This window comes from Malaclemys terrapin, chromosome 5, assembly GCF_027887155.1.
Source record: "Malaclemys terrapin pileata isolate rMalTer1 chromosome 5, rMalTer1.hap1, whole genome shotgun sequence".
Taxonomy (NCBI): domain Eukaryota; kingdom Metazoa; phylum Chordata; order Testudines; family Emydidae; genus Malaclemys; species Malaclemys terrapin.
Genome location: NC_071509.1, coordinates 51,169,017 through 51,241,105, shown reverse-complemented (window position 1 = coordinate 51,241,105; position 72,089 = coordinate 51,169,017). Strand labels below are relative to the sequence as shown.

General features: G+C 40.7%; 1 protein-coding gene across 4 annotated transcripts; it reads right to left on the bottom strand.

Annotated features, from left to right (window-relative positions):
- Positions 1–28,581: 28,581 nt before the first annotated feature.
- SPATA18 (spermatogenesis associated 18) lies at positions 28,582–71,750 on the bottom strand. Of its 4 annotated transcripts, none has more exons than XM_054028826.1 (13): positions 71,489–71,750; positions 62,823–62,928; positions 62,588–62,703; positions 60,433–60,551; positions 51,324–51,419; positions 41,614–41,748; positions 40,620–40,857; positions 39,331–39,489; positions 38,599–38,774; positions 35,888–36,011; positions 35,441–35,530; positions 33,206–33,251; positions 28,582–32,700 (listed from the first exon to the last, which is right to left on the bottom strand). In XM_054028826.1, the coding sequence occupies exons 1-13, from the start codon at positions 71,573–71,575 to the stop codon at positions 32,693–32,695; spliced, it is 1,500 nt and encodes a 499-aa protein (XP_053884801.1). In that variant the 5' UTR covers positions 71,576–71,750; the 3' UTR covers positions 28,582–32,692. The 4 variants fall into 4 exon arrangements, with proteins under 4 accessions (XP_053884801.1, XP_053884800.1, XP_053884802.1 ...); XM_054028825.1 differs by having other exon boundaries at positions 28,582–31,609; XM_054028827.1 differs by lacking the exon at positions 51,324–51,419 and having other exon boundaries at positions 28,582–31,609.
- Between the last annotated feature and the right edge of the window lie 339 nt (positions 71,751–72,089).

Here is a 72,089-nt window from a genome sequence, read left to right as displayed (position 1 = left end):
ATGTGCAACTAATGGGAAACAAATGTCGGTTTTGGCAAAGCTTGCAGCTAACGTCAGTTATTTTTTTCCCCCTTATTGCTAAAGAAATTGTCATAATGAGACAGTCTCATGGAACAGATTGACTGCAGTCTTCTGGCTTTCTCTTAACCATTTAAGTACTTCTCTGATATACAACATATGCCACTGATCTTATCGCTATGGGTCAAGAAAAGAAAAAAAAATCACTGACGAAATCAAGGGTTTTTTTTCATTAAAATATAGTGTTCATGGGAAGGAAGTTCAGAGTTGAAAAGGCAAATAAGCATCTCAGTTTGGAAGTTCTGAGTAATTAGAACATAACTTCTAGCCTGTATGTTGTTGAATTTGGGCCAAACATTGAACAAGAGCAACTGATTGCTTAAAGAAAACAAAGCCTGGGGATCTGCAGTCATTAGGTGTGGTGTATTGCCTCAAAGTGACTTAGTATATAGGGCAATTATTGTTCATTTGTACTTCCTAGGAAAGAAAAATACCATAAATACTAGCAAAGAAGCTACCACAAATGATTTAGTCAGCAGCAGAATGGTTACCACCATATACTAACCACATCAAGCCAAATATATGTTTGATAAAGAAAAGTAATATTAAGAGTTTGCCTTAAACTCAGTAATGAAAAGGGAGTCAGGGACAAGACTGAAACTCCTTCTGAGAGTCAACTCCTAGAGCAGCACATATGGGGCCTGTGCTTGTAATCCTGAGACAGACATAACTCCTAGTGAGTTTTCTCTGCATCAGGGCTGCAAGCTGAGGCCTTGTCTAAACTAGGAAAACTTGGCATACTCACTACCATTTGATTCCCGGCACACTTGTAACGCTCTAGACATCCGCTCCCGAAGGTGCACGGGGATTACATTACTATGTGGAATACACTTGCTCTGAGAGAGGCTAATGATGTGTGGTCCTCCCAAGTGCCAATTTTCACTGGTCCAGTGCCAGCAGCAATGGGAATCACTGGGATAGAAGCCCCAGCAGCTAGAATAGTCTTCTCACTAACACCCCACATTCTAGTGCAAACTTATCAGCCTTCCCTCCACTCATTTAAAAAGGCCTTTCTTCCCCTTGCTAGCCTTCTCCAAACAGAGATGTTTCCAAGGATTCTGTTTGTCTACAATGAGCAACTTTTGTTAGACCAATGAAACTGATCACAACCTGCTTCCCTCTGTTGCTCTGATTCCCACAGTTTTCCTCTCCCTTCATTTTTCTTTTATGTGGGCCATCTAATTATATGTCCTTTGCTAGCCCAAGGGGAAGATACCTTACATGAAGCCGGTGGCATTCAAAACTGAACCATAACTTATTTTTATTGCAGTCCTTGGTATTGCAGAACATCCTCCATCATCTCAACCTGCAACTAGTTTTGAGAAGCTCCAGCAGAAACTTTTCTTGCTAAGCACGGAATGAGAGTTGAGCATTTATCCTGGTTTTCTTTTTGGGAAAAGGACTTTGAAATGGCCCTGATTCCCTGGGACTTCTTAGAATTTCTCAGTAAATGATGGGAGTTTGACCTCTTCAACCACAATTCTTCTAGGTTTGCATGAAGCAACCACAACACTGTAGTACACTGCTGGTGTAGGTGTGGGACAAAACTGCACCTGACACAGCATAATTACTGCAACACACTGCCCTGTTGGTATGTACAGCAGTGTTATCCCATCTCTTCAGTTACCAATAGTTGAATCCTTGTGTAGATACAGCTCATGTGTAACATAACACCCCCAATGCTTGGGTACAAGCAAGTAGGTTGTCTTAAGGGCAAAGCTTCTGCTTGCAATAAAAATCTTTTTGATATAGTGTGGGGTTTGAACAGTCTCCACTGGCCCAGTCGAGAGTAATAATTCCACTTTTCTCAAAGGGCTACAGTGCTTGGGGACACTATCCATGGAAACAAAAAATGGTAGTACATTAATTCCCATCACCTGCAAAGTTTGATGTAGAAGACAAAGTCTCTTTTCAGTGAAAGAGGAGATGAAACCACATTCCTGTAAACTAAAAAATGGCTAAACACTTCAACTGATGTTTCCGTGATGTCTTCCTCTCAGGTGGCTAGTTAGGAAATTTACCTCAGTATCTACACATACCATAATACAGCCTTGCAGATTTGTGTTCTACCACTCTCTTGATTGATTTTTTTTTTAAGGTGAGTAAAATATCATTCATAAGGGCTCACTCAGAGCAGCCTTTTATTTTGTTTTTCCTGCAAAGGCATTTACAGTAACCCTGCAAAAAGATATGAAATAGTCTGTTCGTGAGTCGTACAGAATTCATGCATCATTCCAGCTATCGCTTGCTTCCTGTGGACAATGTGTTGATTTATTAGGGCTGTCAGGAGACCTTCTTGGATTGTACTTCCAGTAAGAGACTAGAAGGGAGATTTAGCCGCCTACATGTCCAGTGGCTCCAGCTACATGGCATCTGTGTAAATATCAGCAATAAACTTCTGACTCTGAGATTAAATAGGGTTTCTTTTTTTCTCCTTTACCCCATGTTTAGGCACTGTGCAGCCAAATATTTTTAAGACATCTGTGGAATCTTTTGTTATGAAAGCTTCTGATTACTCTTCATTTCTGAAATATGGTTAATGGGAACCCCTGACTGCTAGATACAGCATCATTAGAGTTCAAGGTTGTGACGTTACAGGCCTGTCCTCCCCATACAGGGAATATGCAGAAGGATAGCCTGGTCTAATGGTTGAAAACCGAGAGTGGAAGTCAAGATTTCTGGCTCTGTCATCCAACACTAAGCCCTACAACCAGAATTAGACCAAAACACTACAGCCTTCAGAGACTAAATTGTAGTGTGCCTCAAGCAGAGAATAGAAGGGACCAGGTGCAACAATGCCTGCAACATCATGGAACTGATTCAGTGAGATACCCAGATGGTCCGAGCAAGTGACCCACACCCCATGCTGTTGTGGAAGGCAAAAAACCACAAGGTCTCTGCCAATATGACTTGGTAGAGAATTCTTGCCTGACCCAGAATAATCAGTTAGACCCGAGCAGGTCACTTGGGGCTTTTCTAAATGGGATGTCACTGGGCAGTGAGCCAGAATCTGAATACACAGCACACTAGCTTGCCGTAGAGTACCGTTACTCAGGGACACTGCTACAGCACGCTAGATGTTCTGTAACATACTTTGATGTATGGCTGTTTGAAATAGGAGTACATCAAAGCACACTACAGAATGTCCAGTGCACTGTAGCAGTGTCTGTATGGCCCGTAACGGCATGGCAAGCTAAAGGGCTGTAGATTCATACCCTGGCTTGCCATGCAGTAATGTCCTGTGGAGAAAAGCCCTTACCTTTTCTGTGCCTCTGTGTAGGGGATAAAAATGATCTCCCAGAAGTGTTGTGTAGGTTAAACTCATTGTTTGTAAAGTGTTTTTAGAGACACCATCACAATTCAGGACAATGGCACCTGTATTTTCCCTCCGTGGTCAGCCAGGGCACCCACTCTCAGGCTGCCAGCTCCACAGCCATTGCCTCTCTTGGGTGGAGATCCCTGTCTCTCTCCCTTCTGACTGGGGTATTTCCAGACTGCACAGTTCCCTACTTTCACTGCATTATTCCAGCCCAAAAGGGTTGCCCGAGGACATCTGCTTGCTTTCTCTTTAGAGACAATTAACAGGTGTAATTGCTACAGTTAAAAAGTATCACACCACTTCCTGGGCAAGCCTATTTTACTTTTGGGGTAAAAGCACTACAGAGAAAACTTGTTAAAAACAACACGCACACACTAATAAACTTACCAGAGATCACCCCCAACTCCAACATGGGCTCTTGCAGCAGCAGTCAGCAAAGCTTCAGCTCAGAACAACACACAGTGTTATGTGGCCTCAGTAGACCAAGTCCTTCCAACCCTTTCCTAAGGATTGGGGCCCTCTGCGGATCAGAAGTCCTATCCGTTTACTGGATCAGGAAGAAGGCCATGAGCCAGTTTATCCAAAAAAACCTTTCTTTGTTAGTCCCCAGAGAATCCAGTTTGGACTTATACATGGACCTTTCCAGGGAGGTGGCTTCACTGGAGATATTTCAACAGGAGCGAATTTACCTAATCATCCTCTGCTGTTCTCCTATTTACTCTTCCCATGGAAATACAGACAGACAATTCCACAAAAACACATATACAATTGCATTTTAATACAATGGACCCCAAAGGTATAAACCTAATTCGACACAGTTCATTGAGGATATTGCAGGAAATGGTCAGTCTGTCACAGATGCCATAGAAAGGGAATGTGTGTGTATGTAACAGTAATTATTTAAACATAAGAAAAACTCCAAATAATATTTTCTGTATTTTAATCAAAAAGATTGCTGTATGCAAATAAAATATCACTCTGTGCTGACTGACTTAGTAACATTCACAGAGCAATGAAATGTCTTGATGTCAACTATCCAAGTATTTTACAATAGTTTCAACAGTATTTCTATTTTGACAACAAATTTAAATTAAATATAAGCATGAAAGAAGGGTACCAACTGAGTACAGGCGCCTTCAGAGTGAACTGCGTCTTTTAGAAAGCTTTTTGCTTAAGAGGCTTTCTTTTGTTAGCTAGAAGTGGAATTTTTGCTCTACTCATTTAATATATATAAAATGGGCAACTGTGATTGGGACTATAATTCCACTGAAAGGTGCTAATAATCTCATGAGAACAAAACTCCACTTCCACCAGAAGTACCAAATGGAATTATAGCTTCCTAATTCAAACTATGCATGTTTATAATTTTATTATATGTGACGCTGGTAGCAATGATTGTAATTGAGGTTTTTCTGACTCTTCCCATTCTAAGACCCTGTTTTCAGTTGTTTATTACTTTGCCAACTTTAGCCATTTGAGCTGAAATTTTCTATGCTGGATGTCTGCCTCAGGCTGATTTTTGGGTGGCCAACTTCAGAAAAAACAGTTTCAGCTGAGATTAGGAAAAAATACATTATTTTTGCCATACTAAAAAATTCTTAGTTATTTTGTTGAGCAGCTCTAGCTCCCCCTCTCTCCCCCCCCGCCCATGGCTTTGGAAGCTGGACTTCCTTTGACAAGAGTGCTAGGGAAAAGCCGTTTGAGATCCTCATTAAAAAAAAAAACCCAAATCTGACCAAGTTACAAATCTTTGAAAAGGAGGCTGAATTAAGGTGATACTGGCATCACCTATATTTTCAGTGCTTGACTTTGCAACTTTAATATTATTTTAATGCAGTTTTTGTCTGGAATGTCATACATAACTCTTGGTCTGCTTACACCAAAAAATACAATATGGTTGTCTCCAATACAATAAAAGCACAGTTTCACTTTGCATTGTAGACTATGTTAACTGTGTCATTGAACTGTACTGAGGTCTTGAACAGTCCAAGAACTTGCCTCTCAGGGGACAGATTAGTGAATATAGAACCTGATATGCTAAACAACTGGGCCGTCTATGGGTTTTGGCATGGCTCAAGGACACAGCTAATAACAGCTGCACAACATAACTATCCTTTAACTGATTCACCACTGTAGTTGCATTTCTCAGTTAAATGGGCTCTATTTCTGTTCTCCCCTTTTTTCTTCTCTCTCCACTTCCTCTTCTATCTCTTCTCCCTGCTCCTTGGCCCTCTGTTCACCCTTCTCTTCCTCTTTCAAACTGCCACCAAAACATCCTCACCCCTAAAGCACAGCTGGAACAACTGTCCATCAAGGTCAATGGAATTGCTCTTCTCATTGATAGAATCTGATAAGTTTTCAACGGTTTCATATTGCATCCTTGAATTATTAATATCCACCATTTAGATCAAGGAGACTGACATAACTGTCCGGAATTCAATGATATTTTTGATGGCAGAAAGCAGGATGTTTACCCATTAACACATATACCAATAGCTAGGGCAGTTGGAAATTCAGTTCAGCAGCAGCTGATTTCACTTGCTTCTACACCAACTTTTGAGGTATTTGTTTGAACAATCTAATGGCTCTATATATCTTTAGTTTAACTATGAACAAACCTCCCAGGGTGGTAAGTTCACCGGGTTTGGTTTTTGTTTTTAGTATAGTCTACAGCAAACTTAATTACCAATAAGAAATAAAATGTCACTTTGGACCTAACCCAGATAAATAGGGTCCATTGTACAGCACTCTGTAAAAGCCTGTGGCTGTAAAGTGAGACCTTATAGCCATATACACACTTTAATTTATGGAACACTAGTGACTTCTAACAGCTCTAAAGTAGAAATGTCAATTTTTTCTGTGGATTACATTTTAAGTCAAACTTCAAAAGAGAAGCACAATAGTTTTATGCAACAAACTAGAATTTATCAGCCTTTCCGCAATAACTCCCTGTTCTGAAGGGGTGATGATAATCTGGGACTATATTACATCCTCCCAAGATAAACCTGAAGTGAAGGCAAATGAAAGCCCGGAAACTGTGAGCTTCAGTCCAACAAATCCTTCTTTTTGGGGGAGGGCCATGGAGGTGCTCTTTAAACATGTGGAGTCAGATCCCTATTATCAACTCCTCAGATCCCAGGGTCTTTGTGCAGAGGGTTTTTCCCTCCACACTCCTCTGGTCCCATGCAATAGAAGCCATAGAGAGAACACTGTAGCATTGACTCCCACAAAGATGTCCACTTGGGAATCTCTTGGGTCCTGAGTGGAGCAAGCCAGTAAGTGAAGCTGCTCACTAATTTCACCCTGTTCAATCACCAACTCCACTCCAGCCCTAAAGATCTGTAAAGCAGAGTAGGCACATTGGGTTCTCAGGACTTGTGGAAAGAGGCAGATCCTGCCTCACTGGTCCAGCACCTCCCTTCAATGGGTTTAGGGCACTTGCTAACAAATTCTGCTCCTTTGCTTTCCTCAGAACTGAGTAAAGGGGAACCTAGGCCCCAAAGTCATAAAAGTCTGCCCTGCCAAAACATGGCATACAGTATATATAAATCAGTGATCATCCACTGCCCAGAGAGCTCTGCAATACCAATGGGGGCAAAGGAGGCTGAGGACTGAGGCCATCTCATCCACTGTATAGGGTATAGCTGCAACCTGCATAGGAGATAGGAAGCTCGGAGACCTTACATTCAAGGAATTTCCTTCAAAATTCTTCCTTTGGGGGAGCACGGATATGCCTCCCCCAAGAAGTAACAAAAGATTTGCCCTGAAACCAGATAATCACACACAACCTCTATGCTTAATTACTAGTTTCCTGCTCCACAGACCCCAGCCCCCTCAGCAGCACAGCTCCTGCATGGGGGGTTCCTTTTCTAGTGACTGGCCCCAGAACCTGGGGCTCGTGGAGACATTCTTCATTACAGAGAAAAGCAAGTTAATGATGTTGGAGCAGAATGATAACTTACTTGCTAATGTCTGACAAAGGTGAGAGCACAACACCATGGAAAGAAGCTGTCAACCCGGTCCTGTCCCTCGTCTGCCCCTCCCCACAGCATGAAGTCTGGCGTCCACATGTTCCCACAAGGTGGCTCCCATTGTGGAAGGGAAGCTAATTTAATGGAGGCCAGCATTCCCTCTTTACCACCCCCACATGTGGCTTTACCTTCTTTTCATCCCCTTCTGTGGAATCAAAGAAAACAATGCAGCCCTGAGCTTCAGACTTAACCAGGAGCGTTCTGACATTTTCTGATACAAATGAGACCTCTTACATCATTTTAACAAAAGCTGATTTGGGTATGAATCATGTTAAATGTTTTGTTTGTGCTGCAACTACGTCTTCATCCTGATAACTTCAAAACATTGGCGGGAGTTTCTTTAGGGACTGAGATGGCTTTTACATAGCATCTAGTGGTGAAACAATCTAACTATTCACAAGTCTGAACAAACGGTTTGTATTGCACTTTCCTTCTTCCATTGGGAACCTTGGACAATATCATAGAACCTGGATGCTACAAGAAGACGACACTGGAATTCATTGCTTTGAGAAAACAATTGTTTGGGTCAAAACCCACTGAAAAATAAGTGTGGTTAAATTTTATCTTTCCTAAGTTAAATATATAATGTTCTGAAAGTGCCTTATCAAAATATAAAGCAAATATCAATTAATAGTAGCGTAAAATCTTTAACTCCAGCTTTGGAACATCTGCCTGGGGGTTGCCACATCATTATGAGCAGATGTTGCCTTCAAAGAATTTAGACAAAAGGGGAAGGGGAGGTTTCTAAATATAATTTAAATCTCTCTCTCTCTCTCTCTCTCTCATATATATATATAATTACATAAGGGTTCTAGGGCACAGATCCATATCTTTATCACAAATGCAATTCCCCTTGATTGTCCTGACAGTCCTAATAAGTTTCAAGCAATTTGGCCTTTGCTGTATGCTGCAGCTGAAAAGTCTTGGCAAGAAATAAATGGAAACACAGAGAACTTGAATTTTCCTCTTCATATATTCTCAGGGGTGGTTTTAAGGCTTTTGGCACACTATGCAGGCTTTTGCAAAAGACATAGTATAAAAGAAAACTAAACCTCAGTGTTATCTTCTGGCAATACATTTGCCTATGTACGATTGTGTGCTTTCTTTAAAAAAGGTGCAAGAGATGGACATTTTTACTATTAAGAGAAAGAAAGGACATCGTTGCCTTTCTTCTTATTTTCAAACAGGAAATTGGTGCATTATCATTTTCATGGTATTAACAGAAGAATGCAAAGGTCAGCTAGCAGAGGCCAACAAGTTTAGGATGTTTTGTGATAAATATTGAAAAGAGAGGAATCATCTGCATTAACTTTATACTTTTTAACTGATAGTTTTAGAACATTCTACATTCAAACTGAAGACCAATTTAAATTTTTCTCTCTGGAAAGTAATTCTTTACAAACTGTCTCCCTTATATAGTTCAGCTATTAGGTCATTTGAAAGACTGTGAGTCAAAGCACGACATAGAATCCAAGCAGCACTTACATGACTATAAATAAACAGAGTCAGACATGTTAATTCACTGCATTTACAAGAAAATAAAATTCCCAATTCTGATATCCTTACTAAGGTTGACTAGTACTTTACTCCACCTGCAGTCCCATTGAAATCAATGGCACCACTCACAGGATAAGAAACTAATCAACATCAATAAGCATATCAGAATCTGGCTCAAACTAAAATAAATAAAATCAGCAACCACAAAGGGCCAATTCATTCAGACCTTATTCATGTGGTTAGTATCACTGTCTTCAATAGGATCAGCATTTTCAATGGACTACCTGTGTGAGTAAGGTGAGAATGATGTGACCCACTCTATGCAATTGTGGTTTTACTGATTTGAGATTGTAAATTGATATGCCTGACTCCCTTTGCCTAATGAAGTCAGTGAGACTGCCCCTGCCAGTGAGGTGAGAATAATATGGCTCTTAGAAATAACTTCACACCTGTAGTCAATGCTGGATCCTGGTAAGATTCCCAAACACATACAAGTCTGATTTTTTTTTCATGTAACTTGCTTGTAATATTATTTGTTTTAATTACTAACATTTTAGATTATGCTTCTGTTTCCTAAGGACTTGTTTTTTCAAAGGAATTTAGGGTTTCCTGCAATTGTACATATAATTTGAGTATTTGGTTAACACAAGTGAAATCAGGTATTTTCAATAGTCATTTGCCACTGCAAGACCTACCCGGCCATTTCTTTGTGAAATACTCAATTTGTGGCTTGTTCCTACTTTTATTGAAGTCAAGGGCAAAACTCAGTGGGGTCCTCTGTGTATGCAGTTGCATGAACAAATTAAATGCAGTTGTGCACACATCTCTGTGCACAGCCACAGGTACCTGGCTTTTTGTAAATCAAACTATTAATCTATTGAAGGCCGCCCTTCCAACATGTTTGGGACACGACTTTTTTAAAAGCAAGCCTTTTGCAGTTAATGGCCCAATGATGTGACTTTCAGTGCATCATAGATGCCAAGATACTCAAGTGGCTAGTAGAGCATGGGGAGCTGGGAAGTGAATCACTGTCTGATCAGTTAAGACTGATCAGACAAGACCTTTCAAATACAAACCAAATACTTGCATAATAGGTTATTAAAATGTTAATGACTCAGGTTCATAGAAAAGGGACTGAATTTTAATCCACTGCATTAGACCAAACCACCATCAAGGCTTTTGAAGGTTTGCAGAATGAAAGAGATAGCACTATGGTTTGTGCTATCTCTAGTTTCAGTGAAGTCCATTCCTTGGCCTAACTGAAAAGTATTCCTGTTAAAATCTGGATCAGAAGGCTTCTAATTATTTCATCCTCTGCATATAAGGGATAAGAACATCTGCTGATGCCCAGACCTGAAAAAGAGCTCTGTGTAAGCTCAAAAGCTTGTCTCTTTCACCAGAGTTGTCCAATAAAAGATGCCAACTCCTCTACCTTGGCTATCTACTGAATTTCTGATATTTTTCAGTCAGGGAACGAAGTAAAATCTTTCAGTCCATTTCTAACACGAATAGAAGCAGAAATTTCCATTTCTGAAAGTCACAGTGCTGCTACGGGACAACCTATAGGCTGAGAGATTAAAAAGAGAGACTACAAAAAGATGATGCATAAATAGTCCATCCAAAAAGGAATTTTCTTTAAATATGATTTCAAAAAATGTGAACACATCTATTTTTGATGAAGATGAAAAGCTTAAGTATCTGTAAGTATTTTGATTTATATTGGATGGGGCACTCTAGCATCAAGTTAGATATTACTCACAAAATGAGAGCAAAAGATCACTTCTACATCTCCAAAAGAGAATAATTTATCTGTTAGCCTCTGCCCTCCTAAAAGAAGATGGCCATCATGTTGTAATGTAGTGTATCAACAGACACCTAAGCTGCAAATGACGTCCAGCTGGATCTAAAACCTGGCTAAAATATGGAGAGGAAGAAATTTTCTGATAACACTCTACAGAGAGCAGTGAAAAATAATATCAAAGTCAAACAGCTGATACATAAAATTGGTGGCATTGTCTTCTTTTGGTTTTGCACAAAGTAAAAGGATAATCCAGGAAACTCAGCATGAATCCAAACCCCAGACCTGAACACCCTGAAATTTGGAAGCCTGATAGCAAAATCAGGATCTAATCTACATGGATCAAATTCATCTCCACTTTCTACCCAGTATGAGTGAATATGTAAAAAGCAACAGAGGGTCCTGTGGCACCTTTGAGACTAACAGAAGTATTGGGAGCATAAGCTTTCGTGGGTAAGAACCTCATTTCTTCACTTGCATCTGAAGAAGTGAGGTTCTTACCCACGAAAGCTTATGCTCCCAATATTTCTGTTAATCTCAAAGGTGCCACAGGACCCTCTGTTGCTTTTTACAGATTCAGACTAACACGACTACCCCTCTGATACTATGAGTGAATATGTTTCACAATAACAAACAAAAATCAATATTTACATCCTATAATGATAGGGTGTGATCCAGCCAGGGGCTGAGTGCCCTTATCTACCACTGAAGTCAGTAGAAGTGGAGGACACTCAGTAGCACCTCACAGGAGCCAGTTACCATCCCACAGAACTGAGCCCATAGCACATACAGTACTTTAAAAGTGACAGCACTTTGATATTTGTAGGTAATAAATGGCAACATGATAATGGATTCGATTGTCTGTTACAAGTTGCCTTACACTTTATGCTGTTATTTACAGCTGTACAAAATGGATGTAACATGTTACCCAATCAGAACAATACAATTTGACATGTATTTGACACTGGTGATTATCATGCTATAGAAAAAACTTTATCTGACTGTCAGAACCAGAGTTGAGTTTGCAGGGCTCAGAGTTCATAAAAACAGCTGTTACTTGAGAAATGAACACATCTGATTGCAAAGATCACTGAGACACAATAAACATGGAATCTCATATTGCCATTTTTACAGTCATTTTTTTCGGTGAAGAGCTGGCAGATGAACCCAAAAAGTCCAATTCTTCTTTGAAAGGAAACGTTAAGTAACATTCAGTTCAAGAGAAATTGCAGCAGGTCAGTGTGAATAAGTTTCTAGGACACAGCAGAAGCTATTAGTACCCTCTGACCCTAGAATCACTAAAGAGTTACAGGAAATGGTGAATTCTGGGTACACCATGGAAAAGCCAGTGACTGATCTTTAATGGAAGGCAAATATTTAAAGAAAACAGGTGGACCATACTACAGAGACTATGATCAGTGCTGGCTGGCTTCCATTGGTAAGAGCTCCATAGTCATGCAACAGTTCAGCAGGGAATTAGGAAACATAAGAAGACTAAATTAGAAAGAAAAACAGGCACACAATTCAAAAGCAGCTTGAATTCTCTCCAACTTTAAACAAAATGAATATCATATTTTTTGAAAGACATAGGAAGGCATTACAGTTAAAAGGGGCTTTGTCTTTATGGATAAACTCAGCACATGATAATGGTTTTATAACCTGGAAAGAGCAAAGGTAGCCTCGTGGTTGGGGTACTATCCTGAAACCTGAAAGGATTATAGAAAGGAGCATGAACACGGCCAAATTAAGTGTAAAAATGTAATATGCCAAAAAGGAGTTTGAAGAATGGCTAGCCAAAAACTCAAAAGGTAATAACAAAATATTTTTTTAAGTACATTAGAAGCAAAAAGCCTACTAAACACTCGGTGGGGCCCCTGGACGATCGAGATGCTAAAGGAGCACTTAAAGACGATAAAGTCATTGTGGAGAAACTAAATGAATTCTTTGCTTCAGTCTTCAAGGCTTAGGACGTTAGGGAGATTCCCAAACCTGAGCCTTCCTTTGTAGGTGACAAATCTGAGGAATTGTCACAGATTGAAGTGTCACTAGAGGAGGTTTTGGAATTAATTGATAAACTTAACAGTAACAAGTCACCGGGATCAGATGGCATTCACCCAAGAGTTCTGAAAGAACTCAAATGTGAAATTGCGGAACTATTAACTATGATTTGTAACCTGTCCTTTAAATCAGCTTCTGGACCCAATGACTGGAAGATAGCTAATATAATGCCAATATTTAAAAAGGGCTCTAGAGGTGATCCCAGCAATTATAGACCGGTAAATCTAACATCAGTACCGGGCAAAATAGTTGAAACAATAGTAAAGAATAAAATTGTCAGACACATAGAAGAACATAAATTGTTGGGCAAAAGTCAACATGGTTTCTGTAAAGAGAAATCATGTCTTACTAATCTATTAGAGTTCTTTGAAGGGGTCAACAAACATGTGGACAAGGGGGATCCAGTGGACATAGTGTACTTAGATTTCCAGAAAGCCTTTGACAAGGTCCATCACCAAAGGCTCTTACGTAAATTAAGTTGTCATGGGATAAGAGGGAAGATCCTTTCATGGATTGAGAACTGGTTAAAAGACAGGGAACAAAAGGTAGGAATAAATGGTAAATTTTCAGAATGGAGAGGAATAACTAGTGGTGTTCCCCAAGGGTCAGTCCTAGGACCAATCTTATTCAACTTATTCATAAATGATCTGGAGAAAGGGGTAAACAGTGAGGTGGCAAAGTTTGCAGACAATACTAAACTGCTCAAGATAGTTAAGACCAAAGCAGACTGTGAAGAACTACAAAAAGATCTCACAAAACTAAGTGATTGGGCAACAAAATGGCAAATGAAATCTAATGTGGATTAATGTAAAGTAATGCACATTGGAAAAAATAATCCCCACTATACCTACAATATAATGGAGGCTAATTTAGCTACAACTAATCAAGAAAGAGATCTTGGAGTCATTGTGGATAGTTCTCTGAAGACGTCCACGCAGTGCTCAGAGGCAGTCAAAAAAGCAAACAGGATGTTGGGAATCATTCAAAAAGGGATAGAGAATAAGACGGAGAACACCTTATTGCCCTTATATAAATTCATGGTACGCCCACGTCTTGAATATTGCGTACAGATGTGGTCTCCGCATCTCAAAAAAGATATACTGGCATTAGAAAAGGTTCAGAGAAAGGCAACTAAAATGATTAGGGGTTTGGAACGGGTCCCATATGAGGAGAGATTAAAGAGGCTAGAACTTTTCACCTTGGAAAAGAGGAGTATAAGGGGGGATATGATAGAGATATATAAAGTCATGAGTGGTGTGGAGAAAGTGAATAAGGAAAAGTTATTTACTTGTTCCCATAATATAAGAACTAAGGGCCACCAAATGAAATTAATGGGCAGCAGGTTTAAAACAAATAAAAGGAAGTTCTTATTCACACAGCGCACGGTCAACCTGTGGACTCCTTGCCTGAGGAGGTTGTGAAGGCTCGGACTAGAACTAGGGTTTAAAAGAGAACTAGATAAATTCATGGAGGTTAAGTCCATTAATGCTTATTAGCCAGGATGGGTAAGGAATGGTGTCCCTAGCCTCTGTTTGTCAGAGGGTGAAGAGAGATGGCAGGAGAGAGATCACTTGATCATTACCTGTTAGGTTCACTCCCTCTGGGACACTTGGCATTGGTCACTGTCGGTACACAGGATACTGGGCTGGATGGACCTTTGGTCTGACCCAGTATGGCCATTCTTATGTTCAGCTCCCAGCTCCACCACAGACTTCCTGGGTGACCTGCCACGAGTCTCTTAGATGCTCTATGCTTCAGTTCCCCATCTGAAAAATGGGACTAATAGCACTTCCCTACCTCACCGGGTGTTGTGGGGGTACGGAGGTGGTGGAGGCCATAGAAGATGGGGATATTTATAACACCTTGCCAGAAGCAGTACAGAAATGACTACAATGCCCAGACAGTACAACTTCAGGGCCTAATCTTGGAGCTGCTCTGCAGGCAGCACTCACATTGAGGTCTGTGGGAACACACCTTTTTGACACAAACCAGAGGCCTGACTCTCCCCTCACTCACACTGGTACATAAGAAATAACTTTACCGGAGTCAGTGGAGTTACACAGATGTAAAGGCCACTGAGAGGAGAATCAAGCCCTTTATCTCAAAATGCTTTACAGAACTAGAGAAGAGAGAGAGAGAGAGATTGATTAAGAGGTGTAGACAAAATCTCATCTGAAAATTTTTATTGTATCCTCTCTCTCCTTAGCTTAAGCCTTCACTGGATCAAATCTCTGATTCCACTACAGTCAATGGCAAGACTCCAATTGAGCCAGGATTTTTACCCACGGTCCATAACCTTGGCATCATCTTTGACTGTGAACTTTTCTTCTTTTCCCATAATCCCACAGGATTGTAAATTTGCCTATCACAATTTCTATAGCCTCGACCAGGTCTGAAGCTATCTTTGCGGACATTCTCATTCATTCCTCCCTCTCCATAGGCAATTCTGTTCCCCTGGCCTTTCTCAATGCCAGATCACCAGAATGTATGAGGTGCTGCTGCCCACCTCACGTAAAAATAAGCATAATCATCTCAGCCCTATCTTCAGACAGCTCCCCCATTCATTTCAGGAGCCAAGTCAAAATTACTCTCCTTGCCTTGAAGCTCTATGTGGACTTATCTGGCCCATCTTACAGACTTTGGGTGAATTCCTGGCCCTAGTGAAGAAATCAGCCAGGTTGGGATTTCACCCTTTATCTCTGTTCACTCTGCTCATCTAGTACTGGTTTCCTCTCTGTTCTTCAATGCAGTCTTATCACTGGAGGCAAATGAGCTTTCTCCTTTGCATCTCCTTGCCACCTGGAACGTCCCAATTGTATCTCTCTGTTTCATCAGCTCACTGCCTCATTTCACATTTCAGCTGAAAACAAATGTGAGAGATCAAGAAAGTCGGCTCCAGACGGCAGGCGCTGCAAAGGGGCAGGTCCTTGCACTAAGTGCACATTATGTGAAGGGACACCACAGAATAATGACATTTCAAGCCTAAGCACTAGGAACATTAGCAAAAAGAAAGAAAAGCCTATTTAGTGGTCACTGTTACAATCTGTAAATGCATTAGCAAGTAATTAATGTTACCACAGTGTTCTCTGTGCTAAGTATCTACTCCAATATTGTCCTATTTAAAGAGAGGGAATATTGCGAATACTGCAGTGTATCTGAAAGTGACAAATTGGTAAGATTTTAATGACAACCCCTGCTAAAACCTTACAAAGGAAAGAAGATAGCTCTATCTACTCTATAGCTCAACAGCTTAACCTCCTCCACAAAAGAAAGTAGTGTCTGTAAAATATGCTTGTATTCTCACCTTCCAGAGATTGGCCTCTCTTGCACTGATGTAGATTACTTATTTCTTTTGCTGACTCTGGAAGCTTTTCCTTATCACACCTACTTTTAATGCCAGATTTTTCTCCAACATCAGTTCACAATCTATTGCTTATCAGTCATTTAGCACCTTGTTTTGGATGTTAAAATAAAATTTAAGGAGGATCCAGGGGTTCACCCAGTGTTCCATTTCATCAGACATTACCAATTAAATCTTCAACTGGGTACACCACTAGGGCCAGTCAATCAAACTGAAAGCTGTTGGAGGTAACAATGGTCAAATCATGCTTTTGTATGATCAATTATCGAGTGTTTTCCTACTGGGGTACTAGTGTTCCCCTGCTCATATTGTGCTTACACTCTCTTTCTTAAATGCCTATCATGTACTGAACATTGCTAGCCCACCTCACAAATGTATCTGATCCCTCTGGGTACGTGGGCGTACTTCGGTCAAATCAGTAAGCAGCCTGAGTTAATGGATAGAGTATGTGTGGGGGACTCAGGGATTCTTCAGTTCTAATTCTGTGTCTACCATTCATTTGCTGTGTGACCTTGGACCAATCATTTAACTTCTACAGATTGGAAAAATAAGGTAGAAGAGGGACAGAGGGCTGTTGAATATTAGCTTATATTTGTGCATTGCTTTGAACATGTAAAACACTACAGTATAGAAATCCTAGGGATTATCAATGGGCATCATCTCAGAATTAATTCTGAGTCAAGGTCAGTGGATCTCAACTGTCCAAGTTCATCTTATCAAAACCAGAGCCAGCTTTATTGAGTTTGATTTCTACAAGGCCCTAGAGTGCACACTGGCCAATGAGAAGGGAAAGAAGCGTTCCTCACAGCTTGGGACTGATTCTTGCAGCTTTTCCTGAAGAATCTGGGGATACCAATGTTGAGGAACATTTTATTCTGCATCACCCTCTGAGGGGTCAACACCAGAGGCATAGTCTCCTCAGTGTTAAGACTAGAAACTCCACATAACAGATATGAGGCATCTTCTAGCGAGAACCCTTCTTTACTTGGCCCCCAAACAATTTAACTTTCCTTGTACAATGGAGGGAAGTCAAAAGCAAATTTGCTGATTCTAAATCTGAGTGTGCTAAATAGCAGTGACGCTGACTGCTGCCATGCTAGTGGCTCATTGTTTACTACATTAAACCTGGTCCTTTGTAGCTCCATCAATACTTATCAGTCTGCTTCATATTAGAATAAGTCTGGTTTTGATTAGACTTGTAGTGAACTGTCTGAGAGTCAGACTCTAGCAAACAAGCCCTGTAGGTTCACTTGGAAAAGCCCATAAATTGTCTGCTGTTCGTTTAAATTAGGTTCAGAAAGAAATGTAAACCTGAAATCTGCCAGTGTTTATAAATTTGATCAGAGTTTTGTTTTGTTTGGGGAGGTTGTCCTGAGATTGTTCTCAATCAGAGAGGGGCATGGGGCCAAATCCTCACTCCTCCACCCAAAGCTGAGACAAACAGAACTTTTACAACGGACATAACTTATGGGTTGGGTGGGTTTGCTCCACCCCGCCTTGAGCCAGAGTGTGGAGTAGCTGCACAGGCACTCTGCAGTCTCCAGGCTGCAGTAGCAGCTACAACTCCGCTCCATGCATGTTTTGACACAATTCAAAGAGCTCATTTAATTGTGATTTCTCCGCTGACTTAAGCAAGTCCTCTCCAGGTGAACAGAGGTGCAGAAACTTTAATAAAGAGAGAATTTACTCACCAAGCAGATTTTCCCGACTCTCATAGCTTTAGTTACTAAACTTAAAAGGAACTAAAATCTAGGAGGAACTGGTGTATTTTGAGCAGTAGGGGAAGGGTTTCCTGGTTCCACAATGGGTGAGCTAGAAGCAGAGCACATGATGTAATCAAATTCCAAATATCAATAGGACCTCTGGGTCCATGTTGGTGTGAGAAATCATTTTAAAGAGAGGACTATGGCATTCCCAGAAGATATGGAGATAGTTCCATGTGACTGTAATCATTCTGTTTATTTCAATTCCACAGGCTGGTCCCTGAACATATGGTAGTCAGTAGCAAAACTCCCCTGGACTTCATTGGGTGCAAGATCAGATGTTATTCTTGCAAAACGGTTAGCCAGCCTGAAGGGAAATAAAAAGATTGACTCCCTGTGTTAAGTTAATGACTGAATTAATTGAGGAATGATGGAACAAGTGGGATGAAGTGATTGAAACACAGGTTCCAACTATTATTATCAGAATCACTTGATCCTAGTTCTTACTGATGGGATCACTGAAATACATTAATGTACTGAGGTGATGTTTCTCACATGACTGGAAATGATACTGCTTTCACTTGTGTTACAACTGCAGTGTTAGTTCCTGTTTCATCCACATGCCAAAATTTACAAAATCTTTCAATGTTTTACATTTTTAAAAAATGCCCTCACAGTAACACTCTACTCTGGAAAATAGTGCCTTCCAACCAGACAGCTCCACATGCTTTACAAATATTCACTAATAGGAGTGTATGTATATAGCAGTCATATTAAAAAGTAAAGAGGAGGGTGGTCTTACAGTCAAGGCTCAGGACTGGCAGTCACGACCTGAGTTTTGTTCCCAGCATCTGGACATTGGATTTCAATGGGACATGTATTGAAGGCTCAGATACTTCAGTGATGAAGGCCGTACAAGTACCTGGCTAGATAGAATCTCCCTCTTCTTCAGTTTTCTCCTCTGTAAAATAGGACTAATAATACCTACCTACCTGACAGGGATGTTGAGAAGTTAAATTAATGAGACATGCCAAATATCTTAACCCCTGGTTTAGCTGCTCACAGTCCCAGAAAGCCAGATCAGTTTATGAAAAACCAATGTAGGCTTCCTGCCAATAAGTGTTGTTGTAGAGAGCAGGCGGTGGGCCCGAGGCTGCTTGAGCAGACTTCTGCCTGCCTCAGCCATGGCACTAATTGGGGCATGCACTAGGGAAGACACAGAATAGAAGTGGGCACTGGGAGGGGGAGGCACATACATTGGGACATAGGAGGTCACATTGTGGTGGCAAAGAGTGGGATGATGGAGGAGCACACTGGGACACAGATATGGAGAGGGGGACACCATGGAGGTGGGAAATGCACTGTGAGACAAATAGAAGAACGAGAGAGAGACACAAACAAGAGAAACCTGGGGGCCCACCATTCTCCTGTGGAGAGTGAGATGCCCCTGAATGTATGTGTGGGAGATGGGGCGGAAACAGACCAGCCATTCTTCCCTGAAGATGTCAAAGAAAGGCTTTCAAAGCAGCATTGCCAATCCTTGCAATTTCATTGCGAGTCTCACAATATTTAATGGTTTTCTTTAAGCTCCAGCTCCTGAATTAAGAGATTTAATTAAAAGCTCAGTTTATTTTTATATTTTTTTAAAGCAAGTTTCTAGACTTCATGCTGGAAGAGAAAAGCTTGAAAACAGGACCCAAGAGCACCTTGAAGGTTCAGAAACTAGAAGGCAAATAAAAAGAAACTAAAAAAAAAAGCCAATAAACATTAAAGTCATGATTTTAAGTCATTCTCATAATTTTTGATGCATGACTCGTGATTTTTGAACACCGGAGGTTGACAATTCTGTAATGAGTGTGGTTTTTAACATTGCTTAACTGAAAAACATAATAATTGATTCTGAGATTGAATGTACAATAAAGAAAAATTTTCACTATTATCCACCAACAGATTTGATTGTCTGAAACTTAGTCTGTATAACTTTCCAACCTGGCATCAGTTTTATAGTTCCTCTTATTTATCTGTCTTAATTAAGCAGGATTTGTTTGCTGGTGAGTGTTTTCACTTTTGCAACAGGGGTGGCTTTGGGTTTTTAATATTTTATTTACTAATTATTATTATTACTCTAAAGTTTTAAAGAACCAGCCTATTCAATAGGGCAAGCAACAGGTGCTACGTTACTTTTAATCCCCAAATCGTCCTTCTTGCCACAAAACAGTCAAGCTTAGCTTGGCTGAACCCACATTTCCTAATTGTAAGGGGCAGTTAATTGACACAAAGCATTATCTGTACCTTATCTAGTGCTGGCATTTTGTTCAATATTCCCAAAGACTGAGGCTTTTCAGACATACATTTTAATTAGAAGGAACAGTTGCCAACAGCTATTTCTCTCAGGCAACTTTTGCCATTCGTTGAAGCCTTCATTTATTGGATATAATTACTGGGTTTGAGTTGTGGGGGAGTGGGTTGTTGTTTTTTTTAAGATGAGAACAACTCATTTATTCAAGCTCTGAAAAGTGTATTAGGCAGCAGCTGGGGGGGAAGCTTATCCTATGAAGTTGCTCATTCAGCTCTCCCAAACAGCTTCATTTGCTAAATGTGCTATGTGTTTCTCTGATATTGGGGGGGGAGGGTTTGCCTCCCAGACTATTGAAGAATAAAGGCTGATGGGTATGTATATGATTATTTGCAAGAATGCTTAAAGGTCACTGAGGCTTCATGAAAATCTTAGGAAAGCATTCTATTGAGAGACGATCTCCTCAGAATTGTATTTCTCCCTCTTCGTATTTTATTGCTAGGAACACATGCATTAAAACTTTGGTTTAACTGCCCATGTTATGATCATTATTATTGTATTAAAACTCAGGTGGGTCACCATGGTGCTGTACAAATAGAGAATCCTGCTCTGAAGATCTTACAGTCTAAATTAAGAAATGAGTGGATGTAAGAAATACACAGAGGGAGAGTGGTCAGGGAGAGAATGAAGTCAACAGTAACAGGAACAAGTGGCTGCACAGAGATATAAATTAACAAGAGATAACAACACCAGCTATCCTTTCTGGTTGCTTGCCTTGCCATTATCAGTTGCATATTTCTCACTTGAAGTCACAGAGTCAAATCATCCCTCATCTGGGAAACCCCACGGAAGGGCTTTGAAACTCCAGAATTTGATAGTCAGTTTCCTTTGAATTACTCCATCAAGTGGGATGCAGAGGCATGGTATGTCCTTCACAGAATAGGCAGGGAACAGTGCTCTGAAAGCCCAGCGTGTCCTGAGAGCCACAGTGAGGTCCCACAGATCTCTGGATTTGCAGAAGGCATTTGCATGGAGGCCTTTTTCTTTGTGACATCAGTCCTATATATGTGTTGTGGAGATGATTATGATCTCACACAACTGATGAGTCTAAGGCGTGAATAAGGAGCAGGAACAGATACTCTTGAGAAAAAACTATCGAGTGCTTTTGCAATCAGTCCCAGCGGGAGCTGAAGGTCATACCATAAGTCATACAAAAGGTAATATTTTCAGATTTGCAATAAGATATTTTATTTGACCACTGAGCCATGCAACAAAGTATTAACAACACACACAGGTAACATATAGGCAAGCATACATTATTTTGGTGTAGATTGGATAGTATTTTATGTTAACACTAATATACAAATCATAAAGTAGCCTTATACAAACTCGCTAAAAATGCTAAATCCACAGTTTTCTGGCCAGAAGTTTGGCCCACGCGATATGCAATATTTTCATTGTACCATGCCTGGTATTTCAAGTTTTATAATAACATTCTTAGTCAGGTTTATTTCCTTTACTGGCAAAAAGAGCTAGTCTGCATGTAAAATAGAAATGTTGTCAAAGAGAACATTGTTCTGCATGATATCAAACATCCTGGATTTACTTTTACTACTACTGAGCTACCATGAGTAGGGTTGTTCTATGCTCTTCATACAAGATGCCATCTCATGGTATTTCTTAATACACCAGGACCCTGATAACATGTAATTCTGCATGGATGGCATTGTCATTTGCTTCTGCAGAAACTGAGGTGACCCCTATTAACAATTAATTATGGTTGTTATGCCTCTATGTACCTACTCTCCCCCTCTAAACATGGGAGGGAAGAGGGCCATAGGGTTCCTCTGATACCCATGAGATCCATAATTAAAAGAAGTTTAGAGAGGCAACCAATGTTCCCAAACAAACGATCAACCTAGAAAAACAGTTGTAAATGACTGAAGGGCCATATTGTACACAGCAGCAGCAGAAGACATCCTTAGACAAAAAGAAGTTAGATGACTCAAAATGTGCATTTGCCCTTGTCCATGAGGTAGAAATTAGCAGAAAGTGAAAAACAGAGATTGCTCCATAACAGGGTGCGCTATTCAGGGTCATGCAGGGTAAAGGCAAGAAAAGAGCCTTTGTATATTTTTTAGGGAAAATACCTCTGAAAATCATAGGAGAAGGGAAAACATGGAAAACTGATCACCCAGCTCTTAATCAGCGTTAGGCAAGCAGCTGAAATAGATCAATACTGCAACTTACCACTTTCTTAACCTAGAAACTGATAAAGACCTGACAGGCATTATAGCAAATCTCTGTGTTTTCCTTAGGAAGCAGTGATATTATCTTTGGTGATGAAAGGGAGAGCTGGTTGAAAATGCAAATTTTTAAAAATTTCTAATGACAAATTTTTAGATTTTTCAACAAAAACATTCATCCAAAATCTAACATTTTGGTTTTCAAAACTGAACATTTTACCAAAAGCTTAAAAAAAAAAAGGTGTTTTTTCATTAAACTCCATAAATGGTGGCCAAAATTCAATTTTCAACAAATGACCTTTTGATCAAAAGGCCAGTTTTCATTGGGAAAAAAAAAAAAGTTTTGACAAAACAATTTTGACCAGCTTTAATGAAAAGGCAATAGGAGCATTACCCAGAATCTAATGTCAATGACAACTTGCTATCAATTATATCTTTCCAGCTTTCTAATAATCATCTGGTTTGTTGCTGCTATTGTACCTAAATGTTCCTCATGTTTTATCTTGTTCCTCGTGGTCTATGTTTAATACATCAGTCAGCTGTCCGATTTTATATATGTTGGTTAAACTCAGATATGAATACACACCTGTTTTTACTGCTTTCATTTGTAACATTTATAACTTTATTTGCAAACATTTATTGGCTTTTTTTTACACTGAAGTTTTACTTACAAACACACACAAATTCCATTTATAAAGCAACAGTGCCATCTTCTGGGAAACAGTATGTCTATCTCTTGACAAGTTTTTCAGGGACTAAGTTTATAAGAAAGCAGGGCTGCGGGGGGGGGGCAGGAGAAAGGGGCAATTGGCCCCAGGCCCCGGGCCCTACAGGGGCCCCGGGAGCCCTGGCCAAGAATCCTTTTCCTAACCTGGCGGCAGCCCGGGTCTTTGGCGGCGGCGGGGGGCCCTTCAGTCGCTCTGGGTCTTCGGCAGCATTTCGGTGGCGGGGGCCCCTTCAGTGCTGCCTAAGACGCGGAGTGACTGAAGGGCCCCCTGCTACCGAAATGCCACCGCTGCCGCCGCAGACTCAGAGCACCGCCCGGTGAGTACAAGCTCCCCCGCTTTGCCCCTGGCCCCCTGAATCCTTTGGGCGGCCCTGTAAGAAAGTACAGTTATCTAACCTCACCACAATTATCTAACCTCACAGCCCCAAACCTTGTACCATGCTCTAAAATTTCTTTTAAAATGTATATTTGTCATGGTGACTGGAGGGCAGTGTTCAAACAAAATCCAAGAGAAAAGGTTGTGAGGGATTATTGCCTTCAATGCTCCTCTTCTCCCATACTTCTTATCTCACAAAAAACTGGTTCCCTCTGGTTAGCACATGAACTACTCACCTCTCTATAGGCAAATATTGATTCAGCTGCCATATATGCAACATAAATTATGCACAGATACAATTTTCCAGGGTGCTGTAGTAAGATTTCTCAATTGTCCTGGGGTGTGGGCAGACACCCTTGTCTCCTTCAAACCAACCTACTTGAGTGGAACCCCAGGAAATGCAATCTGCATTCACCTCCCCCTCCCTGCAAAAGCCTACACACCTGTAGATTTAGAAAGCAGATGATTTTCTGAATCTGATAATCAGGTTTTTTCCTCCCACTCCATGTCCACACTTCCCAATTTTTCTCTTTGGATTATCTTTCTTTGACTCGTTTGCTGCTGGACCCCTAGATGCCACCTACCTTTTGCCATTTCCTCACTTTCCCCTTTTGGGGGATTTTCATCCCTTTGCCCGTTTTTGCACCTGTTTTGTATATTTTCCTCTTTTCCCCTGTTCAGTACCTCTTGGCTACCTTTTTCATGTCTACGGAGGCAGAAGAACAATAGCACTTTACACAGAGGAGAGCTCTGGAACCCTTTGCAGTCTAAAATGTCATTCATTGTACAGCGGGAAATGACTAAGATTAATTTGTTTCCTTCATTGATGTCTGAAGAACTGAGGTGCTGGGGCTATGAACTGCCAAGAGTAGAGGTGCTGGGGTTCAGCCCTGACAAGCCTACACAAATCAAGCACTGAAGCTAACTGTACGCCTAAGGCCCTTGATGTACAAGGTAACTGATTGTTCTGAGTAAGTTTTCCTTTACATTAAGCAAATATTACACAGAAGCCTGCTGTGTGCATAAAGAACTAGAGGAGCAATGCTTCTGCTACTACTACCATGCTGTACAGGCAAGGCTGGCCAAATGGAGGAAGTGTTCCAGGGCCAAAATTAAAGCTGGCCAAAATCCAGATTTGGGCTGCAGTCTAATATATTATACTATAATTAATTGGAGTCATTCACAGCACAGCTAAGCAGTTTTTCATCTTGGTCCTCAGATGAAGACTGTATTTTGAGTTAGCTGTAAATAGAAACTGAATCGGAGCCCAGGTTCTTAACTAGTTTGCTTTTGCTGCCTAAGGACAGCCAAGTTCAGGGAAGAAGCTTAGCCCGATATTTATGTTGTGTTGTTGCTTTACTGGTAACTCAAACAATATGTCCATGCCAGGAAAGGGGTCAGACTGGACCTTAATTTGGGGTCTGTGTACTCTTGCATCAGTGAGATCAGCCTATTCACAGTTCACCAAGAGGGAGTATAAATGTTGTCATCTGCTCCCCATAAACCTCTTTCTTGAGGGTCACAATCAGTTGTCCATTTAAAATAACAGTAGACTGAAATGTGGTTTAGATTTGCATTTTAATCTAGATGCATTATTCTTTTACAAAGTTTAATTTACATCAGACCTTGGTAGTGTAAGATAGAAGGACTGTTTTGGGTAGGTGGTCAGTGATTCTGTAACAAAATAATCTAGTGTTTTTAATGACAATTTTAGAGGTACTAGTGAAAACATGGAAATCTTGGTGAGTTGCCAAGAACAATTGGAATTGACATGTTATTTAGACTATAGTCAGTCATCTGTAAAATTCCAGTCTGAATGAGACAAACATATGGTCCCATGTGGTATTAATCAACCAAAGACAGAGTTTCATTACAGGCCCACACACAAAAAGTGAGCGCCACTGATTTGAAATTTTGAAGAATTTGAACTCAAAGGCTGATTTAAACTGTAAGCTCTTTAGAGCAGGAACTCTGAAGTACTGAGAATACTGGTCATACTCCTTCTATAATAAGATGGGAGTGGTTAGAGCACAACCTTAGAGAAAGAGGACTTAACATGACATAATCTGGTGCTTTTGAATTTAGAGAGGTCCATGACTGACCTACATTAGCACAGAGGAAGAATAAACTTTCCTTTCTTACAAAGGCAAGGTATTCTTGTTAGAATTGAAGGCTTTGACAGTGCACCTATGAGAACTTTATGTTATACCTGATAGTATCTCTCATTTCCTGATCTAGTTGTCCCCAAAGCTCAATGGAAGCCATGAATTTATTTTACTTCTGGAGGAATTCTGTCCCAAAAAATTAAAAATTCTGCGCACAATAATTTACAATTCTGCAATTCTACAAAATAACATTATATAATCAGGCCAATTTCAATTATTTAGGTAATTTATATCAGGTATGTCTGTAAAAATGGAGACACAAAAAATTTCCCCCAGGGTAGAGTTAAAGAAACCCCTACAACAGGAGTGGGCAAACTATGGCCCGCGGGCCAGATCCAGCCCATCAGGGCTTTGGATCTGGCCTGTCAGGGCTTTGGATCCGGCCCATGGGACTGCCACCCCCATGGTGCCCCGGGCCCCGTGACGCCACCAGAAGTGGCCAGCCCCCCATCCCTACAGACCCTGGGGAAGGGGGGGGGCAGAGGGCTCCGTGCACTGCCCTCGCCTGCAGGCACCACCCCCCACAGCTCCCATTAGCCAGGAACAGGGAATCGCAGCCAATGGGAGCTTCAGGGGAGGTACCACCACCCCCCCACAGCTCCCATTGGCCGGGAACAAGGAATCGCAGCCAATGGGAGCTTCAGGGAAGGTACCCACAGGTGAGGGCAGTACATGGTGCCCTCTGCCCATGTACTGCCCAGGGGCAACATGGTCATGGTGCCAGCCACTTCTAGGAGCAGTGCAGTGCGGCACGGGGCCATGGGGGTGGCAGGGAGCCTGCCTTAGCCTGGCTATATGCCGCTGCCACCCTGGAGCCACTCCAGGTAAGCGGCGCCGGGCTGGAGCCTACACCCTGACCCCTCCTGCACCCCACCCCCCTGCCCTGAGCCCCCTAACCTCCTGCACCCCACCCCCCTGCCCTGAGCCTCCTGACACACACCCTGCACTCCAACCCCCTGCCCTGAGCTCCCCAAACATCCTGCCGCACCCCTCCTGCACCCCAATCCCCTGCCCTGAGCCCTTGTACACCCTGCCCCCCTCCTGCGCCCAACCCCTTGCCCTGAGCACCTTCCTGCACACCCACACCCCTGTCCCTGCCCTACATTCATGGCCCTGCAAGCAATTGCCCCACCCAGATGTGGCCCCCAGGCCAAAAAGTTTGCCCACCCCTGCCCTACAACAACCCAATTCTAGTTTCTCTGCCCCCTCCTGCCAGAACCCAGCCAGGGGGCCAGACACTCACACCCCCTCACCTCCCCAGTGCCCAGCTGCGCCCCTCCCCGCCCAGCCCAGACACTCACATCCCCTACCCTCCTAGATCCTAGGGATCCAGAGGGGGAAAAAGCCTGATCCTGGGTTCTGGGCTTGCACAGAGTTTCCTGTGCACTGCCTCCTTCCATCAGGTCGTGCTGGGAACTGCAGCTGCTGGGAAGCCTCCAGTTCCCTCCTCTTCCCTGCAGCCTTGTCTTCTATTTGTGAGCTGGGTTCTGCCAAGTGCAGCGGCCCCTATTGGCAGCCAACATCTCTACAGCCCATTTCTGTTGGGGGGAAAGGAAATTCTGCACACACAACATTAATTTCTGCAAAATTCTGTATTGCGCAGTAGTGCAGAATTCCCCCAGAAGTATTATTTATTTGGACATTGCTTTTAAGTTTGGTTTAGTACAGTACTAAACCAAATTAGAAATTAAATTTATAATTGAAATTTAAAGCCAATAACGAATTATACATAAAACTTAAGGGAAAGGAAACTGTCCACCCCCAACCCTACTAAATGTGGCATTGCAACATGTTCATACCACCATGAGTGATGTCATAAAGCCAAGGCCTAACAAATGCAAATGAATCTCCTACTACTGCAAATCCCTTTCATTGATAAACATTTTTAGTTTCTGATCATTTGTTGTTATGATCTTACAAAACTATGCGGCAAGCTATTTCTTATGAGAGTTGCAAAATTTTAAAATAAATATTTCCAGAAAGTAAATAAAGTTCTATTCAACATCTCAGTGCTAACTAGCTGGACACAGTTGAGTCATTCCCATTTCTGTTTATCTTCCGTGGTTTTCAATTTTCTTTGTTCCACAGTCTGTTTCCATTGATAGAAAAAACCCACAGTGATACAGACATTTCACCTTCTTTTCCAGAAAACAGACTTTTATTATGAAAGAGAAAATATTCTTCACCTAATATTTTTTCAGCATCATAGGAATGTCCAGATATTTTGATCATCTAACCTATAATCCTTTAGCCAAAGCCCGCAAAGCATTTTACAAAGGTAAGTTATACTCATCTTACAAGTGTAGAAACTGAATATTTTCCTCTAAGATGTAATGCTGTGAAAAGGAACAACTAGCTTTAGTTTCAAATTAGTTTTAAAATCATCTTTTTTATGAAGTGTTTATTTTTAAACAAAGAAACCAGAATATAGGTTATTGGGCATGAAGCCCTGTAAGATGGTCTATTTCACAGAAAGTGACACAAAGTTAAATAACATCTGCGTACTGACTTTTTTTGTTTAAAATCAGTTCTAATTTTCATAGAGAATTTTATTATAGCATTTCTTGCTTGCACAATCAGCACTCTTAAAAGTCAACAGCCAGTTTTCAGATGTACCTTGTTTGTGTTTCTACTTTCACTTCAAAAAGCAGAGTGCCAAGAATTGGTATAACAATGTACTGAGTAAAATGTGTATTTCCTGAATAAATAACACATGCTGTGTCAGCAAAATGCTGACCGATTTCCTCACATTATTTTTCAATATCAGGAAATTTGAGTTCAACTATGAAATAAGGTGCAGATATTTCTGTCTAAACGTAATTGATCCATACTGCATGAACGAGAGATACAGTACAATCCAGAAACACAGAAAGCACACTCAGCCTGAATGTACCATATGCTAAAGCACTTGCAAACAAAATAAATTCATTTTTCAACTTTCTTTAATGCAAAGCCAGGCTATTTCAAACCAAATTAAGAACATAATTCTCTAGACAACTGCAATCGAAGATGAGTGACTTATGACAAAGCCATGTTATCTAAGGCTAAGAAAGAGAATTAATTGTTGATGGCACTTTTATATAAAGACATTCTTTGCAATACATTTAAAACAGACGCAAAAGAAAGATTAAAAGGCACCAACTGGTCCAGGAAGATGGAAGGGTGTTTACCACCTTGGATAATTGGATAGCTTTTGCCTCCTCTGCAAAGTACTTCTCCTGCAGGTCCACCTAGAGTGATGTATACTACCCTGGGCCAGCATCACCATCGCAACTCCCACCCCAAGATATGTGGAAAAGCAGCACAAAATTGCTTCTGAACTTGGATCTCCCACTGCATGGTACTAAGATGAGCAATCCATTTTGGTAACTCTTAATTGTATATAATGATATTCTGGGTTATATTAAAATCATTTGCTCATAGAGAAGAAGGAAAAGTGAAGGAGAATCCATATGTTGATGCCACAGAATCTCCTCAGAAATAGGTAATAGAAAAGATATCAGATTTGGATTAGACTATGGGATGATCTTTTCTTCAGCCATTCAAAATCAACTTTGACAGTGCTGATATGCAGGGGAAACTCTTCAGCTATTACGTTTATATAAAACATACATTATGTCCACACAAATGCACTGGTCCATATTAAGTGCTGATTTACATCCCAGGCAATCTCATTTATCTCAGTGGGATTATACAGGGCTTGGATCAGATCTGAATTTGGCCTAACATTTCAGGATTATCACTGACATCATGAATAACACTGTATTGGAACAATCTTGTAGCATAAACCCCACTGATCATATTCATTTTGCAGCTTACATAAATCATGTCAGCAAACATTTCTGCACTTATGCCACCTGTATTATTTTGTTACGACTACCTGTGTGGCATTTACACTGATTTGTTATAATACATTTGCTCTCCCTGAAGGTTTTTAATACTTTATTTACATGTATGTGTGCTATACAATTCCTGTTTGATGATTCTTTCACTTAGCACTTGAGAGAAATTACAGAGCTCCCTTTTTATAAGGCCACTGTGCATTATTGCACATATAAGTCAATCACACAGGGTCATACACCAACGATGACCAGCATGTACAAATTGCACTGTTGTCAGGAGGAGTTGTGCATGTAGATAAAGGGCAGTATATAGCCTGTTAATGTCTGACTCATCACTAAAAAAAAAATCCCTTGTCCGACATACTCACTAATTTAAATGACTATAAATGAGTTGAATTGAAGCCCAATTAAAAACATCAGTCTCTTAATGACACCATGCACCTTGCTAAATGCTATTGGCTCCACAGACCAACATGGTAGAGAGTGAGAACTGTTTATCAAGCTTATTTTTTATTTAACTTTTACATTTTTCAAGGTATTACGAAGCCACTTTCTCCCTGCAAAATCTAGTGTGCACTCACTTTAATTCTTTTAAACTTTTCTATTACCTTGAAACAAGTGACCAGAGCGCTCAGTTAGCTCATTTGGACAATTCTGTATATGATGTGGTCCTCAAGTGTTTTAAATCTTTGTTTCTGAACTTGCATTTTTAGTTCTTTGGGGGATACTTCATCTAAAGGTATTGCTGGGGTGTGTATCTGGGGCCATCATGGATCCAAGGCCATTAAATATGTTTGTGCCTCTTTTGTAAGATATTTAATTTTCTTATAATTGGTTATGAAAATCTGCTTTGTGTCAGAACAACATGTGTCAAATGACAGAGATTGTGATCTGGTGTGTCTTTGTAGTGAACATGTGGAAGTCAAATAATATATCAAACCTGAACGCTAATATTACCAAAACATATCTTTTTGGCCCGAAACAATTATTAGATTCTGTGATATTGATTACTTAGGCACCTAAGTCCATATTTAGACACCTGAAGAAGGGACCTGATTATTTCAGGCGACAGGGGATGGCTCACTCAATGATTACTTGGTCTGTTCATTCCCTCTGAGGCACCTGGCATTGGCCACTGTTGGAAAACAGGTGTTTTCCTGAACTAGATGGACCTTTGGTCTGACCAAGTATGGCCATTCTTATGATCACTGACTTCAGTGCTGCAAGTGCTCAAAATCAAGACATTTATCTAGAGATATTAATAATGGGATTGATGTGTAAGTATACAGAATAACCATAACCCCAGCTCCCTGGCTGTAATTAACAATATAAGAGCTTATAAGATGGAACAAACTTCTTTAAATGTTCATTTCAGAGGCCATATGTGCACTGATTTTCACAGACAACAAGAGAGCCCACCACGTACTTGAGTGCCTTTTCCATTTCGGTGCGTCTCTCACTTCATTCTGAGGACCTGTGGAAATGATTCTGCATATACCAGCCCCCACAGATCTCTCACCCTGGTGTAAATCAGGAGTAACTTTTACATTACATATGTATAAAACCAGGGTCAGAGCTGAATCAGGCCCACGGTTTGTGTATACAGGCACCAATTGTGACATTATAGTTACAGTAGTGTATAGTGAAGTTGGGCTGGTCTGGTTTTAAAGTTTGTAGAGCCTCAAACAGCCCTGCAGATGTGGGGAGGAAGAAGGGAGTGTACCAAGTCTGCACAAGTCCCCCTAAGAGAGGTCATGGAATTAATGAATGTAGGTGAATTTTTAAAGAGTTAAATAACTTCATGACTAACAGCGTGTACAACTATGGATTTTGTTACAATGAAAGTAAGGAAATCTCATGTTTCGGGGCATAAGCTGATTGCAACACGGGACAGGAAGGAATTCCTCCTGCCTGCAGCCATTTACATTCCACAACCAGGAAGCTGAGTTATGGGAAATTTCCACTTTCCTCTGAAGCATCAGGTATTGGACTGAAACAAGATACTGGACTTGATGAACTAATGGTCAGATCCATTATTAAACATCCTAGGTTCCTATGTAAAAGCACAAGGCTCCAAGCAGTCACTTGTGTTGCTTGTATTTAAGGCTGGCCCTACAGATGAGGTTCAGGAGAGAAAAAAGAAAATCAGTTCTCTTAGAAACAAATATTCTGATATTAACATGAACTTTTTACAAAATGGACAAGAAATCCTTTAAAATGACAGAAGAACCAATATACTTCTGAGACCAAAATAATCAATTATTTAATTCAGAATGCAGCAAATTACTGTCTTTAACAGTCAAACTTTTGTGATTGTGTTCAAATGAAGGCTCAAATCTTGTTCTGTATGTACTTGGAGGAGATACTGAATAGTTAATGCATCCCAAGCAAGTATTTCAAACCTCAATATGTTCAGTGACACACTTTTGAAATATCAATAAGGTCCAAATCGCAACCACTAGTGAGATTCCTTTCTTCAGTAACAGACTGAATTTAACAAGCATAGTGAATTCCATGCCAAAACCAGCACAACACTTCATACAACCCATTAGCTGTGTGCTTTCATAAATCAATGTAACTGAAGACCCGGAGACTGAAATGCTGTAGTCACTTGTGCCAGTCATAAACTACCGGTATTTCATCAGTCAGACAACAGAGACCACTTTCAGTTGATACATTAGTGACAAAACAATGCTATTCACGTAATTAAAAGTTTCATCCTGAGATTAGTGCTGCCTTCTAGAAATGTACATAAGCACCATCTAGTGACATTGTTTTCAAGTAACAGCTAATCTCAACAAGTTGTAATGTTCATGTGATATTAAATATGTTGTCAAAATAAATGGCATCCTTTTGTTTCAGGTAAAAATGTTCTAGATGTGATCCTTAGATCTGCTGCTCTATTTCTGCAAGGGTTGCTAAGAGCTGTGTAAACTCTATGCCACAGGGAGTATGATCCTAAATGTCTATGCAATTTTTTTTATCAAATTGGTTCAACTAATTTCTATAATGATAAAAAAACCCTACTAAACTTATAAAAACACACTAAGCAAAAATGACATTTAACCCTCCCTTTGGAGTAACACAAAACTGCCATTCACATTATCTTAAGTGAGGTACTCTTGGAACAGGAGGAGGCACCACTGAAGTTGACTGATCCGGATGTACAGAATCACAGAAACATATCCAGTTAATTTAAAGTCCTATTGGAGAAAAATACACATTTCAGTATGGCTATTTTTCTAAGTAACTACACTGAGTGGATTCAAGAAGGGACTTCATTTGAAATTTTGAAAAATTCCTCATTTCATCCTGGTCAGTTAGCCAGTCCATTTGGAATTTGTAGGTATAGAGCCAGTAGTCACAGAGTTGCCTGCTTCTCTCATGGAAGAGGGGCCAAATTATACTTACTATAGGACAGTTCTGTAGGAAGCTGTGGGGGGTACTTGGCTGGCCATAGCATAAAGGCAACCAGCAGTCAGAGACATTGTGATAATGGTTTGGAAGGGATGAGAAAGAGGTGCCCTACAAAAGTCAGAAACATTGGCCTTTTCACAAAATGAAAAAGTGAAGGGCCACTCATTTTAAAAACAACATAAGTGTGTCGGAGACAAAGAAGTGCACAGTGTTATTTGATCTCTTTACTCAATCTTTCAAGCACTTAATGTGAAAACCATGAGGCATTGTATTCTGAATACGCCCACTTACTTGGGCTTCCGCTCCTTATTGGGGAAGGGCTGCGACTTCGAGGTAACTGCAAGGCAAACAGCAAAGAGCAAGTCAGCAGACCAGGTTCAATAAAAGGCATTACACTCCAGGGAAGCATCTCAGGGTCTGTCTACATTCAGAAAATTTGCACTGATGTAACTACAAGAATGATGCAAAGTGGAACTTATACTGGCATGGATTTCAGAGATTTCATTGAGTTTAAGGCCAGAATGGAGCACTAAATCATCTAGTCTGATCTTCTGTATGTCATAGATCATTAAATTTCACCCTGGTACCCTGTACTGAGCCCAGTAACTTGGGTAAGACTAAAGCATTTCAGTCCTCAGAAGACTAAATGGTTGTGTGCCCCAGGCAGAGAACAGGGGAGACTGAGGTGCTACCAATGCCTGCAGCCCCTCAATGATAGAGAATTGATTAAGTAGGATAAGCCCAGATGATCCTATCAGGTGACTTGTGCCTTATGCTGCACAGGAAGGCAAACAAACCACCAAGTCCCAAATCTGGTGATCAGTGGGACCCTGAGCATGTGGGCAAGACTCACCAGCCAGGCAACTAAAAGGAGGGTTCTCTATACTGCCTTCAAGCTTAATTCAGCAAATTACCTCCTCTCATTCTTCTTTCATGACACTCACAAGAAGTGAGTCTACCAAGATATTGTTAATGATAAGGTATTTATTTATTATATGCTCCCACACATATTTGATACACACACAGTGTGTATGTGTGTATTTATATATAAAAATAAACCACCTCCCCACACACTCCATTTATATTATATTAAATAAATACCTTAACAATAGATACACACACAAAATATATAGTATGATTAAACAATTTTAATTTATATATATAGGTAACTATTCAAATATCATTCAAAAATTACAGAAAAGTTTTTATGCACACTCCCATAATCTTATTATTGTGAGCTCAGTCCTTCCTTCGCTAACCCCACCTCACTGATTTGTTGCTCCTGCCTTCCATTAGAGGGTAAATTTAGACTGCTAGTTCTAAGAAGCAAGGACAATGTGCTATTTATATATAGTGAGAGCCCTAAAATTCTTCTGGATGGTTGTACTTGATAATTTAGGAGAGACTGGAAGTCAGAGAAGATGGAGACTTGCAGAACTGGACAGGGAGGACAGCAAATAATATACATAAGACCAACAATCTATCAATACTTTTATTAATCTACACTTGATCTGCAGTAAGGATAGTTCACCATACAGTTTTTCATTCACACACACACACACACACACATGCCATGTACGATACTGGTAAACATAGTAAAGGAAAATGGTTCTACATAATACCATTCTCTGGGAAATCATCTTGTGCAGCAATTTTACATTTACCTTATGCAGAAGGTGGGCCCCCAATATATATACACATAGACACACACACCACACCATATAAGTATGTATAAAGCACCAATAACATTATGCACAAATATTGTAATAGTGAGGTAGCCTAAACTCGCCTATAACATAAGTGAAGTATATGGTAAGTATCCCATAACTCCTTTCATTTGCTAATGTAAGCATTTGGCATAAGCAAATAGGAAATTTGTCAAAATCAAGATACATTTATTGTGTGTCTTAGTACAAGCCAGGGAAGTACCTTCATGGACCAGTACCTCAAATGCTAGTATCTAAAACAAAGATAAGGAAAGAACAGAACAAAAAGTGAAGGAGCTGGAACATATGAGTTGGATACATCAAGAGATGTGTAACTTGTAAAATCATCATATAAATAATGCCAGCAGAAACATGGAACTTTGGAAGCCCACCTTCTGCATAAGGTGACATTGCTGCACAAGACGACTTCCCGGAGAATGGTATCACATAGAACCATTTTCCTTTACTCTGTCATTATTGGCTTAGAGCAATAATCCTGACTGACATTAATTATTTTGGCCACTTGAATATATTTCATAACAAACTAAAGTGTGGTCAATTGCTTGACCACATTATTTATCAACAAATTTTACATATTTGACTAAAATGGTAACACTCAACACCTATTTTGCACCATGCAGAAGCAGATGTACGTAAGTACCTATTTGTAAGTATAATGCTTCATCTTATTCCACGCAAGATTGTCAATATGCATGCTTATTTCCCAGGTTCAACATGTGTGTATGGCTTGTAATTTTACTGAATGCCTAGATTCTGTTAATGATATTGAGTGTAAAATGATTGATATGTTATACTGTACCAAGGTGCGGCTGGGGCTTGCAGAATGAGACAGAATAGGGCTCATGCTGCGGCTTCTGCTTCTGCTTTTACTCCTACTCCTGCGAGACCACTACAATAAAACACAGTATGACACAGATCTATATTAAGAAAAGTACATTCATTCAAACTAAATTTGGGAGCAGCCTTACTTTGCTGAAGTCAAGGCTTAACTATATGAATAGAAGAATATTTCCCTAACTAAGGCCGTGATCCTGCAAACACTTCACATGCTAACCTTTAAGCACATGAGCAGCATGTTGAAGCCAATGGAGCTACTCATATGAGCAAAATTAAATGCATGGGAAGTGTTGACAAGATCAGGCCCTAAATAAATATCGAGATTTGATACACAATAATCCTGCCTGTAGTAGAGTTGCATGAGAATTTAAATAGGAGGACTTTCCTTAGCAAGTCCAAGGGTACGTACCAGAGCACCTCTCTTTGAAACTGCCTCTCCCTTCACAATAATAGAATCATTTTCCATCAGAGCAGGCCACACATGATAAACCACCAAGGGAGCGGTAAAATCAGAGTCATAGCTGCGACGGTATCTGTTCAAACACAGCAAAGAGGATATTACCATGTTAATGCTAAAAGAAACCAGTGATGGCTACGCTTGATAAGGCCAGAATATTTATTATAGCTTGTAAATATGTTTCTTAACAATATTTTAATGGTACATGTAAAAGTAAAGTATAAAAAAGGATTGTACTTGTGTGAAACTCATCTAACATAGGCATATGTGGTCTGCCAGTGCCAATAGAAATTTTGTTACAATAATCTCTCACATCAGATGCACATCTGCTTAGCCCAGGTGTAAGCAAGAGCCCTTTCATCACTGACATGCAACATGAAGTGCAGAGTTTGGATAATCAATGCATATTACATCTTCCTGGGACTGCTTGTCAAAAAATGATTAGATAAAAGATACAACAATAAAAATGAATTAGGAATAAATATTAAATTGACAATATCAGTTTCCTTCAAAGAAACCAGTTTAAAGGATTTTGGGCAAACTAGTTAGCAAGGCCAGATTTAGGATTCTGGGGGCCCAGCAAAGTTACCTTGGGAGACACCAATCCTTTCAATCTCTCCGCCTCCCAGTAAATGCTGCTCTTTTGCACATCCCCCACAAATCCTCTCCATCTTTTTTCTCCCTCCCTGACCAATGCCCACAGTCAGTTCCCCACAGTTCCATGTTAAACATAGGACTTTCCCTCAATTTGAGGCCTTCTTCTATGAACCAAAAGTCTCCCCAACGTCATGGGTTTCAGTAGGTCAGTCACAGTAGCATCATAAAGACAGGTTTCAGAGTAGCAGCCATGTTAGTCTGTATCCGCAAAAAGAACAGGAGTACTTGTGGCACCTTAGAGACTAAAATTTGTTAGTCTCTAAGGTGCCACAAGTACTCCTGTTCTTTTTAGTAGCATCATAAAGTTACCCTCCATATTTAGTTTTGTCAGAAGCCACAGATGGCAACAATAAGCTGTTCATTTTATGCCACAAGAGAAAATTTATCATTGTGTTAAAACAGTTTTGTCAGCACACTTGCTTATTGATACTTGCATATTATATAAACACATATACACAAAGCTATCTACATCACATGTCTATTGGTGATATCCATATAATAAATTGCAGGGCCATGTTATAAATTGCACTTTTCATGTACCTTAAAACCTCTGAGTACTTTCAAACTGTTGCAATTCTTCCTTTTTAAATAATTTAAATTTTAACATTTCCACTCCCAAAGTTACCCTAGTCTTAGGTGCAGGATGGGCAATGGTCAGTTCTGACTAAAAACATATTTAAGGTCTGGTATCTCATGATTCATGAGGGCTAGAAACAGGAGCTATCTATCCTTAGGCACTGGAGAGTTCCACCTTTCCAGTGGGACACATGACTTGTTCCCTGCCCTTAAAGATCCCAGGATAATGGCCTATAAAACAGTGATATTTTTAAGCCTAGAAAAACTATTTTTGGACTTTTTAGGGGTTTTTTAAATGTATCGGTTCTATCTTCTGTCTCACTCCCTGGTCTTTTGAAGGCCAAATACATCTAGTTGACTGAGAAAGGTGATAACACTAAAAATAGTTAGGGGCCATTGCCCTTCTAATATAGCCAAAACAGCTGGCTGGTCAGCAACTGGCTAAAGCCATGTCTTCTGATCATGTCTGATTTTGCTTTTGTCCCATTGAAGCTTCACCTTCCTCTCATTCCTCCTCTCTCTCCCTGACTACTTCACCTGTTCCCCTCTGCCTCCCTCCAGTTTTAAAGTAATTATTTTAAGCCTTCTTGCTGTTGTTGCCTTTCTTTTCTCCTCCTTATTGAACTTCTTTCTCCTTGAAAGCAAATTTACTTTGAGCTGTGGCCTCTGGTGCTTGCTTGGAAGGCCTCAGAATTGCTCTAGGATTCTCTGTCAGTTCACACAGCAGCCAACTCTGAGCCTTGAAAGAGCCCTTAAATCCTAGTTCACAAAATGTTAAAGAAAATCCCATTTCTACAAAGGATTTTCACTTCTCTAAAGAGTGGCTTCTCCTTCCATACTGAGCTGTGGCAACAAATGATGATGGGGCACCAAAGAGCTCAGAATCCCCAGAACAGCTGCCAGAAAGGATGTGCAGAGAATCCTGAGATTTGTGAGACCCTTGAAGGCAGGCACTATCTGCTAGAGCTCATTGGAACTTTGCTTCTAATGAACTGGGCAAGTAACAATGGAGGAAGTAGCAAGAAGAATCTTTTTAAAACGCTGGCAGCAGAGGGGAATTTGGCAGTGAGAGGAAGATTGTTCTTAATATTTTTAGTAAAGGTTTTATAATCAAATATACACATGAGACTGGAGTTTATAGATAAAATTGTTGCCTTGTTGGTTGAAAAAGTGACTAATAAGTGAAATATATTGCCCAAAGTTTACATACTTTGCATACATATTCCACTACAACCCTTGAATTATCTACCAAATGTGCTACATAGTAGGGAAATAGAACTCAAACTAAACAAGTAAAGTTTACCAGCAATCTTAAACCGTAATTTAAATAGGCTGAACTGGCTGAAGGATGGACTATGTGGCCTGATGGGTCTTTTCCATCTCTAATTTCTATGGTAGGAGTCTATTACTGAATATTTCAGAGTTCTTACTTGCTCTCATTAAAAAGTTCTCCATCTGCACCAAATGCAATATCGAGGGGAGGAACCAAGGTCTGCATTGAAAAAGCTACACGGCACAACTCCCGAATCAAACTGCTGATCATGATGAAGTCAACTTCTGGTGGGAATGAAATTTTAGGATTGATATTCATGGCACGAATTACTTCCTGAAAATAAACATAACATATCTAGTTACTAGTGATGACGATTTTGAGCTTACCAAAGCTTTGTAATTACAGACGGGCCGATACTGAAACACTTGGCCCTCCTAACTTTCACTACCACAAAACCCCCTTAAATAAAAGGTACACAGAACACCAAAGATGCTGCCTTATGTTATTTCAGGGACTATTGCCTCTATTTCTGAAATGACATCATAATATCAGCATTAATGCTGACATCAGTCCTAGGACTGGTATACCGATTTCAAATGCAGTACAGTGCTTCCTAGACTACCACTGAAAGCATCATACAATTGTTTTATTTACTGTAGCTAGATTTTATTTTGCAAATGGCATTACTTTTGCAAAAACAGACACTACCGTCACAAATAAAAGTATATCAAACAGATACAAACACTAGCATGTTATATTACTGTATGAGAAAACTTATTGATGAAATTAATGCTGTTAACTTCTCCCTAGTAAAACTACTTCAAAGTAAGATGAATTTCAGGTTTGTATAAAATATTAATAGTCTGGCTTCACATTGCCTCTGTCTTACGTTGACACTGGCTTGAACATCATATAGATCCTCATGGCGAACTATATAATCCAGGACAGTGTCTTCAAGTGATTCAGGCCCTGAATAAGTTAGAGACAGAGTCTTTCTCACACGCATTTTGAATTGTCTGAAGGCCATCTTCGCTGCATGGAAAGACTCCTGCAAATGTTAAAACAACCAGTTATATTTATAACTCTGAGCAAGAAAATAGGTTTGATTTTCAAACAATGGTCCAGACACATTCCCAGAGTAACCTCATTGATATCAAGAGATAAATTTGGCCAAATGTCTTTATAGTTTCCTGGGGAGAAAAATTTTCATATTAAAATGGTGGTGTTTAGAAACAATACACCTTAGAGAGGGTGTTCTCAGATACATCACATTTGTTTTTAAATTCCAGGTGACAAATCAGATTAGAATGCTTCAGACTTTCCAGCTAGAACTTTCTATTTTTCCATAAGATTCCAACACTTGCAAAAATAAGTACTGCAGTTTAACACATTCAAAGATGTCAGTGGACAGGATGTACTTAGAATTTTAAGCTCTATAGCATAACATGTCTACAGCAGTACACGTTGTCTGTTAGTAAGAGGATTTGTAGTTTGATTGTGTAATTTGGTTGAAAATTGCTAGTTTAGGGAAAAACAACACTTTGCATTTACACAGCAATGCTTGCCATCAAGGCTTGGTGCTGAGCATTCACAAGTCCCAGTGACATCTGTGGAAGCTGCAGGTGCTCAACCCCTCTCAGGACTGTATCCATTAAGATTCACAATATCTTTCTGCTATGGCTAAGCATTACATCAATTTTATAGAGGGAGAAAATGAAGCACAGAAAAGTAAAACAACCTGCCACAGGCCATAAAGTGAGCTGTGGCAAAGCCATGAATAGAATTAAGGACTCCTCTTGACTCCCAGTCTCCTGCTCTATCTACCTACCTAGGTTCTTATGTGATACCCAGAACATTCAGAAAACATGTATCTAGATATCTCCTGTGACTTAATGTGAAGCATCATATGGACAGGCCTTAGTGGCTTGTAAATATTCGTTTTTAAAACTAGTTTAAATGAAGTGGTGTGATCCAGAAGAATAACAATGAGCCCCGCAGCCAGGAACTGCCAGGTTTTAGAGAAAAGATCAAAAGGATACTAAATGGAGGGAATTGAAATGAAAAATAGGAAGAAATGTATCAAGTGAAGCAAGTTGTAATCCAGCCAGGTCATATTATTTTTACATAAAGTATGTGCACAAACTGTAATGGAAAAAAAATACTGTAAACATTTCATACCACAGCTGCAACATATATTATCCTCTGCACTATCTCCAGATCATCGATATAAGTCCTCAGAAGGTTCTGTGCATCCAAGCGTTCTTGAGTATAAATCTCACTAAAGCGAGCCACCAGGTGGGCATGACGTGCAGCATTCGTAAGCCTGGCCCGGCCAGGTGAGCAGCTCCTGAGTGGAAGAGGACTAGGTGATCTACTTCGGCAGGGCCTTGGAGAAGGAGAGCGACTCCGTGCAAGTCTGAAAGTGTGATGAAAAGTAGTTTTAAGGTCATCTCATTACCTTTAGAAAGTTTTGGTCTGGTCTACACTCAATTTTTATACTAATTTAACTATTTTGCTTTAGGGTGTAGTATTATACTGATATAGTTAAAGATGTACAAGCCCCAGTATGGATGCTGTTATACCAGTATAAAATTGTGTATCCCAGTATAGCTTATTCCCATAAATTGGTTTCTAAATCAATATAGTTAAAGCAGTTCCAAAAGTGTGTGGAGGTAAGCACTTTGTACCAGAGAAACAGAATTTTAAAAAGTAAAACTTCTGGAATTTGTACCTCTTCCATTACCAATGTACAGTGACTAAATGGCACATTTAGCAAACAGTCTTGTACTGGAATGGTATGGTGCTCCAAAAGCCTTATAGCAAGAAATAACGCATTGCTTCTGCCCATAAGAAGTTTCTCGGTACATTCTGCAAGGCTGTCCTTTTGATACATTTCCCAAAGCTCAACATAACAGGCTGAAATGAAAATATTTGTGCATTACCCCCCTTTCTTCCTTCAAAATAAATTTGGTGGAAACGTTTATGTTGCTTCATTATAGGATGTGGAGGTTTAGTTTATGTTTTCTTTTCAATCTAAAACTATGTATCTGCAATTTCTCTTCCTCTTCAGTAGCAGCTCAGCATATGTTATCCTAGCTTGGGAGATCATAAATTCAGTTTTTGGTTTGCTTCCTGTGTATGTTTTAAAGATTTGTCAAATTAGGGTCCATACCTGCTGTGAAGAACAGATTTTTGGGCGCCCAGGATGGCAATCTCATCCTTTAGTATTTGAACCTGTTGCTCATAATCATTCAGACGATCCAGATTCCTCAAAGTGCTCTCTTCCTGTGCTTGGGAAGCCTTCAGACTTAATCAAACAACATAAAACTGGTGACAAGAGGCCCTTCTACCAATCTAAATGACCTATTTATTAATCCATATTAAATACAAAAAGCTTTGTAAAAATAATGGAGAAGTTAACTTCTAGAGAGAAACACAGGGAACTCCATAGTTAGCAATGAACTGCAAAACCAACCCAAAATTGTTTTTTCCCCCTTAATTGCCACTCTGTGTATACAGACTCTTGTCATGTGACAGGGGATATTAATTACCCTTATGTATTCCAGGACCATGTCAGGTAAACAAGGTCGGTCTCTTTCCTGTGTGTCACAAATTAATTAGAGTCTCAAACTTTTTAAAAAAGGAATTTGGGGTTCTTTTATTTTTTTACATCAGGTCCTCCTTTTCCTCTCTCTGCAGGAGTACCCTGGCAAGATTTTTGGAGGCCCTGAATAATGATGTCACATGAGGCTGTAACCTTACTGAAGCTCTCCCTCACCCCCAAAAGAGGGAGAGATAATGATGATTCTTAAACATTGTTAGATGCCCTGCAAAGCAATTTTATACACATTTATATTGCCCTTTACTGCTTCTTTACAATATATAAAAGAGATGTCTCAAAGTTTCCCCCTTTGCTTCTCCCCACTCCAAAAAACAAATAAAACTCTGAATGTTTTCTATGTCCTTCCTTCCCTTTCTTTACTGGTGAGATCTTTGGAGGGCTTAACTAGTGACACCAAATGAGGCTGCCACCTGAGCTGCAGATCTTTCTCCCTCCACTGGAGGGAGGAAAGATCTACATGTAATGTAAGAATGGCCACTGTGGCAAGGGCAAGGGAATTTCCTGCCTCAAATGAGAAGGACAAGTTGCCCATAGTGTTAGTTTCCTGTGACATCACTAGTCAAGTCCTCCAATTCCTACAGCAAGGAATTCCAGCAAAAAGAGGCAAGAGGGGAGCAGATATTTCTAATGAAATAAATAATCAGGAAAGAAAACTAGTGTTTTTTTTTCTGGAGATGGGCAGGGGAGGAAAGCTTTTATGCATCATAATACCTTGACAAGGGGGAATGGCTAACTCAGAGGGAAAAGGGGTTTAAAAAGCCAGCTAATAAGTGACCAAAGGAGCTAACAAACAGGAGCAGCAAACAGGGAGTTTTGCAAGGGCATGCGAGAGGCAGATACGCCTAACAAACATGCTCCTAACTTAGGCCAAAATGACATCAGGGTATCCTCTCACACTGAGGATACCCCTCCAGAGAAGGGGACTCCAGTTATTAGGAAAAGACAGATAATAGTGATGGGGGATTCAATTATTAGAAATACATATTGCTGGGTTTGTGATGTTTGGGACAACCACATGGTGAATTGTCTGCTGGGTGCAAAGGTACAGACCTCTCAAGACATCAGGATAGACTTATGTGCAGTGCTAGTGAGGAGCCGGTGGGTCATGGTTAAGGCTATGTTTTAGTCATAGGTATTTTTAGTGAAAAGTCATGGACAGGTCATGGGCAATAAACAAAAATTCACAGCCATGACTTGTCCATGACTTACACTAAAAATACTTGTGATTAAATCTTGGGGGGCGAGGGGGCCTGCTCCTAGGAGGGGGGCAGTTGCTGGGGGATGACCTCTGGGGACCGCTGCTGGGGGCCGTGGACCAGGGCTGCTCTGGCTGGCCATCCAGAACTGTGGACCACGGCTGCTCCGGCCAGCCACCCGGGGACTGCTGCCCGTGGGCCGCGGACATGCCGTCCAGCCGCCCTGGGACCGCTGCCCAGGGGCTGTGGACCATGGCTGCTCCAGCCATCCCTGGGGCCACTCCAGCAGCAGCTGGTGTGGCTGTCCCCAGGGCCACCTGAGCAGCTGTCCCCGGAGCCAGCTGCTTGAGCGGCCCTGGGGTCAGCCACACTGGCCACTGCAGAAGTCACAAAGGTCACAGAAAGTCACGGAATCCTAGTCATGGTACATGTAGGTACCAATGACATTGAGAAGGTAGGAGAGGAGTCCTGGAAGCCAAATTTTGGCTACTAGGTAAGAGACTAAAGTCCAGGACTTTCATGGTAACATCCTCTGAAATGCACCCAGTTCCACATGCAGGGTCATTTAGAACTGCAGAGTCTCATTGCATGAACGAGACAATGGTTCTAGGAGAGAAGATTCAGGTGTATTAGGAACTGGGGTATGGAACAGCTTCCATATGAGGGGAAAATAAAAAGACTGGGACTGTTCAGCTTAGAAAAGAGACGACTAAGGAGGAGTACAATAGAGGTCTGTAGAATCATAACTGGTGTGGAGAAAGCAAATAGGAAAGTATTATTTACCCCTTCACGTAATTCAAGGACAGGGGCCAACCAATGAAATTAATAGGCAGAATGTTTAAAACAAACATAAGGAAGTACTTCCTCACGCAGCGCACAGTCAACCTGGGGAACTTGTTGCCAGGGGATATTGTGAAGGCCAGAAGTATAACTGGGTTCAAAAAAGAATTAGATCATTCTTGGAGGATAGGTCCATCAAGGTCCATTCATCAGGACTGTCAGGGACGCAACCCCATGCTCCAGGTGTCCCTCACCCTCTGACTCCAGGAGCTGAGAGTGGACAACAGGTGATGGATCACTCAATAACTGCCCTGTTCTGTTCATTCCCTCTGAACCATGTGGCACCGGCCACTGTTGGAAGACGGGATATTGGGCTAGGTGAACCATTTGTCTAACTCAGTAAGGCCATTTTTATGTTCTGATAAGAAAGTAGTAAAAAGGAACACAGTGCCATGCAGTTCATCTGCCACAGTGTCCTTAACAATTATTATGACTAGGCAATGCAGGGTGTCAGAAGGACAGGGTGTCTGCAATAACAACAAAATCAGACAAGGAAAAAGTAATTCAGTTTTTCCTGCCTTTTGTCAATTAACAGTATTCACAAGGACACCTGTCAAGATGTTTAAGTACAAAATGAGATGATCCTCATCTGTAGTTCTATATAGATCTGAAAAGTTTCCTCTTTTTTATCTGAAATAACTATCGCAACTGCAGATAATAATTGCAAATAATTATTGTACCTTCAGAGACCTACTTAAAAAGGTGCCTGCCTTACTTATAAGAAAGACAGTGTCACATGTGTTATAGCTTAAAGCCGTTAGAGTACATGTACCCTGCTATGTTCACTGCTAATTCCACACTAAATCACACATTTAAAAGAGCAGCCACCACATATTGGATTAATTTTTTAAAGATATAGAAAAGAAAAACAAAGCACTAGAAGAAAAGACCCTCTTTATGGGACATATACAGTAGACCAGCCTCTAGTGTTTGAAAGCCTTGACATTATCCCCTTTCAATGCTAGTCTAGCATGAGTGAGAATTAAGTTGTTTTACATTTTCTATTTAATAAATATTATATAGTTTCTATAAAACTACTGATCCAAAATCAGTAGAACATTATCAGTTTTCCCACTGACACTAAAGAGGTCTGAACATTATGGGGATTGTAGGAGATATTGGGTCTGTGGGTGTTCCTAAATCATTAATAGGAACAAATGGTGGTAAATAATGTGTTCTGTGAAAAATCACAACAACATTCTGAAAAGCAGCTATGGATGTTCACGTGCATGCCTTAAAAATTCATCTGTTTAAAAAAGGTACCAGTTTACCACACATTCATGCTTACTTGCTGATTAATTTGCAGTTTTTAAGAACTTTTCAGTTAAAGGGTAAAAAAAATTACCATAGATTCTTAAACTTTTCTATATTATTTAAAAATAAAATGGATAACTTAAACTGATCGAAGTTAATTTAAAAAAAAATTCACAGCCTAAGAAATTCTGTGTGAAGTTTCTAAAGCTAATGCAAATTACAACACCAGAGCAATTAGACCCGGAAAACTAGTGTTTAATCAAAAGGGCCACAGAATGTCAATTTCAGCAGCTCAACATGCTCTGTTGTAGTATCAGTAACCCAAATTCAGCACTGGTGTACATCGGTGCAACCATCTTTTCTTTATGTGTTTATACAGCCTCTATCACCATTGGGATGAGGCCTCTTGGTGCTTCCACATTACAAATAGTTCATCTTCATCATCATGGTTTAATCACTCATAATACTTCATCAGTTTTTTGGCCCCTTAACACTTTGTTGGTATTTAGCTTCCTTCAGGCTTTACGTTTTCACATAAATTAGTTTGTAAAGAATGTTGTGAATTTTCTTTTCTCACACTCCAGAATTACGTCTCATACTGTAATCAGCCAGGCACCATCAATATGAGTCATAAAAACTCCAGCACTTACCAATGCATTTCTAGAAATGACTGAATTTGATGGAGCACACTAGGTAGCCTCTACCTCTAACTAATGGATGCATGTCCTCTGCTCCTTTGTTTGATCTGCTTATTGTAAATTGTTCCAGCTGACCATTTCATCTTAATTTGTAAGATTTTTACTTTTTCTGTATTGATGTTCCACTCTCATCAAATACCCATTCAAATTCTGTCATTTCCAGAAGTGCATCAGCGAGTGAGGGAGTTTTTAAGACTCATACTAATGATGCCTGGCTGATTACAGCATGAGAGGTAATTCTGGAGTGGGAGAATGAGTGGTCATTAAAAACTAAAAGTTGTACTATGAAATAATCAGATTTTTTTAAATAAAAAAGGAATACAATTAGAAAAAAAAAGAGGCCAAATTAAACAGTCAATCACCTTAACTGTGATCAATTCAACAAAATAATAAATAACCCAGCAATAAAATTTCAAGAAAAGAATAACAGACTGAATAGGATTAAAATACAGTTTTAGAAGCCCCAAAAAAACAGACACACAATCCCAGAATCCAGATTAATTATTGCTTTACAGACATAGAAGCACAGTGATAATAAGAGGGTATTTGGAGAAAAATTTTGATGAAAGCATGCTGAGATCAGAGCAGTTTCAGTTCTTTCATAGGGTTGAAAATATACATTAAAAATTAAGTCCTTTCAAAAATATTCTGGCATTTTTCTTTAAAAAAAAAAAAAAAAAAAAACACAGACCCATAGAGTAATATACCATATATGAATGTATTAGAAAATGTTCAGTTGCTGAATGTGTTCAACTGTTGTGGGCCATAAAACCAAAGAACAAATTTATCTTGTTCTTTTATGCATAATTTCTCAATATCATTAAAAAACAAAAACAGAACAAAAACAAAAAAACTAACCCACAGTGCAGTGAAGGCAGGAAAGAAAGGAGGCAATCATGTATTTGTCTCAGGACATGATACAGCTCCCACTCAAGTCAGTGGAAAGACTCCCATTGATTTCACTTGGGGTTCTATCCTGTTTAAGTTCCACTATACCAAACCAGATAAGTGGATACAAGTACTTCCTTCTAGCAGATGGAGAAAGAAAAAAGACAACTTTTTGGGGGGGGAGGTTTAGGTTGGAGTGGGGGAGGTTTAGGTTGGATATTAGGAAAAACTTTTTCACTAGGAGGGTGGTGAAGCACTGGAATGGGTTACCTAGGGAGGTGCTTAAAAGCCTCCTTCCTTAGAGGTTTTTAAGGTCAGGCTTGACAAAGCCCTGGCTGGGATGATTTAGTTGGGGATTGGTCCTGCTTTGAGCAGGGTGTTGGACTAGATGACTTCCTGATGTCCCTTCCAACCCTGATATTTTATGACATCACTCTCTCTAACAATGGGCTGCCTGGCTCTGATCAGTTAGGATCTTCTTGAGCAATAAGACTTCAGCTTAAAAAAACCTACAAAGAAAATTAAGAAAAAAATCCAGGACAACTATCTGAAATCCAGACACAACAATAACAGCAAATGGATGCCTGGGTTTCTATGTACAGGATTTGGAGAAATCAAATTAACAGATAAGAAATGACCAGTCTCCAAGATCCTTCTGTGTCCTCCTAGACAAATGGGAACTTCAAGTACCCAGTACCAGAACAGAGGGTATAGTTAAGAAAAACTGAGAAAATGGATGAACTACAGCATATAGGACCTGACTTTCAAAGGAGGAATGCTCAAATCTGTAATGATCTGAAAGATATACAAGTATCACCTGTTAGAGATCATGAGGTTGATTTTTTTTCTGGAGTAAGCCTTGATCAAAGAGCCACAGAACCTAAGATGTGGAACATATAACCTGCTTACACATAGGGGAACTGCAAGATAACCATTCTAAAAAACTCCTCATGTGCACCTGCTCAAGAATCAGGCTGATAGTCATAAGGCTCCTGGTCACCTTTGACTATCAGGTTTATGGAACAGATGATCTGTCTCAGAGTGTATACATGTGACCAACTGAGATGACTGCTGAATAAGCTATCCTTTCATAGGTGAGGGAAGTATCTATAGATGAAAGTATTCAGCCTCAGAGGCAATGATTCTCAGAATATGAAAAACAGTACTCTCACTACTTTGCATTTTATTTAGAAACCTATACGGTCATTTAAAACATATTAAGAATAAGGACTCATGCAGTTCCAATTCCTCTAGCTAGATCTGACTCACTGAGCCAGACTGCCATGATTTTCAGGGCTACTATACCCATGAATGACTGAGAATGGCAGAAAATTCCTCTCTTGCTACAAGAAGATTTGGTGAGCTAGGTCCTCACGCATTCATCGTTATGCTTTCTGTCCACAAACCTCAATTTATGCTGGTATACTATATCTGGATCCCTACTACCTGGCCTTTAAACTCCAGGTTGAAGCAATGAGTTGCCTGATCTAGACTCTACCCAATAGATGAAGGGAGCCCATCTTTATGAAAGACCATAAACATGGGTCCCTTTGTGCCCCAAGCTGGCACTCCATTCAAAAGGCTAGTATCTGAGAATCTATTCCCAGAACCTATTTGGGAATCCATCACTGAGTTCTGCCAATTACTGTTATCCTGCAAGCATCCGGTGAGATTATATATTAGATCCAGGGACAAGAACAGCCAGACAGAGCTCAAACTGAGGTGATCAATGACTAAGCAACCGCAGTTAGAGAGACACTTAGGATAATGCATTCAGAACTCGATATCCAGACATCATGTCATGGATTCCAGACCGGCAGGCACACCCACGGTGTAACCAGGGCCAACTGGATTAAGGCAGAAACATGATTCTCAGCCTCACAATCCATTGATTAGGAAAGAACACCTTAGTCCCTCTTGGTACTTACATACCATACTAATAGGTGTCTTATAATTATCTAAGATGTATGGGTAAACCTTACCTACCCAAGCATGGAAATGTTGGAATGTTCATAAGATCAAGAACACTACTTTTTTTTTCCAGTACATCAGTTGCACAAGGACTAGCTAACTGGAAGAATGGTCTTCTTAATCATCCCTGAAATACTGGGATCAATTCTTTGGGCTGCAAGAAACCCCACCAGGCTTTTCTTCTGAGGAAGCAGGGCATGATTTAAAAGCTTTTATGACCTGGTTTCTTGTCAGGAACAGTCCACTCTCTGTCTTAAATGTCCTGAATGAAGAGGGGAACTGAAGAAAAGTTACACCATTTCCTCAGTGTTATTAGGCATATAAGGTCCCCATTATTTTCAAGCAGTGGAGCACTTCCATTTACATTTAAAGTGCAGGCATCTTGCTTAACAAGCATGACTAAATCACCTCTTTTGAAAAGCCAAATATCAGAATAATCTTACATCTTGTTAGATCAAAACTTCTTTTCTGCTAGTGAAAAGATAGCATTGACCTGGAGATAAGAAAGATGAATTGACTAGTCAACTAAGCTGTCACCTCTAAGGAAATGTGGTCTGGATGAAATAACCAAACTCAGAGTAATTATCAGTGCTCTGCTGTCAAACTAGGATGAGGTATCTAGTGGGATCCCACAGGTGTCTGTTCTGGATCTGGTACCTTTCAAAATTTTTGTTAATGACTTGGATAATGAGTGAAGAGTATGCTTACAGAATCTGTGGATGACAGCAAGTTGGGAGGGGTTACAAGCACTTTGGTGGACAGGATTGGAATTCAAAATTACCTCCACAAATTGGGGAACTGATCTGAAATCAACAGTATGAAATTCAATAAAGGCAAGTGCAAAGTTACTATGGCTATGAAGGAAAAAATCAAACACAAAAAGGGAAATTATTGGCTAGGCAGTAGTATTACAGAAAAGGATCTGGGGGTTATAGTGGATCACAAATTGAATATGAGTCAACAATGTGATGCAGTTGTGAAAAAGGCTAATATCATTCTGAAGTATATTGTCATATGGAAGATGTGGAAGGTAACTGTTCCGCTCTGCTTGGCACTGCTGAGGCCTCAGCTGGAGTCTATGTCTAATTTTGGGAGCCACACTTTACGAAAGATGTGGACAAATTGGAAAGAGTCCAGAGGAGAGCAATAAAAATGATAAAAGGTTTAGAAAACCTGACCTATGAGGAAAAGTTTTTTAAAAAACCCTGTGAATGTTTAGTCTTAAGAAAAGAAAACTGAAGGGGGACCTGATAATGGTCTTCAAATATGTTAAGGACTGTTATAAAGAGGATGGTGATCAATTGTTCTCTGCGTTCACAGGACAAGAATTGGCTTAATCCATATCAAGCGAGACTTAGGTTAGACATTAGAAAAATACTTCTAACTATTAGGATAGATAACTACTAGAATAGGTTACCAAGGGAGGCTGTGAAATCCCCTTCATTGTAGGTTTTTAGAAACAGGTTAGATAAACACCTGTCAAGATAATCTAGGTATACTTGGCCTGCCTAAATGCACAGGAATAGGTTATATAACCTCTCGAGGTTCCCTTCCATATAATCTGTGATCCTATGTCCTTTCTTTTCTCTAAACCAGTCCTATTTTTTCAAACTTCTCTCAGAGGTCATGCTTTCTAAACATCTTATAATTTTTACTGCTCTCCTCTGGACACTCTCCAATTTGTTCACATATTTCTTAGTTTGTGGTGCCCAGAACTACACACAGTATTCCAGCTGAGACCTCACCCATACAAGTAGAGGGGAACAATTATCTACCAAGTCTTTCATACAACACTCCTGTTAATACACCTCAGGTTTTGCATATGACACTCCTGGGATCTCTCACACATGATTTACTCACACTGGACATACAACCAACAGGGGACCTCACACCCTGGATCTACTTCCACTAAGTCACAGGGCCTCTCTATACACAGAGCCAAAGCTCTAACCAACTGGCTGTTAAGAGAAAGCCAGATGTGTCCAAACCATGCTGTTTTAAATGCTCCAAAGAAAAGTGAGGTAAAAAAAAGAAGAGAGAGATTATTAGTAAAGTACCCCTGCATAAATAACTGTAACTAATCCCAGACAACTGGAGAGAGGAACACAGAGGGAAAAACAACCCTCAAAGCCTATCCAGCCAAAAGAGATGTATCCAACTGCTAGAGTCTAGAAGACAACTGATCAGGATCAGGATCAGTCAACTTTACAAAGGGGAACAACTCATGACAAAAGCTTTCCCTGGTCTCATGTGTTAGTAGGAGGAATTATTCCCCTTTATTTGGAGTAGCATAGGACAGTGGGGAATTGAGCATTATAAAAATGTAAACAAAACACAAACAAATCACAAACTGTGCCTTTGCATGCTGCCTTACTGCCACAAATAGCCCTACAGTACATCACATTTTTCTTACGCTGCTTTTAGATGAACAATTTCATCCTCTGCTGCCAAAAGGGTAGTGGCTGATTTGGTCTTTGTGTCTTCAAGAGCCATCTGGGCTTCTGCCAGACTGCAAGAGAAATTAATAACCAGAAATATACCTTTAAATTAAAGGTACAGATTCTCACATTGAATTTTGCATAACAAAGCAAATATTTTAGCAGACTTTTTTTTTCCTTTTTTTTGCAGGTCACCTGCATGCATAGTCTGCAAAAGTCATATCTGACTAAATTATACCAACAGAATTACTTATAAAGCTCCAGTTACTCCATCTCCGTCCCTAATTTAGATGCCCCAGTTTGTCTCCATTAATCATAATCTGGTATAATCTCTGAACATGAGCACTCCATCTGCAAACCTGCCCATCTCCAGCTCCACAACACGGCCTGTTTTCCACTGCCTTCATAGCATCACCGCCAAAATCTTCCTTAATGTTTCTTCTTAACTTAATCTCTGTCCCCAAGTCCCTGCTCACTAGACTCCTACATGTGCAAAATATTGCTGCCCACTTTCATATGTGTATGGTACAAAGAAATGCAACTACGCCACGATCAACCTGTATCATTACCAATGATTCCCCATTTATTACAGGGTCCAGCTCAAAATTGCCTTCTTTTGTATTAAAGTCTTCTGCAGATTTGCTCCAGCCTACATAATGGACCTTTGTTTGTATATCACTCCCTTCTCATCTAGCACTTCCTCCTCTCAGTCCAATTAAACAATCTCTTCCTGTTCATACCAAAGCCTTTGCTGAAATGCCTGTTATCTGGTCTCCCTGTGTCTATGCCTCACTGTCTACCATAATTCAAAATTGGTTGAAAAGTAGTTTGTTTCAACATTTCCAACTTTTTTTCTTTGTTTGTTTTGACTGAAACAATTCACCAAAATCTCCACAATTTCCCTAAATGTTTTGGTTGATTCAAATCTGCCTTTTTTGGGGAGAAAAAGTTCTGGATGAAAAATGTTGACCATCTCTAATCACTGTGCTCAGTAGTGTGATAAGGGGAGGGCATATGAGACTGAGGATTGAGGGCACAAAAATGGAGGCTAACTACTCTAATTGGCATCATCCCACTGCAAACCCACAAGAATCAATGCTGACAGTTTCAGCATTAATCCCCTCTGTTATTCAGTGTTGGGATCAGCCCACAGGAAGTCAGCACAACTTTTTAGTGAGCTGTACAGTAAAACTCCTCACTTAACGTTGTAATAATGTTCCTGAAAAATGCGACTTTAAGCAAAACAATGTTAAGTGAATCCAATTTCCCCATAAATTAATGTAAGGGGGGGGGGGGAAATAGGTTCCAGGGAAATTTTTTTCATCAGACAAAAAGACTATATATATATATACACACACACACAGTAACAGGTACACAGCGATGATGATTGTGAAGCTTGGTTGCGGTGATGAAGTCAGAGGGTGGCATATTTCCCAGGGAATGCTTTGCTGCTAAATGATGAATTAGCAATCAGCTGAGCCCTCAAGGGTTACCTCATTGTTGTTAATGTAGCCTCACACTCTACAAGGCAGCAGGAATGGAGGGAGGGGAGACAGCATGGCAAAGAGAGACAGAGACACACACCGTGTGTGTGTGAGAGAGAGAGAGAGAAACACATGCATTGCCCCTTTCAGTAGGCTGACCCCACTCTAAGTACACTGCCTTTTTAAGTAGATCAGCAAGTTGAGACAGCAGCTGCTGTTGGCAAGCTCCCTCGGTCCTGAGCCCTGTTGTGTCCTCCTCCCCTACCCCCCGTTCTATGGAGTAAGCAGGGTGCAGGAGCAGAGGGGAGGGGGACCCCCCGACATTAGCCCCCATCTTCCCCCCCACCCTTGTAAAGCAAGCAGGAGGCTCCCAGGAGCAGCTCCAAGGCAGAGGGCAGGAGCAGCACATGGTAGTGAAGGGCAGAACAATTGAACTGCCGGCAATTGATAAGCTGCTGGGTGGCTGCCACACAGGGAACTTAGGGGAATGGGGAGCTGATAGGAGAGCTGCCAGTCCATCCTGGTTCCAAGCCCCCACCAACTAGCTCCAACGGGCTGCTCTTCCTGCAAGCAGTGGACAAAGCAGGCAGCTGCCAAACGATGTTATAAGGAAGCATTGCGCAACTTTAAACGAGCATGTTCTCTAATTGACCAGCAACATAACAACGAAACAACGTTAACTAGGATGACTTTAACTGAGGAGTTACTGTACTGCCAGAAGTGAAAGGGGGCATGAGGTATAACACAAAGGGGTCTCACAACCACGTAATTCTAAGAAAATCTGTGTAGTTTCATCTCCTTCTGCCACTTGATCTTGGCAGGCCTATGAAACATTTCTGATATACTGTAGGGACAATGAGAAAGGAACTTTATGAGGTAAACTCTGAAGGTTCACATTCTTGGGGTTTTCCTGTACCTGGGGATGATATACCCTATGATGTTTAGAAAACTCCTAAATATTCAGTACTCTCTTGGTGTTGCTTAGAAGACAAACCCCCAAAGTCCTGACTGAGGAGAACACGGTTTTGTCTTTCACACTCTATTTTACTTTGCTCCACTAATGAAAGATACTCAGGAGTCATGAAATGTCATAAGCAACTTGAAAAGCTGAGCATGTAACTTTCAAGAGAAGTTCTGAAGTTATGAAAAAAAAAAGAACGAAAAACACACAAAATACAAGTTTACTTCTCTTCATTTGGTCTGCTGAGTACAGCCTTAACAACTTGATCTTTAACCCCACTCTGGCAGACCACCCTTCCAGGTGAGGAAGGCCAGTTATAGATAGTCCCAGAAGCCCTCACTACCACAAATGAATTGGAAGGCATCATCACTGGAGAGCAATGCAAGCCATTCTTTCCCTCCCTTGCATGCTCAAACACTCTTTATATTTAACGAATATCAGCTGTATGATGTAGATTTAGCTCTGATTAAATACAAGTCCCCCAGCCACTACCACGAAGATTCATTTTCATTTCGGGAGAGTTTATGTTTGCATTATGCAAACTACAGTCAACAATTTTACTAAGGCTATGTCTACACTAGCAGTTTTGTTGGTATAACTTATGTTACTATGGGGTGTGAAAAAAAATATCCCCCAAGTGACATAAGTTACAGCAACATAAGTGCTCGTGTGGACACACTATGTCTGCAGAAGATGCTCTCCCATTGGTATAGAGCGGCTACACAGGAGATCTTACAGTGGCGCAGCTGCATTGGTACAGCAGTGCCGCTGTAAGGTCTCTAGTGTGGACATGGTCTAAGGTATGTATCTGAGGTATTTTAGGGGAGATGCATCCCAGCATCAACAAGGAGCTTTAAAACCCATTATTAGTGACACTTGCTAATGCCTCCTTTCAAGATGAAAGGTTGCCAGCCACCCTTTAACATCCAGTACTAAGTGCCTCACACTCAAGAGACTGTTTTGATGTTAACAGCCTTAGTGATTACCATAAATCAATAATTTCCCTCTTTCTTCAATCCCTGCAACTCTAGTTTTTGATAGTCACCCCAGGATAACAATACCATCTATCTCCTTCAAACAACGAAGAGAGGTGATTTAGTTAGGCTTTTCATCAACCTTTGATTCTATTGACCAAAGGTTTAGATAGATCTGTACAGACAATTAGTTCTTTCTTCTGAAAGATCCCAAAAGGTGGCAAAAACATTTTTTCTTTCCCAAGGGGCTCTCATATGGAGTCCTCCAGCATTCCATCTTATCTCCTCTCAGGTTCAATGTAGATATTTGGCAGCACAAGAAGATTGTTAGATGTTTTGTCCTACGGTGTCATCAACATGCAGAAGACACTCAGATCTACATCTTCTTTTCATCCAACATGGATACCATAGTCTTTGCTTACTAAGAGTTTGATAGAAGAGATGCACACAGGATCAAACTAGTTTATATCCAACCAAGATGAGACAGAATGATGCTGATATGCAGATAGAAAACATTTAGAGGAATGGGCCATAATTGTGACTATGCCATTTATTGAAGCTGTTATGTCTGACTTCACCAATATGGCTTACCATCTTGAGTTTATTGCCATTCTTGGAATTCCAGATGAAAGCAATTATATATAATGCTTTGGCTCAAAGTCTGAGACCATTTCTTGCTTTTATGATCCTTGCCACAGTTAACAATATCTTTCTAAACAGTCCAGAACAGTGCAACATACTATACTGGGGCTACTGTTGAAAAGCACTTGAAAGTTTCAGCAAGTATAGTGTGCTGTGATTTGCTTGTCGAATAGGGTAAGTCATTTTGATCTGATAACTCCAGTGCTCAATGCTACACACAGGCTATTGTGTGCAGTTCAAAGTGTTGGTTGCCAGCTCTTCAGTCCTAACTAGTTATTTGAGAGACTGTATCTCTTCCTCTGTCCTTTCACAGTGACTATGATCTGCTGAGATGCTCATATTATTGGTTCCTGTCAGTGGCAGATTATCCAATGGGCTGATGGGGCCCATCCCCAGGGGCCCAGCCAATTGCGGGCCCCAAAAAAATGGGCACCCTGCCCCCAGCAGAAATCCACCACAGAAATGCCCAGGTGGGTGGGGTGGGAGAAACCCCTGCACCTGACCCCGCTCCCTGGCAGAAGCGCGGGGCAGCAGGGAAAGCCCCAGTGTCTGGACTCCCGCTACAACCCCGGGACTGGAGGAGCTCTCACTCCCTGTCATGGCCTCAGGGCAGGGGTAACTCACTCCCCGCTGCGGCCCCAGATCCGTGGCAGGAGGGACAGAGCTTCTCTGATCTTGGGGCCATAGTGCGGGGGGGCAGAAAGGAGCAAACGGGTTGTGGGGCCGCAGTGGGGGGGCCAAAATGGGGCAGGACTGTGGGTGGAACAGGGGTGGGATCGCGGGGGAAGGGACAGAACAGGGTTGGGCTGTGGGCAGGGCCACAGACAGAAGAGGAAGAAGGGGGGCAGGACCACAGGTAGAAGGGTTGGGAAGGGGCCCCCCCATTTGCTATGGCCCAGGGCTCCATGAAATCTTAATCTGCCACTGATTCCTGGCAGCAGGGCACTCTCAATAGTGGCTATATACCTTTGGATTTTGCTCCATCTAGTGATCCATGAGATTCTGGCACACTCCCAGAATAAATATAAAAGACTTACCTGATAGGTCATGGTCACCAAGCATCTAATTGATAATGGGACCACATCAGAGCATAGCAAGAAAGATTTTATATAGTGATTCGGAAAGACCTATTTTTGTAAGCGTTGGGTTTGTTTTAATTAATGAAATATATGTAAACAGAGCTGGTCCACTATGTCCCAACAGAACATTTTTCCCAAAAATCCCAATTTGTCAAAATTGAAATGTTCAACAGGAAGGTGTTGATTTTGATGAAATTTAGATGGAAATCTCCCTTATTTCCTGCCAGCCTTACTAGCCTCCTTGGCAGCATGCTAAACTGGGATTCTCTGGGCTTTCAGGCTCACAGCTCTTTGGCAGCCCATCTGCTGAGCTAATGGGAAACCATGACCAGACATTTTCAGAAAAATTCCCTTTCAGTTCTCCCAAAACAGGGTTTTTTTTGTAAATCACCCTTTCATGGAAAATTTCTCATATCCAACCTTTTGTTTCAAATTAAACTTGTCCATGGGAGCTCCACATGCAAGTGCAGGGATGATGCACTCCTTCATAAATAATCTATAAGATAATTAGCTGAATTATTGCTGATTTCATTTCATAGGTCTCTCAAGCAATAAACTATTCATATCTGGCTTGAAAGCAAACTAAGTTTTAAGCAAAATCTAAAAAAAAAAAATGTTATTTTACTTTAACACAAAGAACCATTCTAAGTATATTTTCATCAACTCTAGATCAGAGAAACCTCTTGCATACATTTTCTATAAACAACATTTTTGTTATTAAAATGTTTCCGTGTGGTGTCCTTAAAATGCATAAAACACAAAAGCAAACTATGACTAAGACTTTATACACACATAACCTCAATAGTTTGATGACATCACAAACCAGACAAGCATAAATTTTGTGGTTTACCATGATAATCTAAGGAAGAACCCTGCTAAGATATAAGCTGAGTGTCTAAAACGCAGGTGTCTAAAGCCTAAGTGGTAACTGTGCTAAATTGCACCTGCACTAGGGACATCTTCTAAACAGCTCTGTGGGTCAGAGATCACACGTCTGCAAACTCCGAACTAACATAGCTACACCAGCAGAAGACTATAGGGTAGACCTGATCTTACACACAAACGAATACTTACATTTCTGATGATGTACTGACTTTAGACTTTTTATAAAGCTGACAGAATGGCTCCTGAGAGCAACAGTTGTGGACAGATACATAGCTTGAATTGAGGAAAAACATGATGATTTCCCTGAATTTTTTCCTTCAAGTCCCTCTTCCTTTCCCCCCCTTCCTCCAAGCAGTGGCAAGAAGTTGGGGGTTAGTATCTAACCAACTATCTACCCCGCTCCTTCCAATTGAAGCCTCAGCTGCTTTTAATATTGAGGGTTTTCTTCTTGAAAATGGCTATTTGAGCACAACTTATAGTGAAATACAGACTTTCAAGTTAAAGGGAACAAAATCTTTTAAGCGGTTAAAATGTAAATGCACAGAGAGTTTCACTCCTAGCAGCCATTTTTAAAGTTTTAGTTGCCTATGACAACAATGAAAACATTACAGGAAATATATCGCTGTTCCTGCACACATCTCATTGCTGTTTTCTTTTGAAATAATATAGCAAATATAATAGCTTAGTTTTAGCTAACACTAAGATATTAATCTTCATTTACTACCTTTATTTATTTGCTTAATTTAATTATCCAAATATGTTACTGTTATGACTGTCCCCCACTCACAAGCAGGAGACAACTGGAGGTAATAGACAGTTACATGTCATTACTAAGGGAACTAAAATATGGTGTCCCTCAAGCATCTATTTTGCTATCCATATGCTGTTTGATATATACAAGGAGGCCCTGGGTGAGACAGGACCATATCCTGGTCCCATTGAAATCAATGGGAGTTTTGGAACTGACTTAAATGGGAGCAGGATTGCAGTCTTAATTTCTGAACACTAGAGTATTAGTGTGCTGATATATAACTATACATCTCTTGCCCTGCAGAACCCGCTACCTCAGCACCTACCCCAGAAGAGTGCTTGCATGCTATAGCTCACTGGATGCACAGGAGCAGCCTCATTCAATACTTAAGGAAGACAGAAATCTTTCTAATAGATAAAGATCACAATTATGCCAGGTTTTTCTCTCTTTCTTTGGGTATGCCTACACTGCAGTCAGAGGTGTGATTACAGCACATGTAGACATACTGAGCTAGCTTTGATCTGGCTACCTCTAATAATGATAGCAATGAAGTTGTGGCACCATGAGCAGAAGCACAAGCTAGTTGCTCAATAGTAGATATCCAGGGTTCCAGAGGGGTTTGTATAAACTATGCTTCACTGCTGCTGTTATTCAAGCTAGCTAGATCAAAACTAGCTCTGGTACATCTACACATGCTGCAGTCATACCTCTGATTGCTAGCTAGACCTACCTGTTCCTAGCTGTTGAGAAGCATATTTATAAGTAGTTGGAAGGATAAGAACATTGGGCATTCTTTTCAACCATACCTTTTCTATGAAATGTCATATTTTGGATTATGAGAGAGACAAGGTAGGTAATATGAGATCTTTTCTTGGACCAACTTCTGTTAGAACATAAAAACGGCCATACTGGATCAGGCCAATGGTCCATCTAGCCCAGTATCTTCTCTTCTGACAGTGGCCAATGTCAGATGCTTCAGAGGGAATGAACAGAACAGGGAATCAGCGAGTGATCCATCACCTGTCATCCACTCCCAGCTTCTGGTAAGCAGAGGCTAGGCACACTCAGAGCATGGGGTTGCATCCCAGACCATCTTAGCTAATAGCCATTGATGGACCTATCCTCCATGAATTTATCTAGTTCTTTTTGAACCCTGTTATAATTGGTGGAAGGTACAAGCTTTCGAACTATACCAAGTTCTTCACATCTGTGGAAAGAAATCAGAATGTCTAAACTAAATAGAAGTAGGGACAGATAGCTAAGCTCTCTTAAGGTGTCAGAAAGAGACAGAGCCTAAGATGGAAGCCACTACAGTTTGACTAGTGATTTACTCTGGCTTGACTAGAATGAACTATGCTTGAATCTTTATTTCACTATGCTAGCCTAAGGACTTCCAATGCTGTGTAATAAATCCTATTGTGCTTTGAAGTCACTGCAAATACTTGCTGAGGTGCATTAGTCCCTGAAGAGTGTACAAGTCTCTACTATGAGTCAATCTCAATTGGACTCACTAGACAAATCTCACAATATGAAGCAGGGGTGCTGGAGCCCACAGGTTCAGTCTAGAAGACGGTGAGGCTGGGTGGCCTACCCTGAAGCTAAAAAGAAGGGCTCCCTGGAGGTCTGTCAAACCAGAGTGGTTCCTCCAAAAGACTATTTAAAAGCTGGGACACAACAGAGATCCTGTGGATCTGCTTAATTATCTCTCCCAACTTATATTTAGCTCAGGCACTCTGATTTTTTTCTCCAGACCTGGAGAACTCTGTGTAGTTCAAAAGTTTACTTCCACCAACAGAAGTTGATCCAATAAAAGATATTATCATACTTACCTTGTATCTCGCATATCCTGAGACCAACACAACTACAACAACACTGCAAACAAAAAAACATATTTGGATATATCCAAAATGTGCCAAATGTCATACGTGGCATGAAAATTTCCCTCTGTGCAACTTGCAGTACAGAATCCGTATTAAATAAGCTACCGGTATTATGATCAAAAGTTTTTGGGGCAAAATGTTTAATTTCTGCCAGGCCTATTGTCATTCAGGCAGCCGATGATTTTAAAAATTAATTTTAATTTTACAAACAAACCAACCAACCAAGATTTAAGTTACTTACTAGAAGACTTTTAATGCCTTGGGTATCCAGTCCCATATCATTCAAATTCAGAAAATCCAGAGTCTAGATACATTTTAAATTCTTATTTCAAAGCAGAAATGAAACATTTTGCAAATCTCTATTAGAAGTGAGGTGTGAGAAGAAAAATGAATTTGTTATTGAAAAAATACACAGTTAATTCTCCTACTCTTGTTGCACTAAGGTGAGTTGTAAACGAGTTGAGTTCAGTTCTTTCTCCAACTGTTGTAGTTCATGGTTCCGAGTGCTGGCAAATTCCCTCAGCTGCCTTTCTTTCTCAATTGACTCCTACAGTGAAATACAAATATCACACTTTTTGAATGTTATGCCCGAAAGTTATACAACATTTCTTTAGAACAATGGTTTTCAACCCGTGGTCCGCAAACCCCTGAGGGTGCGCAGACTATGTCTAAGGAGTCTGTGGAAGGTTGTCATTACCATAGAATGGTAGTTTTCAACTTGGGGTCTGCAGACTAAGTCTAAAGATTTCCAAAGGGGTCGCACCTCCATTCAAAATGTTTTGGGGCCCACAAATGAAAAAAAGGTTGAAAACCACTGCCTTAGAATGTCTCATGACAGGCTGTGCATTTCTGAAATGATGCAGTAAAGAATAATTCTAAATTGATCTTAAACAAAGAAAACATTGTACTTGTTCAAATAGAGAGAGAGCACAAAACAGCCAGAGAGAGATTAAATTACACTGTGGGAAAAGTTACATATAGTGGTGCTTTACTATTTCATTTTAAGATATACATATAGATATGCACACAAATACACACACTACTTTTTGTCCATAATTTTTCCTTTCTAGCAAACTCTTAGAACTAAATATGCCAACAATTCTTCCTGTATTAATTAACTTTTTACACATTACTGGGCATGCAAAATGGGGGGAAATCATAAGAGCAAATTAAGCAACTAGTATAACTGAAAAGGATACACCCTTGCACAAGGAACTCTGCTTTTAATACCACATTGCATACCCTTATAAAACTGTAAATAAACTAGTAATTGTGCACTGGGTTTCAATTCTCTGTTTGAAGGCTTTCCTTTCATTTGCACATGCAGTTGAAAACCCATAAATTATCACATAGATTATTTCTTTCACTACACCTTTTTAAATGTTGTCATTTGTAAAAACAAATTAAGAGAAAACTGCTCTATTCCCTGTACCAAGTACAGACGGTCAGATGTCATTTTACCCAGGGGAAATAGTTTATTTAAACTGTAAACAGTGATTTGGGGGGGGGGGGGTAATGTAAAGTGAGAAATCAGGGAGAGCATGAAGACATTTGCTCTCATCTCCCCACTAGCTAACACTACTGTTTTCTCCCAAAACATACAAGAGTGCCACAGAAGATCTGCATCTCCAGCTGAAGTATTGTAATCAGCACCTTCTGTAAAACTTATGAATCATGCAGTGGAAGAGAAAAAGAACACACACCACTGCTATCCTAGTCCTCAAAGTTAGGTGCATGGTGGTATCATGATTTATATTTATTTCCTGTAAAAAAATTTCTCACAACACACGTATTAGAGCCCAACCTTCAGAAGAATGAAAACTAACAGTTAGAGGGCATGGGACCTTATGCGCGCCCCTCAGTTCATATGAAGAGTTTCACAAAGCACTAAGTTGCTTCCAATACAGGTATGGTGTAAAGCAAGGGTAGGCAACCTATGGCATGCGTGCCAAAAGTGGCACACGAGCTGATTTTCAGTGGCACTCTCACTGCCCGGGTCCTGGCCACCGGTCCGGGAGGCTCTGCATTTTAATTTAATTTTAAATGAAGCTTCTTAAACATTTTTAAAACCTTGTTTACTTTATATACAACAATAGTTTAGTTATATATTATAGACTTATAGAAAGAGACCTTCTAGAAACATTAAAATGTATTACTGGCATGCAAAACCTTAAATGAGAGTGAATAAATGAAGACTTGGCACACCACTTCTGAAAGGTTGCTGACCCCTGGCGTAAAGTCTTAGGGTGATATCACAGCAAACTTATAATTAGTAAATTTCTTTACCTTGATGTAAAAATGTATATAAGAAACTAGTTTCTTGGACAAGATAAAAGATCTTAGGCTTGCTAAGCTAATTTAGTCAAATTAACTTCAATGACTTCTTTCATTCCCTTTAAAGCTTTTTTTAAAAAAAAAAAATGACATAACTGTGCAAGTTAACAATGATGGAAATAGTTCAGAAGGCAAACGGTGAGAAAACACTGTTTTAGTTAGTAAAAAAACCACCACCATTGATTTTTAATTGCAGGAAATCTTTGATTTATATATTTTTATCATCTTAAAAATAAACATTCAGCATACCTGAATGAGAGAGAGACTGGTTTCAAAGGGCCTTCCCGAAGTAGTACTGGAAAAACAAGTCCCCAGCCATGGCAGGAGACGAGATTTTATTGTCTCTACACCTGCATAATGCCCACCTAAGAGAATACATAAACCAGGTATATGTGAGAAAAATGCAGAGATAAATCCTTAGTCTGCACTTATAAAGAAAATGGAGGTGATACGTACAAACCATAGAGACATGGAAAATTCTCACCTTCTCGAGCGGTTTGATTGAGGATTGTGAAGAGTTGCCCCTGAATCATGGAGTTCATTTCTATGATTTCACAACATCGGTTCAGATTCTGATCACATGAGTTAATCTGTAAATCAGAAGAATTAAAACATATGTTTGGGGGTTTAGTTTTATTTTGTTTGACTTTTCTAAATAATTATGTTTATGATGTACACTGAACATGATATAAGAGCTTTTTCTATAATTGTGTTTATGACTTCATTACAGCTTCCTAAACCGCCACTGGCATGTTCAGATACTTTCAAGGGGTGAAAAAATAACACATGATGTTAACAGTTACACCAAAGGGCTGGGAGTCAGGAATTCAAGGTCCTAATTTCAACTCTATCATTGACTTACTAGGTGAAAGAAATCATTCACCCTCTCTATGGTTTGGTCTACACTAAACCCCCAAATCGAACTAAGGTACACAACTTCAGCTACGTGAATAACGTAGCTGAAGTTCGAAGTACCTTAGTTCGAACTTACCTCGGTCCACACGCAGCAGGCAGGCTCCCCCGTCGACTCCGCGGTACTGCTCTCGTCTAGCTGGAGTACCGCAGTCGACGGCGAGCACTTCCGAGTTCGACTTATCGCGTCCAGACAAGACGCGATAAGTCGAACCCAGAAGTTCGATTGCCAGCCGCCGAACTAGCGGCTGGGTATAGACGTACCCTATGCCTCAGCTTTCCCCATTAATAAAATAGATGCAATAACACTTACCTACCTCATGGAAGTGGCATGAAACTTCATGTTTAAAAGGTGATATAAAACCACTGGATGAAAAGTCCAATATAAGTGCAAAATATATTTCTACAGACTAACTGAAATAAACCACACTTATAAGGTTACTTTGTTGCACCGTCAATAGTTACACATAGCTTACATGTGATTTTATGTTTTTAATACATATTGAAACAAACTGTGTTCAAGAACAGGAAGAAACTAGCATTACGTTCTTGATACAAAAAGCAGAAAAAAAATTAGGGAAAGCTATCAGCTATCTCATGAAATTACTGGAGTTGGAATTTGTCCAGGACATTACTGCTAATGCTACATCTGTCAGGTAGAGCTCTAAAACATCTTTACCGACAACGACAAGTGGTCAGAATTTCTGTTTACTTATCACATCTGAAATAACTGTACCTCCAGGAGTACAGTGCCCCTAACATTATACTGGTGTACTGGTACAGTACTGCCTCAGAAAGATGACTACAATGTACTAGAAAAAATGGTTACTCACCTATGCATTAACTCAGGGGTAGGCAACCTATGGCACGTGTGCCGAAGGCGGCACGCGAGCTGATTTTCAGTGGCACTCATACTGCCCAGGTCCTGGCCACCCGTCTGGGAGGCTCTGCATTTTAATTTAATTTTAAACGAAGCTTCTTAAACATTTTTAAAACCTTATTTAATTTACATACAACAATAGTTTAGTTATAAATTATAGACTTATAGAAAGAGACCTTCTAAAAATGTTAAAATGTATTGCAGGCACGCGAAACCTTAAATTAGAGTGAATAAATGAAGACTTGGCACACCACTTCTGAAAGGTTGCCGACCCCTGTATTAACTGTTATTCTTTGAGATGTGTTGCACATATATACATTCCTCTGCAGGTGTATGCGTGCCCAATGCATGCAAGCTGCAACCTACATCTGCCGTAGAATGTATGTGTGCACAATCATTCAAAGGAGAATCTTCCCTTTTTATAGTGCAAGGGCTTTCTCCAGGAGTTTCCCAACCAATTAATTACCTGGACTGATCCAGCCTATATTTTCAGATCTGATAAGATGTCGCCTTGGGGTGGTATGACTGTAGATATGAATGTTGCCTAAAATTCTCCATGTTCATATCCATAAGTTCTGTCGTGCAGGTTTCCCATCTCCATGGCAATTAGCGTGGAGGTAGGAGATTGGGGTAGGGGTCTGTGAACCGAAATTAAAAGTTGGACACCAGTCAGCTGAATGAATTACCAAAATTGATTATATGGATTTTTATGATAACTGAAATGTTCTTGATTTTAATAAACCTTTCAAATCCTTCAGTTTTTGGTGTTTGCTGAAAGGCAGCTTAGGACCTTTAGCTTCTTGGGGTGCTGAGGCCAAACACCAAGTGCATGGTGGGTACTGAGCTCCCTTAAAGCTAGCTCTTGACATGAAAGCCAGCCTTTGAAATGGAGACTTTCAGTTCCCTCCCTCAAAAGAGGGACCCAAGGAACAAGACAAAGGCCCAAGATAATGCAGTGTGGCCTTTGTCTCCTTTGCCTTCTGTAGAAGCCGCTATATTCTCCCAAACAAGTTGTCTATAAAGTAAGACAGATCCTTAAGCTCTCTGGATCTCCAGGCATCCACTATTGAAAGAAGTGGCCCTCACCATTGCATCACCTGCATCAAAAGTTGCCAATACCTGATGCCCTTATGATCAGCTTCTTAAGCTTCTGGCATTTCTATTGAGGAAGAAAAATCAACCAAAATAGAGGCTTCTTCCATTGTTCCTCCTTATTCTTGGTCATGAAGGTCTGGTAGTGAATGACTTGGAGGATTGCAGTCACACTGATAAACCTTCTCTCTAAATGAATCCCAGCACTGTAGCTGAGGATTCTGGGTACAATACCATAAGTGTGTCCAGCCTCCATCACCAAGCTCCAGGAGGCATGAGGGTAGGAGTGGGGAAGACATAGCCTGGGGCAGTCTCAGGGAAGGGTGTACTTTTTACCTAATTTTCTTCAAGGCTGGGACAGCTCTGTAAGGGATCTGCCACAGCTGTATCACTAACTTGTCAAAAATAGGTGTGACAGTGTACCCCATAAGGCTTTATGGGGAGGGGGTGCTTATAAATGTATGTATGACATAACTGGAATATGTTTTGTGCTGCCTGTGCCATGTAACATATCTCCGCAAGGGTTATGATCTACTATATCTATTCATCCTATTTGTACATATATATCATTTTCTACTCGAGGTTAAGAATATGGGCTGTATGCTTGCCTGATTTCTAAGTAAGCTTTGTGAGGCATTTGGTCAGCTTCGTTAGGAAGGAATTCGCCAGGTTAAGTACCTGATCAGGAGACACTTAGGGAACAATGCATCTTGGAATGCTCCAATCCACATGAGAAGTCTTCCTGGAGACATGCAAGATGCCATGTGGACAATGGCGTTGGCCTGCAAAGACTGAGTCATACAGGGGCATGTGACTTGCCCAGGTGACTCCAAAACTCCATCTTGGAGCTGGGCTTTGCATAGGAGGGAGGTCTCCACCCACAAGAGAGAGTCTACTTAAACCTGTGGGAGACCCCTCCATTTTGTCTTCAGCTGGCTAAAGAAGGAGCCTCTCCACCCCATCCCAGGATACTTGAAGGAGACTGAAACAAAGGACAGTAACTGCAGGGGGTGTGAGTGATTGCTGGACCCAGGCTAAAAGGAGATTAGCCTGTAAAAGGGAGCACTCTGGAACTGGTGAGGAAATTATCTGTATTCAGTTTGATTAGGCATAGATTTGCGCATTTTATTTTATTTTGCTTGGTGACTTACTTTGTTCTGTCTGTTACTACTTTGAACCACTTAAATCCTACTGTCTGTATTTAATAAAATCACTTTTTATTTAGTAATTCACTCAGAGTATGTATTAATACCTGGGGGAGCAAACAACTGTGCATATCTCTCTATCAGTGTTATAGAGGGCGAACAATTTATGAATTTGCCCTGCATAAGCTTTACGCAGGGTAAAACGGATTTATCTGGGTTTAGACCCCATTGGGAGTTGGGCATCTGAGTGCTAAAGACAAGCGCACTACTGTGAGCTGTTTTCAGGTAAACTTGCAGCTTTGGGACAGGTGATTCAGACCCTGGATCTGTGTCTGGAGCCAGACAGGAGTGGCTGGCTCAGCAAGACAGGGTGCTGAAGTCCTGAGCTGGCAGGGAAAGCAGAAGCAGGGGTAGTCTTTGCACATCGGGTGGCAGCTCCCAAGGGGGTTTCTGTGATCCAACCCGTCACAATAGGGTGCAAGGGTACAGCAACACTACTGGATGGATGTGGTTTCCTGTCTAGTTATCGCCTAACCATGATCTTTGTATATTTTTCAGTTAAAACCAGGTCAGAAATAATCAGTGGTCATGGAAAACTTCTGTAAAAGTTGAGAAAAAAGTAGGATCCTCTGCCGCAAAGTCACTGTCTTGGTATTCTCATAGTGGAGGTGTATTTGGCATTAGGAGAGTCCTCTAATCTAAATACAAAGACCAGCCCTCATCACCCTGAACCTCAGCTTGATTCTGCCCCAATAGCTGGAACTATGCAGATAATCAGGAAGCCGGGAGTATCATCAGGGTTCTGGGAAGCATGGACACTGGTGGCACTAGAGTTCCCAATGCAAGAGGTGTCAGTGTAAAGGCCAGAGCTCCTTGCCCAAGGAGCACTGACTCTTGGGATGCAAGAGTAGATTTTGGTGCAAACAGAGTTCCAACTGTACTGAAATTTCTTGCACCCAATAACCAAGACAAAGAATGCTTTGAAGCCAGAAGTGATCAGACCAGATTGCCAAGAATACATGGATACCTGGAATCATGACCTCTTTCTCCTCTTCATGCATCTGAATGCAGGAGTGAAAAAATACAGAGGTCTTGATGTGGAGCAATCATGAGTCAGGGGCTTTGGCAAAGGCATGTCAGGGAACTGCTGACTGTTGTGGTGCCTTCTGTCTCAGACTCCTGCGTAGAGGTTCTGTCCCATCCCATTAGCCTGAACTCAGTACCCCTCATCCTTTGGCTACACTGGTGATGATGCTGCAGGAGACTTCTGAGTTGAAGCTGTCTAACTGGGATTACTGGAGTGAGGAGCAGGTCTGAGCAAACGCAGCTGTCCCTGGCACTGTGTTCCAGTGTTGAGCAGTTGTAGAAAAACTCAGGTTTAGCTTCAAGGATTTACCCTTTGAATCACTCCATCCTAGCCAGCGTCATGCCAGACTTACAGGAGTCTCTATTGGGTACCTCCAGGAAGACTTAGAGACACTCTCCACATCAGGGCATGTGGTGACACATGCAGGCAGTCTGGCACCCCTGCACGTCATTGTCAACATAACAGATATACAAATTGTCAGTCTTTGACATCGTGGTTTCAAACTTTGTCAGCACAACAAACAGTTTCCTCCCATTTTAGATGCCATACTTGCCAACATGGGTGTGTGTTGAAGGAAGTGCCAGAACAAGTGGAAAAAACAAGCACCATGAAAGTTGCTAGGTACCCTAATGAAAAACGGTGGCACCCTAACTGAGGTGTTGGTGCTCAAAGAACAGTGCTGATGCTGAGGCACCAAGGAAAAAGGAACCCAGGTGTTGTTTAGAAAGTGCTGAGGCACTGAGAACATCAAAGCAAAAAAATGGCAAACCTCAAAACTTTCTCTGCACCTATGCACAGAGGCAAGTGCCAAAAGCTGAGAAAAAACAGGCACAAAAAGTGAGAGTAGAAGATCAACAGATGTGTGTTGAAGTGGTCAAGGCAAGAGCCTCAATACATAGCACCAATGAACAAGACCTGACAGGAAGTCAGAGAAGGTATGGTAAAAGATCCCTGGAGACTGTTGGGATTTCAAAGGAGCTGGAGCAATGGCTAATGAGGTGTAATCTTCTGTAGGGAGCTCCTTCAGGGACCAAGGTCAAAAAGGAACTGGCTAGTGTTCAAAGGGCTGCATTAATTCTCAGCTCAGAAGGTACATGATCTTTGTATATTTTCTACTATCCACTATCACTCCCCTCAAGGGTTAAAAATCCTTAAATGCCTGTGATCTCTGCCAGTCCCATGTTAAAAAGCTATGGCCCAGGAATAAGAATCTTGCAATGACAGCATCTTTAGGGAAAGTTCAAACAAATTGTCCTCACTTTTAAGGCTCTTCATAGCTCTGCCTTTTATCTAAATCTCATCTCCCCTTTGCTCCCCACCTTGACGCTGTACTTTACCAACTCTCCTCTCCCTAGCCGTTCTCTCTTCTTCCTCCCATTATCTCCTCTGTCTGTCCTCTCACACTGCCCCTCTCCCTTCTTCTCCTGCTCCATTTCTAAAGAACTCTCTGTTCTGATTGAAACCTGGATCTCTCCTTCTAAACCTCCCTCCAAAACTGCACTCCCTCATGGTGGTCTCTCTTTCTCTAACACATCCCACTCAGAAATAGCCCAGAAAGATTGTTTGGCATACCATTTAGAGAAGTTCTAATGCACGGTCATCCTATTTTCATATTCCTCCTACTTCCAGCCCTCCCTCCCTGCCTTCCAACTTCACTCCCTGCCAACTTCACTGCCTTCTTTGCACTGCATTGTTAGACTCTATTCACCCCCTCTTCCTCTATGTGGATGTTATTGTCCCCTACCCAAATCCTCCCTTCTCCTTCTTTGATTTTGATTCCCTCAGCAGCCTTCCTCTTCCTCAGTGTCCTCAACTTGTCCACCACCTTAAGTTTGAATTTCTCATTCTTCCCTTCAAATCTATTGCAATATACATCTCGGCCTTGTCTCTTAAAACATGCCCACCCATCCTCTGTTCTGCCAACCACACCAGCCTCATTTGTCTCCTGCCACTATTTCCATATCTTTTTTCACACAGCCCCCTATGCATTGAATGTCTTCCCAATCATGATTCACCAATCTACTACCTTGGGAGATTTAAGCCAGTTGGAAAGCAATTGTGCAAATCTACTATGTCACACCACCTTTACTCAGGCACACATATTCCTCTTAGTTTGGGTAACATATGTAACTTTACAATTAGAATATCTTGTAATGTTGCAAGATCAGATGTTGCAGTACATTAAGGGCAAAAACTTCTGTATTTCAATATTTGAGCTTGATTAGTGGTTTCTTTGCTCTTCTGCTGATGTGTAACATATTTTAGGTTAATTGTTTCTATTTGATAAAAGAAATTGCACACACTTTAAGTGACCAGAGACCAAGTCAAATCCCTTGCCCCCCTAAGTAAGCTACTTCAATCAGCTGTGTTTATTTTACGGAGTCAGCTTTCAAACACTATGGAATAATAACAGTTCTGTACTAATAAAATAAAATAAAGCAACCTGCTAAGTCACTCCATTCTCAGACAGACAAGGCAGGCAGGGCACTGAACAGACAATACTATAATAAAATAGAATGCACAATATTGAAATAAAATAAAACCACAAATATTATGGCTTTATTCAAGATAAAAATAAAAAAGTTATAGGAAGAAAAAAGAAAAAGCCATGAAGGTCAACAAAACAACTGTTTCTTGTGGTTTATCTTATTTTCCCCCACCCACATGCAAAACTTGTTATAGTACCACAGGTAACATTTAATAGCACAGCTACAAAGAACATTCAGTACCATGTTCAATAGTTATGTTATCTGCAAGGTATAACATCATTTTGGTACTAAGTTATAATTGCAGTATCTTTTCAGTTATACAACAAAAGCAGTTTAACAAAAATGTTTCAAACATGAAATAGCTGTAAACTGAATTTGCTTTCAGAAAACAAGTCATTTGTTCTAGTTTTGAATTTCTAACAACTATTAATGGGTCTGATTTTTTTTTTAAATGTGAATTCATAGTTCTCAAACTGATATGCCTCAAATGTGTGACACTATCATCAAGTACAGTGAAAAATATCTAGAAATTTTAAAGACAACTAAAAAAAAAATCATATTCCATTTCCACCGCAGCAACTGGAGATGGGGAGATTCTCACCAGAGGCCTTTGAGAACCTTAGCAGAACAAGCTATATTATCTTGGTGCACAGTCTGGTTGCAAGCAATAAAATAGTTCTTGTCTAGCTTTTCTCTGTATTTAAAGGTCTTATATTCCTTGAAGTTTATGATACTCAACATTTTCCAGTGCAGTTATTGTACTTGGATATCTAACACAAAGTGTTTTCAAAAATATTTAGATATATAATAAGTTATAAAATCAAATGGAGGCCCCTGTTATCCTTTCTGGGAAAACATATTTTTGATGGAGTATTATTCACTGTGAAAGAGTGTAAGTGGCCCTGGTGAGTTTTCAAAGAGATGTGAACTTGCATTTTGGCAACTGATTTTTACTTTAATCTGATAAGATCTGTGTATCAGAACACCAAGAGGAGATGAGAGGGAAATCAGCAGTCTCTGCTGCAAGTTGTTTCTGGCCTGATATGTTGTATTTATAGTGTCAATGGGTGTCAGTAACTATAGCAACCGCAACACTGTCTGGAAACCAGCGTCCTTGGTTACTGCTTTCCCGGGAAATCACTCGAGGTATCCAACACTTAGCGGAGCCCCCTTCACAAATTCAGTCTTTCTCCTGTAGCCCAAATTTACACTCTGAAACAGCCACTATTATACTGTGTATTCTTCCCCCATTAATTTGACAAAATACAAATGTTAATTCCTGAGTTGTCTCACTCCTCAAAGTCCCTTTGAAAACACAAAAGTAGAGACAAGAAGAAGCACGTTTTCACCCTACTGTCTGGGGTGGGTGGAAGATATTTTTTCCATGGCAAAACACCGTTGGTAGAACATTAGGCGAGTAAATGATATAAGGCTTGAGCAGCATCTTTAGACTCCCAGAACCACCCCCCGTGAATCGAATCGCTTTACAGGCTCGCGGCGGCGAACGAAGAGAAGACGTTTGTGAGGAATCACACACATACTCACGTGGTAATCTTTATACCAGTTCTCCAGCTTCTCCTGCAAAATCCTGCAGCTCTCGTTGTTGATTAATCTCCGCAAGCTGTCGGCCATGGTCACACAGCGACGGAGAGCCGAGGTTGACCGTGGCTGGGGCTGGGTTAGCGAGGGGAAGGGGAAGCTGTTGTTTCTTTTCCTACGGGACTAACAGCATAGATGGATCCTCCCCCTGGGTACTCTACATCAGCAGCCCTAGGGCACTAACCAGGGAGAGGTCAGCGAGGGGATCTTCGCGGCTGCTGGTGCCACCGCCTCCGGGCAAGGCTCAGCGCTGCTTCCTCCTGCAGCCGCCTAGCTAATTTGAGCATTTATACTCCGCGATTGTTAAACAAACTGACGTTTGCTGTGCTCGGATGCCAGGGACGCCACGACTGCGCGAAGGGGGCACTTTTTAGTTGTAGCAACGCGGTGAACCCGCCTCCCTCTGCCCAGCCCTCGTCCCTCCCGCGGAGAAGCTTTAACTTGGGAGGCGGGAGGGCTCCAGCTAATCACTTACTCCGCGCCGGGAGGAGGAGGATGTTTTCAACTGGGGAAGGGGCAGGTCAAAGACGTGCAGGCGAGGAGTTTC

Coding starts and splice junctions, on each gene's coding strand:
- SPATA18 (XM_054028825.1), bottom strand. CDS start 71,575: ATGGCCGACAGCTTGCGGAGATTAATCAACAACGAGAGCTGCAGGATT. Junction 39,490..40,619: donor TAATATATGTTGCAGCTGTG/GTATGAAATGTT, acceptor TAACATTTGCAG/GAGTCTTTCCATGCAGCGAA. Junction 36,012..38,598: donor GAACTTTTTAATGAGAGCAA/GTAAGAACTCTG, acceptor GTGTTTGAACAG/ATACCGTCGCAGCTATGACT.